At 43.1% G+C, this 72089-nt stretch overlaps 2 protein-coding genes and 1 long non-coding RNA gene across 7 annotated transcripts; all 3 read left to right on the top strand.

Annotated features, from left to right (window-relative positions):
* The first annotated feature begins 2549 nt into the window (after positions 1 to 2549).
* LOC118938904 (globoside alpha-1,3-N-acetylgalactosaminyltransferase 1-like) lies at positions 2550 to 4413 on the top strand. The gene is made up of 3 exons (XM_036945565.1): positions 2550 to 2557; positions 2657 to 2998; positions 3093 to 4413. The coding sequence occupies exons 1-3, from the start codon at positions 2550 to 2552 to the stop codon at positions 3781 to 3783; spliced, it is 1041 nt and encodes a 346-aa protein (XP_036801460.1). The 3' UTR covers positions 3784 to 4413.
* Positions 4414 to 18846: 14433 nt separating this feature from the next.
* LOC118938870 lies at positions 18847 to 42735 on the top strand. 5 transcript variants are annotated; one of them, XM_036945451.1, is made up of 14 exons: positions 19235 to 19401; positions 19622 to 19641; positions 20008 to 20069; positions 20937 to 21085; positions 21474 to 21602; positions 21748 to 21859; positions 21946 to 22012; positions 22114 to 22160; positions 24298 to 24443; positions 24614 to 24727; positions 36094 to 36380; positions 36486 to 36584; positions 41537 to 41615; positions 42458 to 42735. In XM_036945451.1, the coding sequence occupies exons 2-14, from the start codon at positions 19634 to 19636 to the stop codon at positions 42467 to 42469; spliced, it is 1311 nt and encodes a 436-aa protein (XP_036801346.1). In that variant the 5' UTR covers positions 19235 to 19401; positions 19622 to 19633; the 3' UTR covers positions 42470 to 42735. The 5 variants fall into 5 exon arrangements, with proteins under 5 accessions (XP_036801345.1, XP_036801346.1, XP_036801342.1 ...); XM_036945447.1 differs by having other exon boundaries at positions 24298 to 24479; positions 42458 to 42734; XM_036945450.1 differs by lacking the exons at positions 19235 to 19401; positions 19622 to 19641 and adding an exon at positions 18847 to 18965 and having other exon boundaries at positions 24298 to 24479; positions 42458 to 42734.
* A 25266-nt stretch (positions 42736 to 68001) lies between these two features.
* LOC118938869 lies at positions 68002 to 68784 on the top strand. Its single transcript, XR_005036251.1, has 2 exons — positions 68002 to 68116; positions 68524 to 68784. It is a non-coding gene; the product is annotated as an uncharacterized LOC118938869 (long non-coding RNA).
* Positions 68785 to 72089: the final 3305 nt, after the last annotated feature.

Below are 72089 nucleotides of genomic sequence, written 5' to 3'. Positions count from 1 at the left end.
GTGGAAAAAAAACACATGGTAATTCCACAAATGTTATTACTCCAACCCAACTTACCCTCATACATTTTTTTTAAAGCAACCTAGATTGACTACAATCCTATTCTTCCACTCTCCACATTGTTTTCCTGCTAGAACAGTCCGCAGCTTAATTTTTTTTATATATAAAGGATGATCCAAAGTGCCAATATGAAAAAGGTTCTCCATAGCCTAAAAAAGGTTCTCCACAGCCTAAAAAAGGTTCTCCACAGCCTAAAAAAGGTTATCCACAGCCTAAAAAAGGTTCTCCACAGCCTAAAAAAGGTTCTCCACAGCCAAAAAGGTTCTCCACAGCCTAAAAAAGGTTCTCCACAGCCTAAAAAAGGTTCTCCACAGCCTAAAAAAGGTTCTCCATAGCCTAAAAAAGGTTCTCCACAGCCTAAAAAAGGTTCTCCACAGCCTAAAAAAGGTTTCCCCTGCAGTGAAAAAGTTAAAAACCCTTTTTGGTACTAGCACCTTGTTTTTGAGAGAGCAATAACAACATCAGCCCATATCTTCATTAACTAATGAATTACGTTTTGTTCTCCCAGGCTATTGTACAAGCAGCCCAGTGTCTTGGCGGGGTGAGTAGTGTTGTTACGTTATGTTAGTTTCCTCTCATTGTTATCTTCCACATCAGCGTGTAGCCTAGTTTACCTCACGTCTTTTCATGGGACTTTAACTGCAAAAACATTGAGCAGAGAATCAGAGAATCAGAACAACACAGTCCGGCTTGATCTGTATATCTGTAAACATTGAGATCATAATCAGTACAACACAGTCAGGCTTGATCTGTATATCTGTAAACATTGAGCTCATAATCAGAACAACACAGTCCAGCTTGATCTGTATATCTGTAAACATTGAGATCATAATCAGTACAACACAGTCCAGCTTGATCTGTATATCTGTAAACATTGAGATCATAATCAGTACAACACAGTCCAGCTTGATCTGTATATCTGTAATCATTGAGCTCATAATCAGTACAACACAGTCAGGCTTGATCTGTATATCTGTAAACATTGAACTCATAATCAGTACAACACAGTCAGGCTTGATCTTGTTTTGTTTCTTTAGTCGTACTGATGTGGTGGCAGTCACCCCGTGGTTGGCACCCATCGTCTGGGAAGGAACCTTTGACCCTGACCTCGTCGACACAATCTACAAGTCCATGAACATCACCATAGCAACCACAGTGTTTGCCGTTGGAAAGTGAGCAGCCTACAACCTTTCCCAAATATTCAAAAAGGGAAATTAAACTAGCAATATTTTTATAAACACTGAAACTACACTGAGTGTACAAACATTATGACCACCTGCTTTCTCCATAACAGACTGACCAGGTGAATCCAGGTGAAAGCTATGATCCCTTATTGATGTCACTTGTTAAATCCACTTCAATCAGTGTAGATGAAGAGGAGGAGACGGGTTAAAGAAGGATTGTTAAGCCTCAACACATTTAAGACATGGATTGTGTTTGTGTGCCATTCAGATGGTGAATGGGCAAGACAACAACAACACTGTGTATGAGGCCATCACCAGCTATGGGAAGCATTGGAGTCAACATGGGCCAGAATCCCTGTGGAAAGCTTTCAGCACCTAGTAGAGTGTATGAGGACATGACCAGCTATGGGAAGCAATGGAGTCAACATGGGCCAGAATCCCTGTGGAACGCTTTCGGTGGTGCAACTCAATATTAAGGTGTTGTTAATGATTTGTACACTCAGTGTATGAGGACATAACTAGCTCATGTCACATGGCAGGTAATACGATATCATAATTGTCATGATTCACAGCTTGGCTAAGATTTGAATAATTGTACTACTTTGTTTATTTTCTGGTAGACTGTAATTTCTGGTCGGAAACGGTTTAGAATGTCCTATACAGTCCTATGAGAATGACCATACAACAAATAGAACAACTAGAATATTCCATATTTGTGGTACAACAAAGGTCAACTATTCTAGTTCTGGGTCCATGTGTCCATGTTCTGGTTCTCTGGGTCCATGTTCTGGTTCTCTGGGTCCATGTTCTGGGTCCCTGGGTCCATGTTCTGGGTCTCTGTGTCGCTGGGTCCATGTTCTGGGTCTCTGGGTCCATGTTCTGGGTCTCTGTGTCTCTGGGTCCAAGTTATGGGTCCATGTTCTACAGAGTGTTTCTGGCATCAGAATCGCAGGTGTCTGATACTGCCGTTGTGCCATTGAGCAAGGCACCTTCAACCCTTATGTTATGTACAGGTAACTGACAAAATAATGGAAAACACTAGTAAATGAGGGATACAAAGTATATTGAATGCAGGTGCTTCCACACAGGTGTGGTTTCTGAGTTCATTAAGCAATTAACATCCCATCATGCTCACTGTCATGTATAAAAAGGCTGGGCTGACCATTATTTCAGTCACTCTTTTTGCTACCATGGCTAATCACCCAGAACAACAATGCCCCCATTTACAGGGCACAAGTGGTCACTAAATGGTTTGATGAGCATGAAAACGATGTAAACCATATGCCAGTCACCAGATCTCAATCCAAATGAGGCCGTACCTGAGATAGAGTTTTCCACGACTATCAACAAAACACCAAATTATCCCTCCGATAGAGTTTCAGACACTCGTAGAATCTTTGCCAAGGTGCATTAGAGCTGTTCTGGTGGCTGGTGGTAGCCCAAGGTTGGTGGTGGTGGCCCAAGGTTGCTGGTGGTGGCTGGTGGTGCCCCAAGGTGGCTGGTGGTGCCCCAAGGTGGCTGGTGGAGGCCCAAGGTGGCTGGTGGAGGCCCAAGGTGGCTGGTGGAGAACCAAGGTGGCTGATGGAGGCCCAAGGTGGCTGGTGGTGGCCCAAGGTGGCTGGTGGTGGACCAAGGTGGCTGGTGGTGGCCCAAGGTTGCTGGTGGTGGCCCAAGGTTGCTGGTGGTGGCCCAAGGTGGCTGGTGGTGGACCAAGGTGGCTGGTGGAGGACCAAAGGTGGCTGGTGGAGGACCAAAGGTGGCTGGTGGAGGCCCAACTCTCTATTAAGACACTTTATGTTGATGTTTCCTATATTTTGACAGTTACCCCTTGTGTCTTTAAATTCTGACAGATACGTCCGCTTTCTCAGAGATTTCCTGGAGACAGCAGAGAAGCACTTCCTGGTCGACTTCAACGTGCGCTACTACGTTTTCACAGATCGTCCTGACGATGTTCCGTCAGTGAACCTGTCTCAGGGGAGACATTTGAGTGTGATCCAGGTGCCAGGTTCAAACCGCTGGCAGGAGATATCAGCCCGGAGGATGGAGATCATCCAGACAGCCATCGAACGTCAGATCAGCAGGGAGGCCGACTACATCTTCTGTCTGGACGTGGACAGCAAGTTCCACGCTCGCTGGGGAGCCGAGTCTCTGGGCAGGCTGGTTGCTGTGATTCACCCATGGTTCTACCAGGTGACCCGTGACCACTTCACATACGAACGGCGTCCAGCCTCGACAGCTTACATCCCCATGGATGAGGGAGATTACTACTATGCCGGGGCCGTGTTCGGTGGGTTGTTGGAGGAAGTGTACACACTAACAAAGGTATGTCGGAACCAGCTTGAAGAGGATGCGAGGAATTCCATCGAGGCTGCCTGGCAGGAGGAGAGTCACCTCAACAGGTACCTGCTTTACAACAAGCCCAGCAAGCTGTTGTCTCCAGAGTACCAGTGGGATGACAAGAAGACCAAAACCAAAGAGGTCAAAGTAATTCGCTTCTCTTCTGTCGTTAAAAACTATGCTGAAATTCGTCCCAATGTATAGGACTAGGAATTGGATATTCGACCGACAGAAGAAAAACTTAATAGATTATGGTTAATGTTAGGTTAAGTTCAGGTATAGCTTCACTGAGGTTAGGGTTAAGGTTAGGTTAGGTTAAGTTCAGGTATAGCTTCACTGAGGTTTGGGTTAATGTTAGGTTAAGTTCAGGTATAGCTTCACTGAGGTTTGGGTTAAGGTTAGGTTAGGTTAAGTTCAGGTATAGCTTCACTGAGGTTTGGGTTAATGTTAGGTTAAGTACAGGTATAGCTTCACTGATGTTTGGGTTAAGGTTAGGTTAAGTTCAGGTATAGCTTCACTGAGGTTTGGGTTAATGTTAGGTTAAGTTCAGGTATAGCTTCACTGAGGTTTGGGTTAAGTTTAGGGAAAGGTATAAAATGTCACATTGGATATACAGCTGTCCGGCCCCATTCATTTTGTGTTGGTGAAATATATACACTGACATAAAACTACTATTTTAAATATACTGTATATCAGTCACTGTTGTAGTTTGGGGATAATAACGTTCTTCATTTATAGGAAATTAAATATGTTTTATTACCTTATTCATCCTGTATTCTGTAGCCTATCTACTGTATGTTGATTACTGGTAAAAACATCAATAAATATAATGTTTAAAAAAAGATTACGATTATGTGTATTTTTCTGGAAATAAATATTTAACCACTTTCAGAATGTTTGTGTTATTTCCCTACTTGTTATATTTTCCACAGCCAAACTAAAAACAACATCTCCCCTGTGACAACGATATGCGGTGTATGAGTAACAAACCAGTGGTTTAGTGGAGAGATGGAGAAATAGGGAATGTTGCATGGATTCCACCTATAGATGTGTCGATCAGACAAGACACCGTGCTGGACTGAATTTACATTAAGAAAAACATTAGCATAATGTCAAAGTGGAGCTGGCATTCCTGTCCAGAAACAACCCCTAACCACTAGACATGTCCTGTAAACTGTATGAAAACAAACACGAAAACAAAGGATAATACCCCTTTAAAATGGTCATATGGAGGATTCACTTCCTTGTGTAAAAACATCCTGCCAATGACAAGGCAAAAAGGGAAATCCTTCAATTCAGATTGTACCATCTAATCCATGTTATGTAAGGGATAATCAACGAGGGGCTCAATGGAAAATAATGACATGGAAGGTGTGTTCTATGACCCGCTAGGGGATTAGATTTTACCATTTAAAACCACAATACAACCACATGTTTATATAATCCATTTAAAAGGATTGAGGATGACAAGTTCAAATTGAAAAAACTTGAAAACGAATTATATACACAAGATTATAATATGAAAAACAAATAGTTATAACTACACTGAACAAACAATATCAACTCAACATGCAACAATTTAAATAGATTTTACTGAGTTACAGTTCTTAAAAGGAAACCAGTCAATGTAAACTCACCAGATACTAATCTGTTGATTTCACATGACTGGAAATACAGATATGTATCTGTTAGTCAAAGATGACTTTAAAAAAGGTATGGGCATGGATCAGACAACTGGTGTATCTGGTGTGACCATTTGCCACAAACATCTCCTTCCCTTCACCTAGAGTTGATCAGGCTGTTGATTGTGGCATGTGGAATGCTGTTTTTCTTCATTTTCCCCCACCTTATTTAACCAGGAAACAAGTTCTCATTTACAACTGCCACCTGGCCAAGTTAAAGCAAAGCAGTGCGACAAAAACAAGACAGTTACACATGGGATAAACACATGTACTGTCAATAACACAAAATAAAAATCTATATACAAATGGGGTAAGGAGGCAAAACAATAAATAGGCCATAGTAGCAAAGTAATTACAATTGAGCAAATAAACACGAGTGATAGATGTGCAGATGTAAAAGTAGAAATACTGGTGTGCAAAAAAGTAAATCAAAACAATATGGGGATGAGGTAGGTAGGTAGTTAGATGGGCTATGTACAGCTGCAGTGATCGGTAAGCTGATCAGATAGCTGCTGATTAAGGTTAGTGAGGGAGATATAAGTCTCCAACATTTTTTTTTGGTGCAATTTGTTCCAGTCATTGGCAGCGGAGAACTGGAAGGAAAGGCGGTCAAAGGAGGTGTTGGCATTGGGGATGACCAATGAGATATACCTGCTGGAGCGCGTGCTACGGGTGGGTGTTATGGTGACCAGTGAGCTGAGATAAGGCAGAGCTTTGCCTAGCAAAGACTACTAGATGACCTGGAGCTAGTGGGTCTGGCAACGAATATGTAGCGAGGGCCAGCCAATGTGAGCATACAGGTCGCAGTTGTGGGTGGAATATGGAACTTTGGTGACAAAACGGGCGGCACTGTGATAGACTGCATCCAGTTTGCTGAGTAGAGTGTTGGAGGCTATTTTGTAAATGACATCGCCAAAGTCGAGGATCGGTAGGATCGTCAGTTTTACGAGGGTATGTTTGACAGCGTGAGTGAAGGAGGCTTTATTGCGAAATAGGAAGCCGGTTCTAGATTTAATTTTGGATTGGAGATGCTTAATATGAGTCTGGAAGAAGAGTTTACAGTGTAACCAGACACGTAGGTATGTATTGTTGTCCACATATTCTAAGTCAGAACCATCCAGAGTAGTGATGCTAGTCGGGTGGGCGGGTGCAGGCAGCGATTGGTTGCTGAGGCCATGGAAGGAGTGTAAGTATGGCATTGAAGCTCATTTGGATATTTGTTAACACAGTGCCCAAAGAATGGCCAGATGTATACAGAATGGTGTCTTCTGCGTAGAGGTGGATCAAGGAATCACCTACAGCAAGAGCGAGCGACATCATTTATATATATATATATACAGAGAAAAGAGTCGGCCCGAGAATTGAACCCTGTGGTACCCCCATTGAGTCTGCCAGAGGTCCGGACATTAGGCCCTCCGATTTGACACACTGAACTCTATCTAAGAAGTAGTTGGTGAACCATCGAGGCAGTCATTTGAGAAGCTAAGGCTGTTGAGTCTGCCAATAAGAATATGGTGATTGACAGAGTCAAAAGCCTTGGCCAGGTTGATGAAGACGGCTGCAAAGTACTGTCTTTTATCGATGGCGGTTATGATATCGTTTAGTACTTTGAGCGTGGCTGAGCTACACCGGTGACCAGCTCGGAAACCTGACTGCACAGCAGAGAAGGTACGGTGGGATTCGAAATGGTCAGTGATCTGTTTGTTAACTTGGCTTTCGAAGACTTTAGAAAGGCAGGGCAGGGTGGATATAGGCCTGTAACAGTTTGGGTCTAGAGTGTCACCCCCTTTGAAGAGGGGGATGACCACAGCAGCTTTCCAGTCTTTAGGTGACGTTGAACAGATTAGTAATAGGGGTTGCAACAATGGCGACGGATCATTTTAGAAAAGAGAGGGTTCAGATTGTCTAGCCCAGCTGATTTGTACGGGTCCAGGGTGCGAAGATATTGGCCTAGGTTGGGGTAGCCAGGAGGAAAGCCGTAGAGAAATGCTAATTGAAATTCTCGATTATCGTGGATTTATTGGTGGGGACAACGTTTTCTAGTGCAGTGGGCAGCTGGGAGGAGGTGCTTTTATTCTCCCTGGACTTTACATACCTTAAGGGAACATTTCGGCATTTCGTGTATGATCAGTGAGAAAGTCCATATTGCAAATGTACGGTCCCTTACCTGACGTCCGAAATCGTTTGTAAAATTCGCGGTCGGCGTCGGGCCGTGCGGTAGGGCCGGACCTACCGGGAAGTCGTCGAATGAACTTTGTCGGACGTTCGGTTTCCGTTTTTTAAAAAAAACAAGTTTCGGACCGTTTTTCCGCCGTCCCGGACACTCCCACCAGATGGCATACGGAATCATATGGCAATTTGGCAAAACATCACGAATCGCGACGGGGCCTTATCTCAAAAACTGAAAAGATTTCGAAGCCGAAACTTGGCGAGCGTAGGGTTGGCGTAACGGGCAGTTGGCCCCGAACGGGATGGCGTCTAGGCCTCGACGGTTTTTGAGCTACGGCCATTTGTCTGGGATTAAAGGCTTAAAATGGAAGTAGAGAAATTATTTTTCCACTTCAGGTCAAAGCCAAGGAGCCTCCGGTGTCAATAAAAAAAGAACCAGCCATTTATCTATCGTCATTTAAGAGAAACGGAACAATGACAAATTGGTGATGGTCACAAATAGGCGTTTTTTTTTTTCAACGGTTACAGATCCAGTTGCAGGGTGTTCATACGAATCTTTTTAAAGTGTGCTGCGGAGCTCTGCGACATTTCTGTGATTTTCTGAAATAACACAATAACCGACCATTAGAATAGTAGGCCCAAAATGAAGCCTGCCCCACAATGTCATTTGCTTTTGAGTGACAGTGAGAGAACCGTTAGGGTGAGAAGAAAAATTCCACCACATGAATGTTCCTAAGGTCCTCACGATCTCAACAAGCCTAACCTTGACCGTGTGGCATTAACCCTTAACAGTAAAACAGTGTTTTTTGATCTCACAGATTACAGTGTCATCTCTCCCCATAGGAATACATTGCCTGCACCCCTAATTTCAACCTGAGGCCTATGTGGGTTATGAATGCCGTATGAACCTGTCTTCGGTACCAGTCCATCAGGCCACTATGAGGTCTACCTGTGTCGATTCTAAGCTTCCTAGACCAACCGGAAGTGGTTAAAATGCCCCTAAAAGTGTTTACCCATACACTGCATGCAGTTTGATAGACATAGTGCATTCAACCCTGTGTAGATCAGTCAATTCTTAACGTAAGGACTTAAAACTCAGGATTCTGTAACAGCATACCCCAATGAGGATATGTGTTGATTTATAACTTCCTGTGCCAACCGGTGTCTCAGGGGCTGTTTCGAAGGGTTAAAAAATTCAGATCTGTCCAAAACTTCATATATGTGATTAGGCAACCCCCATGAACTGTAAATCAGTCATTTTTCCCAAAAAAAATCAAAGGAAAAAAAAATCGCACTAAAACACAACTTGGATGGAGGGACGTATTGGGGTGCGTAGAGACAGACAGTGGCTCCAATAGTTAGCTTTGTTGGAGCTAAAAAAGAACCGTCGGACCTAGAGTTCCGAAACTTTAGAAACCTGTTCTAGACCTCCCGTAGATGGTGCGTGGTGAGTTACGTGGCTCTAGAAGGTTCTCAGACCGAGAAACAGCCTCGTACATTTGAAATAACTTCAATTCATTTTTGCATCGCGAAAATGACAACATTTAGAAATGTCCCAGAGTCGCAAGACTAGGTGCATTGCGAACGTCTCGGCCCATATAGACAGACCCCAACGTTTCTGTCCGATAGCTCATTCAAGGACCCCGTAGCAAGTCATGGAAAATAGTGGATTTTCAGCACCAATTAGGGTTTTTCTCGGACACCAAATGACCTATCGAGCCGAAACTTGGGATTCGGGGTCGCCTCAGCTAGGCCAACACATAACATAAGAAATGGACCCGCAGCTAGAACGTAACTACGTGTTTTATGTTTTTTTTATGGTTTGAACCGAAGGCGTTATGAATTTTGGGCCAGCTCTGAAGTATGTAATAGTTGGCTACTAAACGAGTTGGAAAAAGTGGGTTTGGTGTCAGTTTGTATCAGTTTGGTGGTCAGAATGATATCTAATTGACTGATGGACTCTTGTCCACTTGACTCTTGTACATTTGCAATATGATCCTATAGTGAAAAAACATCACCAAAAGCGACATTCTGAAATCAACCCAAACGAGCGATTGAGATGACCCAGAATCACTGCAAAGCCATCCCGAGTTCATCGGGCCAGTCAATTTCACATTCCTGCAAGATTTTTATAGCATGACAAATTCGTGATGGTACCTGCCCTTTAAAACATATTGCAAATGCACAGTGACTTTGAAAAAGTAAGGAAACAAACAAAAAAACATCAACAAATGTTTTAGGTAACCAGTTGCATATTTTAGATCACAAGATGACAAAGGTATAGTTTGAGCAAAGTAAAGCTTGAATTTTGAGCATGACAAATTCGTGATGGTACCTGCCCATTGAAACATATTGCAAATGCACAGTGACTTTGAAAAAGTAAGGAAACATTAACAAATTCGATAAACAAATTCGTGATGGTACCTGCCCATTGAAACATATTGCAAATGCACAGTGACTTTGAAAAAGTAAGGAAACATAAACAAAAAAACATCAACAAATTTTTTGGGTAACCAGTTGCATATTTTAGATCACAAGATGACAAAGGTATAGTTTGAGCAAAGTAAAGCTTGAATTTTGAGCATGACAAATTCGTGATGGTACCTGCCCATTAAAACATATTCCAAATGCACAGTGACTTTGAAAAAGTAAGGAAACATAAACAAAAAAACATCCCAAAAAATGTTGGGTAACCAGCTGCATATTTTAGATCACAAGCTTGAATTTTGAGCATGACAAATTCGTGATGGTACCTGCCCATTAAAACATATTGCAAATGCACAGTGACTTTGAAAAAGTAAGGAAACATAAACAAATTCGATAAACAAATTCGTGATGGTACCTGCCCATTAAAACATATTCCAAATGCACAGTGACTTTGAAAAAGTAAGGAAACAAAAAAAAATACATCTAACATTTTTTGAGCATGACAAATTTGTGATGGTACCTGCCCATTGAAACATATTGCAAATGCACAGTGACTTTGAAAAAGTAAGGAAACATAAACAAATTCGATAAACAAATTCGTGATGGTACCTGCCCATTGAAACATATTGCAAATGCACAGTGACTTTGAAAAAGTAAGGAAACATAAACAAAAAAAACATCCCAAAAAATGTTGGGTAACCAGCTGCATATTTTAGATCACAAGCTTGAATTTTGAGCATGACAAATTCGTGATGGTACCTGCCCATTAAAACATATTGCAAATGCACAGTGACTTTGAAAAAGTAAGGAAACATAAACAAAAAAACATCCCAAATTTTTTTTTTGGGGTTACCAGTTGCATATTTTAGATCACCAGGTGCACATTTCAGGTCACCAGGTGCACATTTCAGATCACCAGGTGCACGGAGGAAAATATTTACTTTTGACTTTGACTTTTGACTTCCTATGACATCATATTGCAAATGGAGAAAACATGTGCCTTATGCACAAGTAAAACAAAAAGAAATATGTAATACAAGTTGACAAAGGTATAGTTTGAGCAAAGTAAAGTTTGAAATTTGAGCATGACAAATTCGTGATGGTACCTGCCCATTAAAACATATTGCAAATGCACAGTGACTTTGAAAAAGTAAGGAAACATAAACAAAAAAAATCAAAACATTTTTGTTGCACATTTTAGATCATCAGTTGCACGGAGGAAAATCGTTACTTTTGACTTTGACTTTTGACTTCCTATGACATCATATTGCAAATGGAGAAAACATATGCCTTATGCACAAGTAAAAAAAATATGATAATAAAGCATGACTAAAGTATGTTGATAAAGTTCTTATACATGTGTTATTGACACAAAAATCGAAAGAATTTTGAAAAAAGGTCCAGAAAGCACTTTAAGGATGTATGAAGTTTTTTACCAAATTTTGACATTTTTGACTTTTGACTTTTGACTTCCTATGAAATCATATTGCAAATGGACAAAACATATGCCTTATGCGCATGTACTTAAAAAATATATATATATGATGACAAAAGTATACTCATACAGTTCTTACACATGTGTAATTGACAAAAAACTCGAAAGAATTTCGAAAAAAGGTCCAGAAAGCACTTTAAGGGGTTTTAAGTTTTTTTTAAAAAATTTCATTTTTCAAAATTTGGCTTTTGGATGTTGACTTGGGTGCCATTTGCAATATGAAATGCCCCGGTGGAACGCACACGCCCCCTATTGGAATTTTGAAGTGTTACAATTGGCAATTGCCATATGGCATTTGCAATATACTTTGCATGAATCAACGCCAAATTGGGTGGTATTGGCCATCGTGTATATGGTTTGTCCAATGCCAATATTCCGCCATTTGTTTTTGTCCAAATCAGGGGGGTATTCCCTTACAGTGTCCCAGAGCTTTCTGGAGTTAGAGCTTCAGGATGCAAATTTTTGTTTGAAAAAGCTAGCCTTTGCTTTCCTAACTGAATGTGTGTATTGGTTCCTGACGTCCCTGAAAAGTTGCATATCGCTGGGAGTTTGATGCTAGAGCAGTACGCCACAGGATGTTGTGCTGGTCGAGGGCAGTCAGGTCTGGAGTGAACCAAGGGCTATATCTGTTCTTAGTTCTGCATTTTTTGAAAGGGGCATGCATATTTAAAATGCTGAGGAAATTACTTTCAAAGAACAACCAGGGATCCTCTACTCACGTGATGAGGTCAATATCCTTCCAGGATACCCAGGCCAGGTCAATTAGAAAGGCCTGCTCGCAGAAGTGTTTTAGGGAGCGTTTGACAGTGATGAGTGGAGGTCGTTTGACCGCGGATCCATAATGGATACAGGCAATGAGTTAGTGATCGCTGAGATCCTGATTGAAAACAGGAAAGGTGAATTCGGAAGGCAAGTTGGTGAGGATAATATCTATGAGGGTGCCCAGGTGCCCATGTTTACGGATTTAGGGTTGTACCTGGTGGGTTCCTTGATAATTTGTGTGAGATTGAGGGCATCAAGCTTAGATTATAGGACGGCCGGGGTGTTAAGCATATCCCGGGTTAAGGTCACCTAACAGAACGAACTGTGAAGATAGATGGGCAATTAATTCACATATGGTGTCCAGGGTACAGCTGGGAGCTCAGGGGAAACTATTACCGGCAGCAACAGTGAGAGACTCATTTCTGGAGAGATTCATTTTTAAAATTAGAAGCTCGGACTGTTTGGGCATAGACCTGGAAAGTATGACAGAACTTTGCAGGCTATCTCTGCAGTAGATTGGGATGGTTGGGATGGTGTTCTTCAGCTTGCAAGTCTCCCCATTTTTCCTCCAAACATAACGATGGTCAATATGGCCTAACAGTCCTATTTTTGTTTCATCAGACTAGAGGACATTTCTCCAAAAAGAACGAACTTTGTCCCCATGTGCATTTGCAAACTATAGTCTGGCTTTTTTATGGCGGTTTTTGGAGCAGTGGCTTCTTCCTTGCTGTGCGGCCTTTCCGGTTATGTCAATACAGGACTCGTTTTAATGTCGATATAGATACTTTTGTTTCTGTTTCCTCCAGTATTTTCACACGGTCCTTTGATGTTGTTCTGGCATTGATTTGCACCAAATTACGTTCATCTCTAGGAGACAGAATACGTCTCCTTCCTGAGCGGTATGACGGCTGCGTAGTCCCATGGTGTTTATACATGCATACTATCGTTTGTACAGATGAACGTGGTACCTTCAGGCATTTGGAAATTGCTCCCAAGGATGAACAAGACTTATGGAGGTCTACAATTTTTGTATGGGTCCTGGCTGATTTCTTTTGATTTTCTCATGATGTCAAGCAAAGAGGCACTGAGTTTGAAGGTAGGCCTTGAAATACATCCACAGTTAAACCCCCAATTGACTCATATTATGTCAATTAGCCTATCAGAAGCTTCTAAAGCCATGACATCATTTTCGGGAATTTTCCAAGCTGTTTAAAGGCACAGTCAACATAGTGCATGTAAACTTCTGACCCACTGGAATTGTGATACAGTGAATTATAAGTGAAATAATCTGTCTGTAAACAATTGTTGGAAAATTACTTGTATCGTGCACAAAGTCGATGTCCTAACCGACTTACCAAAACTATTGTTTGTTAACAAGAAATTTGTGGAGTGGTTGAAAAACGAGTTTTAATGACTTCAACCTAAGTGTATGTAAACTTCCGACTTCAATTGTATACACTAGAGATAAAAAACTACTATTTTAAATGCACTATTTATCAGTCACTGTTGTAGTTTGGGGATAATAACGTTCTTCACTTCTAAGAAAATATATATTTTTATTACCTTATTCATCCTGTATTCTGTAGAACAATGTCAATAAATATAATGTTTAAAAAAATATTGAAGTCGGAAGTTTACATACACTTAGGTTGGAGTCATTAAAACTCATTTTTCAAACACTCAACCACCGCCATAAAAAAGCTAGACTACTGTTTGCAACTGTGAAGGTAGGCCTTGACTGGGCCCGGACTGGACCTCAGCATAGAGGAAGGCCCCGGACATGGAGCTGGGTTGAACGCCGCACCCGGACTGGGCACCGGCGCCGAGGAAGGCTCCGGCCATGGAGCTGGACTGGACACCGTACCCGGACTGGGTAATGGCGCAGAGGGAGGCTCCTGCCTTGGAGCGGGACTCGACGCCGTGCTTGGACTGGACATCGGCGCCGAAAAAGGCTCCGGTTTTGGAGCTGGACTGGACGCCGTGCCTGGACTGGGCACCGGTGCAGAAGAAGGCTCCGGCCATGGAGCGGGCCTGGACACCGTGCCTGGACTGGGCACCGGCGCAGAAGAAGGCGCCTGCCCTGGAGAAGGACTGGACGCCTTGCCTGGAAGCTCCGGACCCGTTGACCCTCGCTGGAGGTTCCGGACTGTGACAGTCGCCGGGAGCTCCGGACTGTGAACCTTCACCGGAAGCTCAGGACTGTGAACCGTCACCGGAAATTCTGGACTGTGAACCGTCACCGGAAGCTCTGGACTGGGAACTGTCGCCGGAAGCTCTGGACTGGGAACTGTCGCCGGAAGCTCTGGACTGGGAACTGTCGCCGGAAGCTCTGGACTGTGAACCGTCACCGGAAGCTCTGGACTGGGAACTGTCGCCGGAAGCTCTGGACTGGGGACTGTCGCCGGAAGCTCTGGACTGGGGACTGTCGCCGGAAGCTCTGGACTGGGGACTGTCGCCGGAAGCTCTGGACTGGGGACTGTCGCCGGAAGCTCTGGACTGGGGACTGTCGCCGGAAGCTCTGGACTGGGGACTGTCGCCGGAAGCTCTGGACTGGGGACTGTCGCCGGAAGCTCTGGACTGGGGACTGTCGCCGGAAGCCATTGGTGCACAATGATGTCATTACACTTCAGCGCGAGTGTGGGAACCTGGCACAGAACGTATTGGGCTGTGGAGGCGCACTGGAGACCTGGTGCGTAGGGCCAGCACAAATTCTACCGGAACGGTGACACACACTTCAGGGCGAGTACGTGGAGGAAACACAGGACGTACTGGACTTGGGAGGCGCACTGAAGGCCAGATGATTGAAACCGGTGCAGATGACCCCGGACTGGTGTCATGCTCCTCAGCATGCCTACGCTGCAGCACTCTCATCGCCACCACCTCTCTCCGGAATCTTTCATTAGGTTCCTCCTTTGACTCCCTGACGGTCTCTGGCTCATTCCTCGGCTCCGCCGACCACCCTGTGTGCCCCCACCCCAAAAAAGTTTAGGCTGTCTTTTGGGCTTACTCTGTGGCCGCGAACCCCTCCGTCATCAATGTTCTCCCTTCTCTCCTTTGTCTCCCGCCAGGGAAGGCAATCCTGTCCTGCCAGGATCTCCTCCCAAGTCCAGGATACTTTCTCCATCTGGGCACGCTGCTTGGTCCTGTTGTGGTGGGATCTTCTGTCACGATCGTCGTAATGAGCGGACCAAGGCGCAGCGAGAATGGAGTTCAAATCAAATCAAATCAAATGCATTTATATAGCCCTTCGTACATCAGCTGATATCTCAAAGTGCTGTACAGAAACCCAGCCTAAAACCCCAAACAGCAAGCAATGCAGGTGTAGAAGCACGGTGGCTAGGAAAAACTCCCTAGAAAGGCCAAAACCTAGGAAGAAACCTAGAGAGGAACCAGGCTATATGGGGTGGCCAGTCCTCTTCTGGCTGTGCCGGGTGGAGATTATAACAAAACATGGTCAAGATGTTTAAATGTTCATAAATTACCAGCATGGTCGAATAATAATAAGGCAGAATAGTTGAAACTGGAGCAGCAGCACAGTCAGGTGGACTGGGGACAGCAAGGAGTCATCATGTCAGGTATTCCTGGGGCATTGTCCTAGGGCTCAGGTCAGTTGAAACTGGAGCAGCAGCACAGCAGCACAGTTAACTTCCACATCTTTATAATGTGAAACCTAAAACAAAAACAAGAAACAAACAGCGAACCATGACTTCAGAGGTGCTACATGCACTAACTCAAAATAAGATCCCACAAAACACAGTGGGGAAATGGCTGCCTAAATATGATCCCCAATCAGAGGCAACGATAAACAGCTGCCTCTGATTAGGGAACCATACAAGGCCAACATAGATATAAACACACTAGATCACCCACCCTAGTCACACCACGACCTAACCAAAATAGAGATTAAAAGCCTTTCTATGGTCAGGGCGTGATAGCTCTGCACCAACCAGAGATCAAATGGAAGCCAGTTCAGTTCCCTGAAATGATTATGATCAGATGATTCTGGGTCGTTGCTGAGTTACCTGTTTAGCCTGTTTTCCATTGTCACTCTAAGAAGTGTATTCCAGTTTGTGGATTTTAAACATGGTTGCCATGTTATTCAAACAATGGCGGCCTCTTGGAAAAACGTAATCCATCTCATTTGGTTCCAGACAGTAATGAAGTGGAGGGTAAATGTACGTTTTTTTCTACTTTTCATAATTTTGACTTTGCGTTTCCCCACCTTTTTCGAAAAATGAAGTTAAAGTAGAGTCAGCTTTACTTTAGTTGCGAATGGCGATCAGCCTTTCCCCACTATGTTAACTGGGTCCAGACTACCCTAAGAACACATCTTTTCCCCACTATGTTAACTGGGTCCAGACTACCCTAAGAACACATCTTTTCCCCACTATGTTAACTGGGTCCAGACTACCCTAAGAACACATATTTTCCCCACTATGTTAACTGGGTCCAGACTACCCTAAGAACACATCTTTTCCCCACTATGTTAACTGGGTCCAGACTACCCTAAGAACACATCTTTTCCCCACTATGTTAACTGGGTCCAGACTACCCTAAGAACACATCTTTTCCCCACTATGTTAACTGGGTCCAGACTACCCTAAGAACACATATTTTCCCCACGATGTTAACTGGGTCCAGACTACCCTAAGAACACATCTTTTCCCCACTATGTTAACTGGGTCCAGATTACCCTAAGAACACATGTTTTCTTGGCAGAGAACACACTGTTGGCCTAACATTTACGATTGATGCTCTAGGCTAGAACTAACTCTAGGATAGGTGCTCTGTCTGATTCGCCTTTTCTTGGATACTAGCAAATAAAAAGTTTAATTCAATATGATTATTAATGATAATTCGAAGGACTGTTGTCAGAAAAGGGGAACATACAAAACTCAACGCACATAGTCACTATCTGCTATCTCTGTGAATGTGAATGCCTTTTATGTAAGTAGTGTCTCAGAGGGTTGGCTACTGTGAAAATGCTAAACTTAGATCTTTTTAACCATTTGTTTACACTTTGTTCAGTCACGTTACCTAATTGGCTGCAGTATCATTCATAACAATCTTCATAACACATTTAGGCAACATCATTCATAATGAGTTTTCAAAAATAGAGGTCCGCTTAATTAAAAAATACAGTCAATCAACGAAACAGCGGAGCAAATCATTGGTGCACAATGATGTCATTACTTGTTGTCTTCAAATCGGTTTCTTTCAGTCAATACGTCCCGCGAAAATGACCCATCATGTTTGGTTGTGTTACAAACAAACCAGTTGATTGCAGTGAAACCAAACATGACTGGAAAAGTCACGTTTTGTGTGTGTATTTACCTAGAATATGTCGTCGAAAATGGAATGAGACGGAATTCGTGACACAAGTGGTTCACAAAATGTTTTGTGTTAGGCTATAAAATGTATTTTATCAAACAAAAAAACATTAATTGTGTAACAATGAGCATTGGGATTGCAAACAGAGGAAGATCGTCAAAGGTAAACAATTTATTTCATTGCAGTTTGTGATTTTGTTAGCCTGTGCTGGTTGAAATAATTGTTTTTTATGGGGCTCTATCCTCAGATAATCCCATGGTATTCTTTCGCAGTAAATCCTTTTTTAAGTCTGACAACGCAGTTGGATTAGCAAGATTCTAGGCTTTCGAAACATGTGAGACACTTCTATTTTCATTAATGTGTAATATGACTATTTATGTAGCGATCACCATATGTTGTAGAATTTCAGCCCGCTACCGGGTTCCGTGCACAGAGAGGTTAACAACCTCAACGCGCGAGTAGTTTTAAAACGGCCATTGACGTGGTTTCTGAATGTAAAATGTGGTCCACTTTTGTAAGATAAAAGTGTTGCTCCTGCAATATTGTTACGTCCATCGTTGGAATGAGACCAAGGTGCAGCTTGGTAGGCGTACATTTTAATTTATTAAATGAACACCGAAAAAGAAGAAAAAAAAGAAACGTAACATCTACTAAACAGCACAGTACCAAAAACAACATCCCACAAACTAAGGTGGGAAAAAAGGCTGCCTAAGTATGATCCCCAATCAGAGACAACAATAGACAGCTGCCTCTGATTGGGAATCATACCAGGCCAAACAAAGAAATAGGAAAACTAGAATTCCCACCCAAATCACACCCCGACCAAATAGAGAAATAAAAAGGCTCTCTTAGGGCGTTTTTTTTTTTGCAAACAATTTTCTTCCTTCATTTACATGCACTATAATTTTTACGTGTAAAACAGAGAGAGAGAGAGAGAGAGTGACCTTACTTAAGGTTAGTGTGTGTCTGAGCGGTTTTCTCTGTGTCTTCTGTCAGAGCAGGAGATGTGTTGTTAGAACTAGCAGGTTGTTGATGTAATTCTAGTCTGTCAGAGCAGGAGATGTGTTGTTAGAACTAGCAGGTTGTTGATGTAATTCTAGTCTGTCAGAGCAGGAGATGTGTTGTTAGAACTAGCAGGTTGTTGATGTGATTCTAGTCTGTCAGAGCAGGAGATGTGTTGTTAGAACTATCAGGTTGTTGATGTGATTCTAGTCTGTCAGAGCAGGAGATGTGTTGTTAGAACTAGCAGGTTGTTGATGTGATTCTAGTCTGACTGATAATGAGAGTGGGCAGGGCTGAGGCTTTTAGGACACACCCACTAGTGTAGAGAGGAGGACATGGGCTGGTTGCTGTTCTGCAGTACCTCATCATTTCCTCATCTCTTCTCCTCACATCACCTCATTTCACTCCTCCTCCTTAACAGTGACTAATCCAAGCCAGAAGCAAGAGCAGATGCTCTGAGCTTCACTACCAAGACCAAGCTACTACTACTACTGTCACTGTGTTTCTAGCCAGCTCAGGTACTCTCAACATTCTCTGATTCTGAGCTTCACTACCAAGACCAAGCTACTACTACTACTGTCACTGTGTTTCTAGCCAGCTCAGGTACTCTCAACATTCTCTGATTCTGAGCTATCCTACCAAGACCAAGCTACTACTACTACTGTCACTGTGTTTCTAGCCAGCTCAGGTACTCTCAACATTCTCTGATTCTGAGCTTCACTACCAAGACCAAGCTACTACTACTACTGTCACTGTGTTTCTAGACAGCTCAGGTACTCTCAACATTCTCTGATTCTGAGCTTCACTACCAAGACCAAGCTACTACTACTACTGTCACTGTGTTTCTAGCCAGCTCAGGTACTCTCAACATTCTCTGATTCTGAGCTTCACTACCAAGACCAAGCTACTACTACTACTGTCACTGTGTTTCTAGCCAGCTCAGGTACTCTCAACATTCTCTGATTCTGAGCTTCACTACCAAGACCAAGCTACTACTACTGTCACTGTGTTTCTAGCCAGCTCAGGTACTCTCAACATTCTCTGATTCTGAGCTATCCTACCAAGACCAAGCTACTACTACTACTGTCACTGTGTTACTCTCAACATTCTCTGATTCTGAGCTACACTACCAAGACCAAGCTACTACTACTACTGTCACTGTGTTACTCTCAACATTCTCTGATTCATGTACAGGTAATGTGCTACGTTACAGATGGAGCTGCTCTGTTATGTCATGTTAACTGATGTCACTTAAAAGTTAATTTGTGTTTTGTTTTGTCATGTTATGCGATATCATTTTAAAATGAGTTATGTTAAATGCATAATGTACGATTCTAGTTCAATGACTGGAAGTCTACAGGTGTATTAGCAATGCTACCGTACCTGTAGACTTCCAGTCATTGTGCTACTGCTAGATAGCATTTGCTCGTGAAACAACCACTACCTTCCTTCCTAATGCACACGGAGACATTAAAATGGTATCCAGGATCCCTGTAACACTATTAGAGGTTGTTAAATGTAGAGTTGTTATGTAAAGTAATATCATTGTTTCCTCTGTAGGTCGGTTGGCAGAATGTCTCTGCTGCTTTGTTGTATAGTGATGGCTCTGCACCTCGCAACAGGTGAATATGAAACTTGAAAAACAGACGGTGTGTGTAAACAGTTAAAATGATTGATAGAAAACACCCTCTGTGTTCTGTTAAAACACTTTTTTATTTAACCTTTAGTTAACTAGGCAGGTCAGATAAGAACAAATTCTTAACCTTTAGTTAACTAGGCAGGTCAGTTAAGAACAAATTCTTAACCTTTAGTTAACTAGGCAGGTCAGTTAAGAACAAATTCTTAACCTTTAGTTAACTAGGCAGGTCAGTTAAGAACAAATTCTTAACCTTTAGTTAACTAGGCAGGTCAGTTAAGAACAAATTCTTAACCTTTAGTTAACTAGGCAGGTCAGTTAAGAACAAATTCTTAACCTTTAGTTAACTAGGCAGGTCAGTTAAGAACAAATTCTTAACCTTTAGTTAACTAGGCAGGTCTGTAATTAAGAACAAATTCTTATATACAAATTGTTATTTATTTAAACAGGTAACTCTTTTTCCACAATATAGGAGGAGGTACAAAGCCATAAAACTTAAGTTTTTCCAGCATCAGACTATGAATGATAACGTCAAAGGCCACACTGATGTCTAACAAAACAGCCCCCAAAATCTTTTTATCATGAATTTCAGTCGGCCAATCATCAACCATCTGTGTAAGCATCGTGCATGTTGAAGCGTGCTGAAAGTCTGTTGTCAATTTGTTAACAGTAAAATAGCATTGTATCTAGTCAAACCCAACTCTAGATGCTATAAAGTATTTGAGGTGCAACTTGATCTAGCTTAGTTTGCACTTTTGGGATTATTCCATTAATTGCTTCCAATGTACCAGGTAAACTAAGTCAAGCACAGCTCTTGAACAGTACATACTGTCGGTGTGTGTTGTTGTTCCAGGGCTGGATGCTGCCCCGGGGGTGGCGAACACTACAGAGGAGGAGGTGGAAGGGGTGGACTCCCAGTCACCATGCCCAGCCGGGTGGCATCAGAATGAGCATCGCTGCTTCTCCTTCTACCCCGTCTGGGCCACCTGGGCCACTGCAGAGGTAACTCTTGTAATTGGGAGAGACTGAGAATCTAAAGGTCAACTTGTTCTGTTGCTGTAGTAGAGTTGGTTAGGCATTGATTTAGGGCAAATCCATGGTAAAAGAATGACGCTAAAATCTGATTTTTCACATAAAATGTTATACTTTAAAATCTAGTTAAATTAAAAACTACTACTACTACTAGTACTACTTCTGTCACCAATACTACCACTTCTACTGCTGTCACTACTACAACTATTACTATTTCACAACCATTGATACTTCAAGACAAACAGACATTTAATTCAGGAAATTTCCATTTCTAGCCTGCATTGATATTTGCTCCCTGAGGTACTGCCAGGGCTTTAGCTCAGTGGGCTAACACAGTGTTCTCTGACTGTCCCTCTAGTTGTACTGCTCCCAGCACAGAGGGAACCTGGTGTCTGTTCACAGCCCGGGTCAACAGGTGTTTGTCCAGGATCTGGTAAGGAGACACACAGACCAGCCGGTCTGGATGGGAGGCTACGATGCAGCTCAGGTACACTGGGTCAATAATTAATCTGTCAGTCTGTCAACCAGTCTGTCAAATGTCTACAGTTTACAGAGGCAAAAGCTCAACGTACTTTCTGTTTAAAAACAATGAAGTGGTTTCAATCCATCAATCAATGTGTTTCTGTGATAAGGAGGGGATGTGGCTGTGGAGTGACGGCTCAGCTGTTGACAGTTTCTACTGGGAGGAGGATGAGCCCAGTAACTCTGGACAGGGGGAGAACTGTATGGAGCTACACACTGGAGGTACACACAAACACACACACACACACACACACACACACTCTCTGAGCACATTGAAATAACTGAAGTGAGATTTGTCTTGACAACAGGTGGGCAGGGCTGGAATGACGTGTCCTGTGCAGAGCTGAGGTTCTATGTGTGTTCTATGGAGACAAGGTAGCAGGTCTAACACTGTCTTGTATCTGGACATGTTTTATACAGGCACCATATTAAAACTCAATTACCATTCATGTCTTTTTTATTTCATTTTCTTTTAGATCTGGTTTAGCATCATTGCCAAGTCAGAAGAAAAAACACGAGAGAGGTAGGAATGTCTTGGCCCATTGCCTCGGATAGACTAAGCTAGGAAGCTAGGATATGCATATGCATGGTAGTATTTGATAGAAAACACTCTGAGAGTTTCTAAAGCTGTTAAAATAATGTCTCTGAGTATAACAGAACTGATTTGGTAGGCAAAACTAAAAATTTGTTTTTTTGAGGTCAAAATGCTTTTCTATGGGAAAGCCAAATGATTAGGATTGCAGTTCCTATGGTTTCCACTAGATGCCGACAGTCTTTAGAAATTGTTCAATGTTTTTTTTATGGGAAAAATTAAGAAGTGATCGTTTTCTTATCTAAGTGTCACTCAGAAGGACTCTACAATTTTGGTGAGCGTGAATGACTCGTTGTTTTTCTCCAGTATTGAAAACAGTTTATTCCGTCTTAAATTCATCGATTATTTACATATTAGGGTACCTGAGGTTGGATTAGAAACGTTGTCTGAAATGTTTGGACCAAGTTACTTTTTACATTCCTTTGTTGGGTTCAAACTGGTGTATTTCTGAATCAAACGCGCCAAATAAAAAATATATATTTTTGGATTTTTATTTTGGGGGGGGGGGGGGGGGGGGTATAAAGAAGGACTTTGTGTAACTGGGACATTTGGGATTGCAAAAAGATGAAGATCTTCAAAGGTAAGCAATTAATCTGCTTTTTTGGAAAATGTTTTTAAGAAATTAAGCAAGTCAATGTGGAAAATTTCAAGAACTTTGAAAGTTTCTTCAAGTGCAGTCGCAAAAACCATCAAGCGCTAAGATGAAACTGGCTCTCATGAGGACCGCCACAGGAAAGGAAGACCCAGAGTTCCCTCTGCTGCAGAAGATAAGTTCATTCGAGTTACCGTCCTCAGAAATTGCAGCCCAAATAAATGTTTCACAGAGTTCAAGTAACAGACACATCTCAACATCCACTGTTCAGAAGAGACTGTGGGAATCAGGCCTTCATGGTCAAATTGCTGCAAAGAAACCACTACTAAAGGACAACAATAACAAGAAGAGACTTGCTTGGGCCAAGAAACACGAGCAATTGACATTCGATTTTAGATTAGATTAGATTTTAGATTATTGGTTCCAACCGCCGTGTATCTGTGAGACGCAGAGTAGGTGAATGGATGATCTCTGCATGTGTGGTTCCCACCGTGAAGCAAGGAGGAGGAGGTGTAATGGTGCTTTGCTGGTGACACTGTCAGTGATTTATTTTGAATTCAAGGCACATTCAACCGGCATGGCTACCACATCATTCTGCAGTGATACGCCATCCCTGGTTTTCACTTAGTGGGACTATAAAGACCCAACACAACTCCGGGCTGTGTAAAGGGCGATTTGACCAAGAAGGAGAGTGATGGAGTGCTGCATCGGATGACCTGGCCTCTACAATCACCCTACCTCAAACCAATTTGGATGATTTGGGATGAGTTGGACATTGCTCAAGGCCTGAGCTACAGGCAGTTAGATGTGTGTATGTCATTACAGGCGAAATTGAAAAAAAACAGGTGGATCCTTATTAAAGAGGATGAGGTTTTCTAGGAGGATAAAAAGCTTAATTCCAGATCGGTTCAACATGTTTGAAAGTTTGTAAGGGCATAGCATTCGCAAGTACCAACATCATCAGCTGTCCTCTTCAAAATGTCAGATTGTTTAGAGTGAATAGAATGTTGGAAGACAGATTTAAAATGGGAGATTTAAATCAAGGGAGATTTAGAATGTTGAAGATATCCCGTTAAAGAGGAAGAGGATTTCTAGAATAGCCTGAGTAAAAGGCAGTTTACTTTGGGCACCACAGTCATCCAAACTTCCAAATACTGCCCCCTATCCCTAAAAAGTTAAAGTAATGACTGACGGCCATTTCTCTTTGCTTATTTGAGCTGTTCTTGCCATAATATGAACTTGATCTTTTACCAAACAGGGTTATCTTCTGTATACCACCCCCTACCTTGTCACAACACAACTGATTGGCTCAAATGCATTAAGAAGGAAAGAAATTCCACAAAATGTGCTCAAAATGTGCTCAGAGTGTTGAAACAACAGGGTTTTTTTTATGATCTGTTTTGGGTTTTGTACTAATCATTGCTAAACTGTACCACAGTAGTGGTTGTGAACACTTCCCCTCCCTCCCTTCCCCAGAGTTGGTTGAAGAGGTGAGTATTTATGACGTCCTGTGGGAGACCAGTGAGAGAGTAGCAGATGAGATCCTCTACTCAGCCTTCCTCAGAGGGATGTATTCCAGACGTCTGCCTGCCCGCTGCTATGCTGACTTCTGCCACCAGGAGGTGCTATACCTGGATAGAGTCATCCCCATGCTGCGGGTGAAAAGAAAATACATGAAATAAAACCAATACCATAAAGATTTACTTACTATGACTGTGATACGTGGTTGTCGTCCCTAGTTGTCTTAAGATAAGTTGCTCTGTATAACAGTGTAAATGTGTGTATGAGCCAGGTGCTGATCAGAACAGTCCAGGGTCCTCCAGACATCATGCTGTTTCTCCAGAGAACACATCAACGCTACCAGGAGTCTCTGAAGGAGGCCCAGAACCAAACTCCACCACACCTGGTAAGAAGCTCTTATAATAATCACCTTTTAAATGTATACTTTAATATACAATTTATTAGGAAAAACAACTAGAACGTAGTAGGTGATTTATCAATTCAGTAAACCTTCCATAAACGTGTTCAATGACCCCTATTTGACCTTTTTTTGTTTTGGTTAAATTCATGTTCAATTTCGGTTACCCAGGTAACCCAGGTTACCCAGGTTACCCAAGTTTTAGTGTATTTAGACACGCCCCCAAAACAGAAATCTCTTCTTTCTTTTCTGACTTCCTTTAGTTCGTTCACTTCATAGTATTTTAGTATTACAATAATATTCCCTTTAGCTCAGAGTGACTTAGTAAGTACATATAATTTTCAGACTTCTTTTCATACTATTTCCCTGGGGGAATTGAACCCACACCTACGCACACACAAAAACTAAATTAAAATAAAAACACACAAAAAAAAAAAAAAAAAAAACATATAACACTTGCAGGTTCTTATCAGCTATTTCAAGCATTCGCTGAGACGACGGGCCAATAATTCGTTTTTAGGTTTTAGAGTACCTTACACAACATGTATCTGCGCATTTCCCTAGTCACCCCGTTCACTCTGTCCAGTTTGAAATATAGTTGAATAGTGGAGACCAGAGTCTATCAAACTTGGGCTGTCTCTTGTGGAGGTCATAAGTGAGCTTTTCAAGAGGAAGAAAGTCAACAATCTGGTCAATCCACATTTTAAATGTAGGAGGGGTATTAGAGGCCCACAATAGAATAATACATTTCTTAGCAAAGTATGTAATAGTCATAAGCAAATTTTCTCTGTCAGGATCAAGAACAAAGTCCTGCTGGGCATTAAGAAGATAGATACACGGGGTCATATCAAACTGTACATCTAGTATTTTGTGTGCAGCAGTATGTACAGATTGCCAGAATCTGGCAATCTCCCTACAGCTCCAAAATACATGCATATAGGTTCCACTTTCAGAGGTACATCTTTTACAGTTAGGAGACATATCTGTTTTCATTCTATGGAGTCTCAAAGGAGTATAATAAAATTTGTACAAAAATTTGTAATTAGATTCTTTCATTTTTACACTGGTAGAGGAGCAGTATACCCTGTCGCAAACCTCCGCCCATAGCTCATCACTGATAGTCAGACCAAGGTCCTTTTCCCAGATTATGTTCAAAGGAGTAAAGGAGGAGCTTCCTTTCTCAGAAAGGAGTCTATAGATGTAAGATATTTTGCCTTTAATGGATTGTGCTGTGACAAGAAGGGTTTCAACTTCATTCAACTGAGTTCTAAACCTCCTCTTGGAGGTAAATGAGGAAATTACATGTCTAATTTGAAGATATTTAAAAAAATGGGATCTTGGCACATCGAATTCACTGCAGAGCTCTTGAAAGGATTTCAGTGTAGTGGTTTTCTGATGAAATAGGTCTGAAAAGGTCCTGATTCCTAGAGTATGCCAAAGATTAAAGTTGGCATCCCTCAGGGCTTTTGGCAAGTCTGGGTTGCCTACTATAGGCGAGTGAGAACATATTTGGGAGGAAATGCCCAGGTATTTCTTACAGTCCCTCCACGCTAGTAGGGTGCTGTAAATCGCAAAGGTTTTGGCTATGTTGCCCACTTCACTAAAGTTATTAATGAATATAATTGAGCTTAAGGGCAATGAACCACAGGATTGGGCTTCTATCTGAATCCACGTTGACTCTTGTCTGTTTGTGATCCATGTTAGCATGTTGCGGATTTGGGCAGACCAGTAGTACAGTTGAAGGGATTCTCTGCCTCTAACCCTATTACAGGGGCTGAGTCACTGGCTTTACTGGGGCTCTCTCATGCCGTCCCTGGAGGAGGTGCGTCACCTGAGTGGGTTGAGTCACTGATGTGGTCATCCTGTCTGGGTTGGCGCCCCCCCCCCCCCCCCCCTTAAGTTGTGCCGTGGCGGAGGTCTTTGTGGGCTATACTCAGCCTTGTCTCAGGATGGTAAGTTGGTGGTTGAAGATATCCCTCTAGTGGTGTGGGGGCTGTGCTTTGGCAAAGTGGGTGGGGTTATATCCTTCCTGTTTGGCCCTGTCCGGGGGTGTCCTCGGAGTGGGCCACAGTGTCTCCTGACCCCTCCTGTCTCAGCCTCCAGTATTTATGCTGCAGTAGTTTATGTGTCGGGGGGCTAGGGTCAGTTTGTTATATCTGGAGTACTTCTCCTGTCCTATTCGGTGTCCTGTGTGAATCTAAGTGTGCGTTCTCTAATTCTCTCCTTCTCTCTTTCTCTCTCTCGGAGGACCTGAGCCCTAGGACCATGCCCCAGGACTACCTGACATGATGACTCCTTGCTGTCCCCAGTCCACCTGGCTGTGCTGCTGCTCCAGTTTCAACTGTTCTGCCTTATTATTATTCGACCATGCTGGTCATTTATGAACATTTGAACATCTTGACCATGTTTTGTTATAATCTCCACCCGGCACAGCCAGAAGAGGACTGGCCACCCCACATAGCCTGGTTCCTCTCTAGGTTTCTTCCTAGGTTTTGGCCTTTCTAGGGAGTTTTTCCTAGCCACCGTGCTTCTACACCTGCATTGCTTGCTGTTTGGGGTTTTAGGCTGGGTTTCTGTACAGCACTTTGAGATATCAGCTGATGTACGAAGGGCTATATAAAATAAATTTGATTGAAGGGCAAGACCACCTTTAGATTCAGGTTTTGATAAAGTGGAAAACTTGATCCTAGGTTTTTTATTGCCCCATATAAATTTGGTGATGCTTTGGTTAGTTGTTTTGAAAAAGGAACCTACTGGGAGATAGCATGGGAGCATCTGAAATAAGTAGTTTAGTCTAGGGAGGACGTTCATACGGATTACATTAATTCTTCCTACTAAGCTAATTGGGAGGGAGATCCAGGTTTGGAGATCGTTCTTGATTCGATCCAGGAGTGGAAGATAATTTTCCTTAAAAAGGCTGTTCAGATCTGGTGTTATGAAGATCCCGAGGTATTGAAACCCGTGTGTTTTCCATTGGAAAGGACAAAGTGTCTTCATAGAGCTGGTGAGTGTAATATTGAGAGGGCAGACAGTGGATTTGTTAAAATTAATCTTATAACCTGAAAACTTGCCATACTGAGCAATTGTGTCTAAAATGAGAGGGAGGGATTTCTCAGGGTTGGATATGTAGAGCAAGACATCATCCGCGTAAAGCGAAATCTTGTGCTGCAGGCCACCTGCAGAAACACCCATAATACTTGGATTGCTCCTTATCAGCTCTGCCAGAGGCTCCGCCCCCAACAAGTAGAGCAGCGGGGACAGCGAGCACCCTTGTCTTGTGCCCCGTTCCAGAGGGAATCTGTCAGAGTTCAGTCCATTAGTAGTCACCATGGCATTTGGATGAGAGTATAGTGATTTGATCCATTTGATAAAATTTGGGCCCATATTGAACTTTTCTAAGACTGAAAACAGAAAGCTCCACTCCATCCTGTCAAACGCCTTCTCAGCATCCAGTGAAGCCAGCAGGACAGGGGTCTTTTGTGCGTTTACTTGATCAATAATATCAAAAAGACGGCGAATGTTATCAGAAGAGTATCTGTCTCTAATAAATCCAGTTTGGTCCGCTTTTATTATTTTGGGAAGAAGAGTGTTTAGTCTTTTGGCGAGCAATTTGGTAATTATTTTATAGTCAAAATCCAACAAGCTTATGGGCCGGAAGGACGAGCAGGATAGGGGGTCCTTGTCCTTTTTTAGCAACACTGTAATGCGAGCTGTGTGCATTGAGTCTGGGAGAACTCAGTTTTTGCAAAAATCCTCCAGCATTGGCATGAAGATAGGGCTGAGCTGGGGCCAAAAAGCTTTGTAGAACTCTCTGGGGAATCCATCTGGGCCTGGGGACTTATTAGGTGGCATGGAGGTAATTGCCTCCAGGATCTCCTCAGGAGTGAAGGGGGAGTTGAGATGTTCCTGGTCGGTCTCTGATAGTTTAGGTAGCGAGATTCCCTCTAGGAAAGAGTGGAGTTCTGCCTCTGTGTGTTTTCTCTCAGAGGTATATAGTTTGCAGTAAAAATCATGAAAAGTTAAATTGATATTTTTTGGGTCATATGTGACCTCGTCCTCTGCTGTTCGGATAGCCATGATTGTACGCTCTGACTGCTCCTTTTTTAATTGGTAAGCAAGCAATCTACTGGGCCTATTGCTATACTCATGGTATTTCTGTTTAGTAAAGAAAACTTTTTTTTTATCTCCCGAGTGTAGTCCAAATTCAGTTTGGCTTTGGCTGCTTTAAGATGACTCCAGGAGGTGCTGTCTAGGGATTGTTTATGTATTTTTTCACAGCATTCCAGCTCCCTCTCAAGATCTAGCCTGTGTGCTTCCATTGCTTTTTTCTTAGAGGAAGCATATGCAATTAGATGACCTCTTAGTGTGGCTTTAGCAGCGTCCCACATTGTGGCCGGAGAAACAGGAGTCTTTATTGTCTTGTGTGTAGTTGTCTATCCATGTAGTTACCAATGTATGGAACTCGTCATTTGATAGCATGGAGGTGTTGAATTTCCAGCTCTTTGACCTCGGGATGTTTTTGCAGAGGTCAAAGTGGAGGTGGACAAAGGCGTGATCTGAAAGTGCTATGGGTCCGATTGTACATGTGGCTGAATTTATGAAACTCTTTGGGATAAAAATGTAATCTATACGGGAGTAGGTGTTATGGACATTAGAGTAGTATGTATAGTCCATAGATGAGCTATTAGTCTCTCTCCAGATATCTATCAGTCCCATCTCTTTAGTAAGAGAGTTCAACATCTTTGCAGATCTAGGATTTGTGGTGGGGACTTGAGATGATTTGTCTAGGGTTGGGTTAAGGGTACAATTAAAATCTCCGGCCACCACGCCAAAGGAGACACAATGCTCATTGAACAGGGTTATAATTTTTGACATGAAGGCAGGAGTATCTGTGTTAGGGGCGTATATCTTTAATATAGTAATTGGTTGACCATATAGTGACCCAGTTATCAAAATAAATCTCCCCTCCGGATCAGATATGTTTTTGTCAATTATGAATGGAACATTTTTATGGATAAGTATGGCTGTGCCTCTACTGTTTGATTTGAAAGATGAGAAATACACCTGTCCCACCCAAGCTCTGCGGAGTTTGGCATGTTCAGCATCACAGAGGTGTGTGTGTCTCTTGTAATAGCGCAATGTCTGCTTTTTCCTTTTTTAGAGCACATAGTATATTTTTTCGTTTTATTGCATGTCCTAGACCATGGCAGTTCCATGTCAATAGATTTAAGGTACTAGTCATCGTCATCGAGCAGTAATCGAACTTTAGTGCAAGTCATCGCTGGGTAAAAGTGGATAGTAATTACAGCTGCGTTCACATAAAAGGAAAATAAATGGTGTACATAAAATAATAATCTCCCGTTAGATCTCCCGTTGGATCTATTACCCCCCCCCCCCCCCCCCGCTCAGTCTCAATTCTGTGTTCCGAATAAAACAAAAACCGGGAACAGTTAGCAACGCAAAACGTCCCCTTCTCCCCACCAAAGAAATGCCTCATCCTCTCCACATTGAGTCATCCTCTCCACATTGAGTAAATAACACAGTTGCCCTCGTCAAGACCCCAGTAAAAGAGGGGAGCAAAATAAAATCAATAGCCCAGCCTACATATGCCTCCCCCAAGGGACATAGGGAAACCCAGGTAATAATAGTAACAACAAAAAAACAGGGAAATAAAAGTAGGCTGAAACATTAGTAGGCCTAGGTTAGGCTATACAGCCCATCCCTCTCAGTTAAAGGACAATAAATATAAATTGGACGGCTATAATGACATTTAGGGGGTGGATCTCTGGATATCGGCTATATGTCGTCTTACCTCCTTTAGTAATGGCATTAATCGCATTTGGTCATTGGTCTGTTTCTCATTGGCCAGGATTGTCTTTCAAAAAACGTTTTGCCTCTTCGGGAGTTTTGAAGTGTCGCAAGGCTCCCTGGTGAAGAATCCTGAGCTCGTTTGGGTATTTGAATCCCCTGAAGATGCCTCGGTCAATGGAGTATTTCTTCACTTCGTCAAATTCTCGGCGCTTTCGGCGTATTCCAGCTGACAGGTCCTGGTGTAAAGCGAGTTTGGCGTTTCCCACTGTGATGGTGTTGTTTTTCGCCGCCTGTAGGACTCGTTCCTTGTCGGTGAATCTCAGGAAACGTATGGTGATTGGGCGCGCTGGTTGTCTGGCTGCTGGTGGGGGCCTCAGTGCTCGGTGAGCTCTCTCGAGTTCTATGGGCCTGTCGGTGGGCAGGTGGAGCCACTCGGGAAGTTTGTCTTGCAGGTAGCGGATCAGTGGCATGTTTCCCTCTTCTTTTTCGCCCAGATTGAATAGAACACAATTATTCCTTCGCCCCCTGTTTTCCAGGTCCTCTGTTTTCTCTTCCAGATGCTCAATTTTCTTTTTAGCATATGCTATTGTTTCCATGGCATCTGTCAATAAGTTTTCCATGGATAGGATTCGCCCCTCTGCCTCGTCCAGGCGCCCCGCGTTCATGGTTATCTTGTTGTTGATGTCAGGCAAAGCGTTTTCCAGGATTGTCACCTTGCCCCCTATCGCACTGAGCTGAGAATTAATGGCATCTAATTTAATGTTTAGTTCTGTACGTTGGGATCTCAACTCAGAAAGGATGTCTTCGACAGAGTGCGAGGTTGGCATTCGTTGTGCCTCGTGGGGGAGCGGGTTCTCTTGCTCCTGGCTAATGGCGCTAGTTTTTTCTGAAGCTAGCTTCTTCTTGGAGGCTTTTTCCGTTGCTAATACTCGAGTCCGGGTAAAAATGTCACCTGTAGTGTCGCCTTTTGTAGCCGCCATGACTTTTTCTTATTAAAGCTAAATGAGTGTGAACTTGGAGTGGAGGTAAGATTAGGAATTGGAAACTACTTGTGCGGAGCTCTTAGTTCATGCGGCCATCTCGTTCAAGGGTCACGTGATCCCCCCGACAATTTTTTTTGACTTAATTATGTTTTAGGAAAAGTTACTAAATGACTCTTCTTGGTTTAACGCCAAGATGGCGCCGACGGAGAAGGGTGACATCTTACAAGCTGCAACCCAACTTTACCCTGCCTTAATGAACATACTGTATCAACCTCAAATACATTATTATTATCTTTCCTTATGCCCAGTCACTTTACCCTGCCTTCATGAACATACTGTATCAACCTCAAATACATTATTATTATCTATCCTTATGCCCAGTCACTTTACCCTGCCTTCATGAACATACTGTATCAACCTCGAATACATTACTATTATCTATCCTTATGCCCAGTCACTTTACCCTGCCTTAATGAACACACTGTATCAACCTCAAATACATTATTATTATCTATCCTTATGCCCAGTCACTTTACCCTGCCTTCATGAACATACTGTATCAACCTCAAATGCCTGGTACCTCTGAACATTGATCTGGTACTGTTACTCCCTGTATATAGCTCCACATTGATCTGTTACTGTTACTCCCTGTATATAGCTCCCCATTGATCTGGTACTGGTACTCCCTGTATATAGCTCCACATTGATCTGGTACTGATACTCCCTGTATATAGATCCACATTGATCTGGTACTGGTACTCCCTGTATATAGCTCCACATTGATCTGGTACTCCCTGTGCATAGCTCCACATTGATCTGGTACTGTTACTCCCTGTATATAGCTCCACATTGATCTGGTACTGTTACTCCCTGCATATAGATCCACATTGATCTGGTACTCCCTGTGCATAGCTCCACATTGATCTGGTACTGTTACTCCCTGTACATAGCTCCACATTGATCTGGTACTGGTACTCCCTGTATATAGCTCCACATTGATCTGGTACTGTTACTCCCTGTACATAGCTCCACATTGATCTGGTACTGGTACTCCCTGTATATAGCTCCACATTGATCTGGTACTGGTACTCCCTGTATATAGCTCCACATGGATCTGGTACTGTTACTCCCTGTATATACAGTGCATTGCGAAAGTATTCGGCCCCCTTGAACTTTGCGACGTTTTGCCACATTTCAGGCTTCAAACATAAAGATATAAAACTGTATTTTTTTGTGAAGAATCAACAAGTGGGACACAATCATGAAGTGGAACGACATTTATTGGATATTTCAAACTTTTTTAACAAATCAAAAACTGAAAAATTGGGCGTGCAAAATTATTCAGCCCCTTTACTTTCAGTGCAGCAAACTCTCTCCAGAAGTTCAGTGAGGATCTCTGAATGATCCAATGTTGACCTAAATGACTAATGATGATAAATACAATCCACCTGTGTGTAATCAAGTCTCCGTATAAATGCACCTGCACTGTGATAGTCTCAGAGGTCCGTTAAAAGCGCAGAGAGCATCATGAAGAACAAGGAACACACCAGGCAGGTCCGAGATACTGTTGTGAAGAAGTTTAAAGCCGGATTTGAATACAAAAAGATTTCCCAAGCTTTAAACATCCCAAGGAGCACTGTGCAAGCGATAATATTGAAATGGAAGGAGTATCAGACCACTGCAAATCTACCAAGACCTGGCCGTCCCTCTAAACTTTCAGCTCATACAAGGAGAAGACTGATCAGAGATGCAGCCAAGAGGCCCATGATCACTCTGGATGAACTGCAGAGATCTACAGCTGAGGTGGGAGACTCTGTCCATAGGACAACAATCAGTCGTATATTGCACAAATCTGGCCTTTATGGAAGAGTGGCAAGAAGAAAGCCATTTCTTAAAGATATCCATAAAAAGTGTTGTTTAAAGTTTGCCACAAGCCACCTGGGAGACACACCAAACATGTGGAAGAAGGTGCTCTGGTCAGATGAAACCAAAATTGAACATTTTGGCAACAATGCAAAACGTCATGTTTGGCGTAAAAGCAACACAGCTGAACACACCATCCCCACTGTCAAACATGGTGGTGGCAGCATCATGGTTTGGGCCTGATTTTCTTCAGCAGGGACAGGGAAGATGGTTAAAATTGATGGGAAGATGGATGGAGCCAAATACAGGACCATTCTGGAAGAAAACCTGATGGAGTCTGCAAAAGACCTGAGACTGGGACAGAGATTTGTCTTCCAACAAGACAATGATCCAAAACAAAAAGCAAAATCTACAATGGAATGTTTCAAAAATAAACATATCCAGGTGTTAGAATGGCCAAGTCAAAGTCCAGACCTGAATCCAATCGAGAATCTGTGGAAAGAACTGAAAACTGCTGTTCACAAATGCTCTCCATCCAACCTCACTGAGCTCGAGCTGTTTTGCAAGGAGGAATGGGAAAAAATGTCAGTCTCTCGATGTGCAAAACTGATAGAGACATAACCCAAGCGACTTACAGCTGTAATCGCAGCAAAAGGTGGCGCTACAAAGTATTAACTTAAGGGGGCTGAATAATTTTGCACGCCCAATTTTTCAGTTTTTGATTTGTTAAAAAGTTTGAAATATCCAATAAATGTCGTTCCACTTCATGATTGTGTCCCACTTGTTGTTGATTCTTCACAAAAAAATACAGTTTTATATCTTTATGTTTGAAGCCTGAAATGTGGCAAAAGGTCGCAAAGTTCAAGGGGGCCGAATACTTTTGCAATGCACTGTAGATCCACATTGATCTGGTACTGGTACTCCCTGTACATAGCTCCACATTGATCTGGTACTGGTACTACCTATATATTAGCTCCACATTGATCTGGTACTGGTACTCCCTGTATATAGCTCCACATTGATCTGGTACTGGTACTTTCTGTATATAGCTCCACATTAATCGGGTACTGGTACTCCCTGTATATAGCTCCACATTGATCTGGTACTGTGTCGTGGAAATTTCCTTAATTACCAAATGATGAGAGAGCAAACCACACACCAGTCAGAGTTATGCTTAATCTTCACCTTGAATAATAATTAAGCTTTTGCAATAGCATTTTGACTTTCAACAGTTCAGTATCTCTAATGAAAGGTTGAGAGTCCCAACATGATGGCAAATGGGATCCTTTATAGCAAAGATCCACCCCCCCTAGACGACATGACAAACCACAGGTCTTAGGAACTTACACAAAGAAAATACTTTACTTCAGAGAGGAGTATCCCCTAGCCAGACAGAGTTGGCTATAAATTATCGTTCAGTTTGGTCTCCTAAACAAAGCTCTTATTTCGTCCTTGGTACAAAATGGTACCAAGACATTACCCCCACCCTATGATATAAATCAAATTGTCATTTAGATACAACCAATTCTAAATACAACCAATCCTGGACAAACTCACGGAGAGGAGGCTATAGGTTAAGATAGGAGCAACAAAAGAGGGAGCATAGAATGATTCCAGACACTGCCATCATCCTCTCCCCGATGGGAAAAGTAGGGAGTGACTGGCACACAGACACAGTGGAGCAAAATATATGTTTACACATGATGACACCTTGACCTCTCCCCTCTCTGCGGCCCAAGCAACTTAGTCCTGACATAGAACAGATACTGCAAACCCGCCACAGTATTATACAAAAATAACATTCGGATGAGAAGTAACTTACACACATATGATGAATATAAAACATCTTACCTATGTTACCACCTAATTCTGATTATTCCCCAACAACTGTTACTCCCGGTATATAGCTCCACATTGATCTGGTACTGGTACTCCCTGTATATAGCTCCACATTGATCTGGTACTGGTACTCCCTGTATATAGCTCCACATTGATCTGGTACTCCCTGTATATAGCTCCACATTGATCTGGTACTGGTACTCCCTGTATATAGCTCCACATTGATCTGGTACTGGTACTCCCTGTATATAGCTCCACATTGATCTGGTACTGGTACTCCCTGTATATAGCTCCACATTGATCTGGTACTGGTACTCCCTGTATATAGCTCCACATTGATCTGGTACTGGTACTCCCTGTATATAGCTCCACATTGATCTGTTACTGGTACTTTCTGTATATAGCTCCACATTGATCTGGTACTCCCTGTACCTAGCTCCACATTGATCTGGTACTGGTACTTCCTGTATATAGCTCCACATTGATCTGGTACTGGTACTCCCTGTACCTAGCTCCACATTGATCTGGTACTGGTACTTCCTGTATATAGCTCCACATTGATCTGGTACTGGTACTCCCTGTATATTAGCTCCACGTTGATCTGGTACTGTTACTACCTGTATATTAGCTCCACACTGATCTGGTACTGGTACTCCATGTATATAGCTTCAACTTGGTCTCCCTGCCTCTCTTCCTCCTCCTCTTCATCCTCCTCCTCATGCCTACAGAACCTGTCCTCAATCCAGCCCTCTGCAGCTGTGCGTCAGTACCTCCAGGTTTTCCATAACCACACAGTAAACTCCCTGTCTCTCTTACTCCTCCATCTCCTCCTCCTTTTCCTCTTTCTCCTGCCTACAGAACCTGTCCTCAATCCAGCCCTCTGCAGCTGTGCGTCAGTACCTCCAGAGCTTCCATGACATTGTGAATGAGGAGCCCATCTACTGGCTGGTGTCTCTGCTGCCCAGAGCCCTGCTCAGACCTTACCTGGCACAGAACCTGCCCCTGGGAGAGAGGAGCAGACCAGGCCCCAGCCCCTGCGTCTACCCCTGGCTAAGCCTCTTCCCCTGCCCCTGCTACCAGTGGGGGGGTGAGGACATGAAGCCAGACCAGAGGAACCAGAAGGACAAGTCAGGGACATATTACAGGTATCTTGAGGTTTATAGTGTCTCAACTCCACATTGTTGTGTTTAATCTTGTCAAGTGTGGTGATATTGTGGAGTGACTCTTTTCTATCCTGTCTCTCTCTCCAGGCATCTACTGGAGAAGTACCAGGATGTGATAGACGTCTACAAGGCTGTCAACATCTTCAGAGTCCAGATGATCAACGAGAAGGCTCTCTTCACCTCCAGGTGCAGTTAGCCTAACTTAGGTCTACAGTTAGCCTAACTTACGAATGCTGTTAGCCAGGTCCTGCTATCTAAGTCTACAGTTAGCCTGGTCCTGCTATCTAATTCTACAGTTAGCCTGGTCCTGCTATCTAATTATACAGTTAGCCTTGTCCTGCTATCTAATTCTACAGTTAGCCTGGTCCTGCTATCTAATTATACAGTTAGTCTGGTCCTGCTATCTAATTCTACAGTTAGCCTGGTCCTGCTATCTAATTATACAGTTAGCCTTGTCCTGCTATCTAATTCTACAGTTAGCCTGGTCCTTCTATCTAATTCTACAGTTAGCCTGGTCCTGCTATCTAATTATACAGTTAGCCTGGTCCTGCTATCTAATTCTACAGTTAGCCTGGTCCTGCTATCTAATTATACAGTTAGCCTTGTCCTGCTATCTAATTCTACAGTTAGCCTGGTCCTGCTATCTAATTCTACAGTTAGCCTTGTCCTGCTATCTAATTCTACAGTTAGCCTGGTCCTGCTATCTAATTCTACAGTTAGCCTGGTCCTGCTATCTAATTATACAATTAGCCTGGTCCTGCTAACTAAGTCGTCAGTTAGCCTGGTACTGCTAACTAAGTGTACAGTTAGCCTGGTCCTGCTATCTAATTCTACAGTTAGCCTGGTCCTGCTATCTAATTATACAATTAGCCTGGTCCTGCTAACTAAGTCGACAGTTAGCCTGGTACTGCTAACTAAGTGTACAGTTAGCCTGGTCCTGCTAACTAAGTCTACAGTTAGCCTGGTCCAGTTATCTAATTCTACAGTTAGCCTGGTCCTGCTAACTAAGTCTACAGTTAGCCTGGTCATGCTAACTAAGTCTACAGTTAGCTAGGTCCTGCTAAACAAGTCTTGCCAGGTCTCCCTCGCAAAACAGGCTCTCAACCCTACGGATCTCCATAGCCTGGTGTCATGACGTTGCCCTCTTTGGGTACAGCAAGCCCCATCCCCCTTTCCCTGTCTTCTACACACAGGCTGCTGTGGTCAGAGAGAGGTCGTAAATTCTTGGAGGAGATTATTCCCTCATGGCCACAGTATAGAGACAGAGTCACTTTTCATAGAGAACAAAGGAATTTCTTCAACCTCACAGAAGTTGAGGTCCCAACAACATTTATGTTCTGAAGAAGGTATAAAAGATCGGTGAAGAATCCAGCTATGAACTGGTCCGTTTGGTACAATTTGGTGAATCTCATGGGAGCCAATACGACCACATTACCATAATGCTGTTTATATAATAGCCTCAGATATTAGGTTTACATCTAATTGTTGTATAAGATGAATGAATGAGGATGATACTGTTTGAAATTAGTGTAATGTGATTTTGGACAGTTTAATGAAGGAAACTCCAATTCTCTTTTGAGTTTAACTAAATCAGAGGACCGTCCATGAGCTCAGTAGGGTCGGGCATCCTGGGACAGGCCCTTTTCTGCAACTCCCGAATAAAACCCCCACTTTGAGAATTTCTCAACAGACCATGTTTCTATCAATCACGAGAGGACAAAGGTTGCAGACCAGCTTACCTCGATAATGAGAGGGCCAAGGTTTGAGTAGATGGCTGAATCTTTTAACCATACCACGTGGTTAAAATCTTAGACTATCGATACTGACAGAATAAGAACAAGCCTTTAATATGAATTACTAGTCTGCAGCTAGGAATTTGGTATCATTGAACGCGAAGACCGACAACTGCCGAAACATCTATTCTATAACCACATGAATGAATGTCACTCTGAACTATCCATTCTAACTACGAGACAGAGAGAGAGAGAGGACAGACACTCTCCAACAGAAACAAACTTTTCAACAGAGACCCCGACGACACACTGAGCGTAAATATACATATTTATTGCAATGGTTAACGAATGAGTGAGCGTTCATGTGCAAAGGATTAGCATTTCAATTGTTATAATTATCAACTGTGTGTTGTCTTATCTCAGTCGACCACCACTTACTTCCCTTTTGTGCACCAAGCCGCGATGCCGGTTTATCCCACTAGGGAAACTCCGTTATCATTTCCTTGTAACTATCTGCTGTTTGTTTAAGCTTCCTAGTTAATTACAGTTAGATGATTAATCAGTTTAATCGCGTAATAATAATTACAGAGAGTCATTTGATAAAGATGAATCTTCAGTTTAATGATAGTAAAGACACAACACTGGGTACCAGTCTATTTTGTGGTAACATTCTACTCCTTGTCAACATAACTTGGCATATGACATGGAGTATAAGAAGTGGAATCCCAACTAGCAAATTTTATTTGCTGAACGTTGTAGGAACATACATTTTTGGTTTACCATTGGTTCTGGGGAGGAAGCCATGACTTTACTGACTGGTAAAACGGAGCGTTTTTTAAACGTTCTGAAAATGGAAGTGAAAACTTAGCCTGTTCTGGGAACGTTTTACTATGGTTCCAGGGAGGTTCTGAGAACGTCTAACTATTGTTCCAGGGAGGTTCTGAGAACGTCTTACTATGGTTCCAGGGAGGTTCTGAGGTTCTGAGAACGTCTAACTATGGTTCCAGGGAGGTTCTGAGAACGTCTAACTATGGTTCCAGGGAGGTTCTGAGAACGTCTTACTATGGTTCCAGGGAGGTTCTGAGAACGTCTAACTATGGTTCCAGGGAGGTTCTGAGAACATCTTACCATGGTTCCAGGTAGGTTCTGAGAACGTCTTACTATGGTTTCAGGGAGGTTCTGAGAAGGCCTAACTATGGTTTCGAGGAGGTTCTGAGAACATCTTACTATGGATTCAGGGAGGTTCTGAGAACGTCTTACTATGGTTCCAGGGAGGTTCTGAGAACATCTAACTATGGTTCCAGGGAGGTTCTGAGGTTCAGAGAACGTCTTACTACGGTTCCAGGAAGGTTCTGAGAACGTCTTACTATGGTTCCAGGGAGGTTCTGAGAATGTCTTACTATGGTTCCAGGGAGGTTCTGAGAACGTCTAACTATGGTTCCAGGGAGGTTCTGAGGTTCTCAGAATGTCTTACTATGGTTCCAGGGAGGTTCTGAGAACGTCTATCTATGGTTCCAGGGAGGTTCTGAGAACGTCTAACTATGGTTCCAGGGAGGTTCTGAGGTTCTGAGAACGTCTTACTATGGTTCCAGTGAGGTTCTGAGAACGTCTTACTATGGTTCCAGGGAGGTTCTGAGAACGTCTAACTATGGTTCCAGGGAGGTTCTGAGGTTCTGAGAACGTCTTACTATGGTTCCAGGGAGGTTCTGAGAACGTCTAACTATGGTTCCAGGGAGGTTCTGAGAACATCTAACTATGGTTCCAGGGAGGTTCTGAGAACATCTTACTATGGTTCCAGGGAGGTTTCTGAGGTTCTGAGAACGTCTTACTATGGTTCCCTGAACATTTTCCTGGGAGGTTTTATTAACACTCAGAGAACAGAAATTACAGGTTATTTTGAGTTTTTTTTTTTACTTCCTGAAAATGTTCAATGAATATTTCAATAATAGTTTTAATAACAGTGTTAACACATTCTGGGTTAACTTTTTGAAAGTCCAAGCACAAATATGACCAGAGGAGCAACTTTATGTGCTAGAATGGTCTGCATTTCAGGCTCACTACAGTAGAACACATGCATCATCTCATCTTTATGGGATGTTAACACAAAACAGGTCTGGATTTCAGGCTCTCAGTGAAACACTATAGTAGAACACATATATCACATTAACCAGGTAATGTCTGTATTAATGTTAAACGTCTCTGTGATGTTCATCTCTGTATTAATGTCTCTGTGATGTTCATCTCTGTATTACTAGTTGACAGAGTAATATAACTGAGGTCATATATAATGTTGTCTCTGTGATGTTCATCTCTGTATTAATGTTTAATGTCTCTGTGATGTTCATCTCTGTATTAATGTTTAATGTCTCTGTGATGTTCATCTCTGTGTTAATGTTCATCTCTGAGTTAATGTTTAATGTCTCTGTGATGTTCATCTCTGTATTAATGTTTAATGTCTCTGTGATGTTCATCTCTGTATTAATGTTTAATGTCTCTGTGATGTTCATCTCTGTATTAATGTTTAATGTCTCTGTGATGTTCATCTTTGAATTAATGTTTAATGTCTCTGTGATGTTCATCTCTGTATTAATGTTTAATGTCTCTGTGATGTTCATCTCTGTATTAATGTTTAATGTCTCTGTGATGTTCATCTCTGTGTTAATGTCTCTGTGATGTTCATCTCTGTGTTAATGTTTAATGTCTCTGTGATGTTCATCTCTGTATTAATGTTTAATGTCTCTGTGATGTTCATCTTTGAATTAATGTTTAATGTCTCTGTGATGTTCATCTCTGTATTAATGTTTAATGTCTCTGTGATGTTCATCTCTGTATTAATGTTTAATGTCTCTGTGATGTTCATCTCTGTGTTAATGTTTAATGTCTCTGTGATGTTCATCTCTGTGTTAATGTTTAATGTCTCTGTGATGTTCATCTCTGTATTAATGTTTAATTTCTCTATGATGTTCATCTCTGTATTACTAGTTGACAGAGTAATATAACAGAGGTCATATATAATGTTGTCTCTGTGATGTTCATCTCTGTATTAATTTCTCTATGATGTTCATCTCTGTATTACTAGTTGACAGAGTAATATAACTGAGGTCATATATAATGTTGTCTCTGTGATGTTCATCTCTGTATTAATGTCTCTGTGATGTTCATCTCTGTATTACTAGTTGACAGAGTAATATAACAGAGGTCATATATAATGTTGTCTCTGTGATGTTCATCTCTGTATTAATGTCTCTATGATGTTCATCTCTCTATTACTAGTTGACAGAGTAATATAACTGAGGTAATATATAATGTTGTCTCCGGCTGGAGAGTCCCAATACTTGAAATATCAAATCAATAAATCAATGAATATCTGATGTAATCTAATCCGTCTGTGTAACATCATCCTAGCTGGTTTCCCACTGGTGACGAGGAGGAAGAGGAGGACCAACCCAACCTGTTGTCTGTGGAGTCTGGTCCTGACGTTAGGGTGAGTGATGTATTTATTTATGACATGTTTATCTTGTTTTGAAATAATTCGGGGATTGTGAACATTTTTTATATTTTATTTCACCTTTATTTAACCAGGTAGGCTAGTTGAGAACACCTTTATTTAACAAGGTAGGCTAGTTGAGAACACCTTTAATTAACCAGGTAGGCTAGTTGAGAACACGTTCTCATTTACAACTGCGACCTGGCCAAGATAAAGCAAAGCAGTTCGACACAAACAACAACACAGAGTTACACATGTAATAAACAAACATACAGTCAATAATTCAGTACAAAAAGTCTATATACAGTCTGTGCAAATGAGGTAAGATAAGGGAGGTAAGGCAATAAATAGGCCATGGTGGCAAAGTAATTACAATATAGCAATTAAACAATGGAGTGATAGATGTGCAAAAGATGAATGTGGAAGTAGAGATACTGGGTGCAAAGGATCAAGATAAATAAATAAATAAATACAGTATGGGGATGAGGTAGTTGGATGGGCTATTTACAGATGTGCTATGTACAGGTGCAGTGATCTGTGATGATTGATAATGTGACTGTTTTTCTTTTCAACATTTACATGTATTTTCTTACACACTACCCCCCCCCCCCCCCAAAACAGCTGTTCTTTGCAAACCCCCAATTTAGGCCAGCCCACTCTGCTTAAAGATGGACCGGCCCATCTGGCCCCAAAATTTCCCATGGCCAGTCCGTTTCTGGTTCATAGTGTCTCTATTGGGACATTTATGTCAGGAGAGTCTTTCAGATAAGATGTGCTATCTGTCATTGGTCTTGTTTGTCCTGTCCCTTTAATCTGGTTGTTTCTGTCGCCCCCTCCAGGTGAAGCTGTAGCAGTGCAGCTGTAGAATACAGGGGGCTGTGTGTGTAAGGCTGTGTGTGTTGGCTTTCACACTGGGCAGGACTGTTCATCTTGTCAGACATATTCCAATATTCCACTTTTATGTTGGTAACTTCCCCCAAATAACTACTGTTCAGACTGTATTAATGCAATAACATAATGAATGTACACATCTAATAACACATTTAATTATTGTCAACAAAGGAGCTACAATAAAATAAATAACATTTAGGTAATAAAATCATAGAATGAAACTGTGTGAACTGTTCAACTGTATTTTCTTATGGGTATTGCAATGTCAATAATACACAGCCAATCACATTGCTGTGCTCGATCTCAATCAGAAGAATTGCTCTGGCTAGCCAATAAACAGATGGTATTGCTTCCAAGAATTGACCAATCAGAAAAGTTAAGGTTGCCCCACTAGCAGTGGGTAAATATTTGAAAGCTCCATTGTATAAACAATTGTATTTATCCTGTGTGCAAATTTTACATTCATGTTGGATCCACTGATTTCAAACAATTAGAGAATAGTTGTCTTTAATTCTGTCTTTAATTATTTCCTGGATTTACAATCAAAACAACTTGGATAACATTACGGTTGAGATGTTCTTAAATGAATAGATGAAACCCCTCTTTGGGACATGCCAAACATAACTCCTGTTACTTTAACACTTTCACCTTTCTGGGTGTAACGTTGTGAAGTTCCAATCCTGACGAGTGGATTGACAAAAATAGAGGGTTTGGATGACGATGACAGATTTACATGTTGAGGAGCAAGGATAGTTAGAAACCCGATGTTATCTCCTGTCAGATTTACATGTTGAGGATAGTTAGAAACCTGATGTTTTCTACTCTCAGATTTACATGTTGAGGATAGTTAGAAACCTGATGTTTTCTCCTGTCAGATTTACATGTTGAGGATAGTTAGAAACCAGATGTTCTCTACTCTCAGATTTACATGTTGAGGTGCGAGGATAGTTAGAAACCTGATGTTGTCTGCACTCAGATTTACATGTTGAGGAGCGAGGATAGTTAGAAACCTTCCACAAGCTTCCCACAATAAGTTGGGTAAATTTTGGTCCATTCCTCCTGACAGAGCTGGTGTAACTGAGGCAGATTTGTATGCCTCCTTGCTCGCACACGCTTTTTCAGTTCTGCCCACAAATGTTGTATGGGATTGAGGTCAGGGCTTTGTGACGGCCACTCCAATACCTTGACTTTGTTGTCCTTAAGCCAATTTGCTACAATTTTGGAAGCATGCTTGGGGTCGTTGTCCATTTGAAAGACTCATTTACGACCAAGCTTTAACATCCTGACTGAAATCTTGAGATGTTGCTTCAATATATGCACATAATTTTCCTACCTCATGATGCCATCTATTTTGTGAAGTGCACCATTCCCTTTGTGAATTTATGTGGTGGGGAAAAATATTTATATGTGGGGCGCCATCCTCAAACAATCGCATGGCATGCTTTCGCTGTAAAGCCTATTGTAAATCTGACAGTGCAGTTAGATTAACAGGAAATTATGCTTTCGGACAGTGCAGTTAGATTAACAGGGATTTAAGCTTTTAACCAATATAAGACACTTGTATGTACCTAAATGTTTAATATCCATAGTTTTTATGATTATTCATTTGAATTGCGTGCCCTCAAGTTTCACCGGAAGTTGTCCTGCTAGCGGGACGCCTAGCCTTAACTTTTTATGGCTGCAAGGGCAGTATTGTGTAGCTTGGATGAAAAGGTGCCCATTGTAAACGGCCAGCTCCTCAGTCTCAGTTGCTAATATTTGCATGTTAATATTATTATTATTGGATAGAAAACACTCTAAAGTTTCCAAAACTGTCAAAATATTGTCTGTGAGTATATAACAGAACTGATATTGCAGGCGAAACCCTGAGGAAAATCAAAACAGGAAGTGGCTTCTATTTTGAAAACTCCATGTTCCATAGCCTCCCTATGCTGGATTTAAAGGGATATGAAGCAGATTCCTTTTCCTATCGCTTCCTGTTAAGGATATGGCAGACATATGCCCCCTTTGGAGGGATTGGGTACCCCTAGTAAACTGAAAAAAAAATCTGTCAAAAATTGCTAATATATGCATATAATAATTATTAGATAGAAAACACTCTAAAGCTTCTAAAACCGTTGGAATTATGTCTGTAAGTATAGCAGAACTCACAGGGCAGGCATTCTTCCAAACTAGTTTTTGTGGTCATGAAAGTTGGAGCAACTTTGACGTCATCGCCCCCACCCTTCCCAACCAGTTATGATTCTGGGGAGACTTTCTATGTCTTCCACTAGATGTCCTCATTCAGTAGCGCTTTAAATCGTTCAAATCCCGCGAGAATTGGCCCTATGGGAGTGAAATTAGTGCGTGCCATGAGAAAATATGTTGTGTGTTGTGGCGCGAATTGGTCCCAGCCATTCCTTTGTTCCAGCACTCAAGAGAAGGACAGACGATGACCGATTGAATTGAAGTTTGTTTTGTGTGTTTAAAACATCATAAAGCTTGCTTCTGCACTTAGTTTGACCTGTTTAGTCGACATATAATATGTAATTTTGAAGTTTTGATGCGCAACTTTTCCGGACCAGAGGACATTTTGGGTGCATTTCAGCTGATGTTATTAGCAGTAGCTAATACAAAGACGCAAGACTTGAAACCAAACGATGTATTGGGTAAGTATGAAGCCTTCCAGAACATTCTGAATGAAGACCATCGAAGGTAAGGGAATATTTATGCTGAAATCTGTGTTTCTGTTGACTCCAACATTACGGAGAAATGTAGCTTGTATCTGAGCGCCGTCTCAGCATATTGAATAGTGTGCGATTTCTGTGACGTTAAAAATAAATCTAACAAAGCGGTTGCATAAAGAAGCAGTGTATCTTTCTAACTATATGTAGAACATGTATATTTAGTCAAAGTTTATGATGTCTATTTACGTTATCTTGCCGCGCTACCTATATTTCCTGCGGACATTTTTGAGTAATTTCTGAACGTGAACTCAATGTAAATGGACATTTATGGATATAAATGGCATATTATTGAAAAAAAAAATGTACTGTGTAACATGTCCTATTACTGTCATCTGATGAAGATTTTCAAAAGGTTAGTGAACGATTTATTTTTTAATCCTGCGTTTGTTGATTGCATGTTTTGGCTATTCAAATGAGCTGTGTCTGGTGGTGGTTTGACATATATATGTGCTATGTTTTCGCCGTAAAACATTTTAGAAATCTGACTTGCTGGCTAGATGAACAAGGTGTTTATCTTTCATTTGAGCTATTGGACTTGTTAATGTGTGGAGGTTAAATATTTCTAAGAATATTTTTGCGTTCCATGCGCCACCGTTTCAGCTGAACGTGGGAGGATTGATTCCCAAATGGGAACCAATATCTTTAACAAGTTAAAAGGTGTCAACAGTCTTCAGACATAGTTTCAGGCTTTTATTTTGAAAAATGAGCCAGAACGATAACATCGCGTCAAGTTGCTCACGCAACAGAATTTGGACAGGTATTGCTTTTCCCTCTCCTACTGTAAAATACATTTGTGAAAGACATTTGCGGTTGATATATTATTGATTATATATTTTAAAAACAACCCGAGGATTGATCATAAAAAACGTTTGACATGTTTCTGTGGACATTATGGAAACTATTTGGAATTTTCGTCTGCGTTGTCGTGACCGCTCTTTCCTGTGGATTTCTGAACATAACGCGACAAACAAACGGAGGTATTTTGGATATAAAAATCATCTTTATGTAGCAAAAGGAACATTTGCTGTGTAACTGGGAGTCTCGTGAGTGAAAACATCCGAAGATCAAAAGTAAACGATTAATTTGATTGCTTTTCTGATTTTCGTGACCGAGCTACCTGATGCTTGGATTGCTTTCGCTATAAAGCATATTTTCAAAATCTGACACGACAGGTGGATTAACAAAAGGTTAAGCTGTGTTTTCCAATTATGCACTTGGGATTTCATGAATATAAATATTTGTAGTAATATTTATTGAATGTAGCGCTATGCTATTCAGCGGTTGTTGATGACACTTATCCCAATATCAGGATTGCAGCCATAACAAGTTAATAAGTTTTAATGGTCTCCGGTATTCTCCGTCTTAAAGTTTATAGTTTATTTACATATTAGGGTACTTGAGGGTTGATTAGGAACGTTGTTTAATATGTTTGGAAGAAGTTTATTGGTAATTTACGGGATTCATTTTTATGCATTTTGAACCGGTGGATTACTGAGTCTAGCGCGCCAATGAAACTGACTTTTTTGGGATATATATATATATATATAAGAACAAAAGGACCATTTGTTATGTAGCTGGGACCCTTGTGATTGCAACCAGATGAAGATCTTCAAGGTAAGTGATGCCTCTGTTTGGTTGGAAAATGTATGTAATGCTTTGTGTGCTGGGCGCTGTCCTCAGATAATCACATGGTGTGCTTTCGCTGTAAAGCCTTTTTGAAATCGAACAATGCGGCTGAATTAACAAGAATTTATGCTTTTAAATTATGTATGACACTTGTATTTTCATGAATGTTTAATATTACGATTTCTGTCATTTGAATTTCACCCTCTGCAATTTCACCGGATGTTGTCGAGGTGAGACGCTAGCGTCCCAGTGATCCGTAAGAAGTTAATGGACCCCAGGAAGAGTAGCTGCTGCATGTTCAGTAGGTAATGGACCCCAGGAAGAGTAGCTGCTGCATATTCAGTAGGTAATGGACCCCAGGAAGAGTGGCTGCTGCATGTTCAGTAGGTAATGGACCCCAGGAAGAGTAGCTGCTGCATATTCAGTAGGTAATTGACCCCAGGAAGATTAGCTGCTGCATATTCAGTAGTTAATGGACCCTTGGAAGAGTTGCTGCTGCATTTTAAGTCGTTACTGTTTCAGTACACGGTCTAGTTTCCTGAATTTTCGCCTGTCTGACGTGCCCAAAGTAAACTGCCTGTTACTCAGGCCCAGAAGCTAGGATAAACATATAATTGGTATAATTGGGGGAAATCCATAATTGGGGGAAATCTGAAGCTATTGAAAACTATGACGTCCGCCTCCCAGATTGCAGTTCCTATGGCTTCCACTAGATGTCAACAGTCTTTATACATAGATTCCGGCTTGTTTTCTGAAAAACCAACGAGGAATAGTAGTTTATCCAAGGGGAGCACTAAGGCAAAAATAGTCTATGCGCGCGTGAATGAGGGCGAGCTCTTCGTTATTTTCCTTCCCTATTGAACATACTAGCCTCCGTATAAAAGATGATCATTTATTTAAATATTATACTACCTGAGGATGAATTAGAAATGTCGTTTGACTTGTTTGGACGAACTTTAGCGGGACCTTTGGGGACTTATTTTTATGCAACTGGTGGATTATTGAACTCAATGATGCCTACTAAACAGACTTTTGGGGATGCAAAGAAGGACTTTATCGAACAAAACGACCATTCATTGCGTAGCTGGAACCCTTGGGATTGCAAACAGAGGAAGATCTTCAAAGGTAAGTGATGTATTTTAGCGCCATTTATGATTTTGTGATGCCTGTGCTGGTTTGAAAACATATGTTGTTGTGGGACGTTGTCCTCAGATAATCGAATGCTATGCTTTCGCCGAAAGCCTATTGTAAATCGAGCAACGCGGTTCGATTACCAAGATTCTAAGCTAAAGAATCAAGTATGACACTTGTATTTTCATAAATGTTTAATATTACGATTTTGTATTTTGAATTTGGCGCGCTCCGATTTCACTGGAAAGCTAGCGGGATCCGTGCGCAAAGAGGTTTTAATGGGGATCCTAACAAACTAAATAATCCTATCAACATTTAATATTTTTTTATTTATTACACTGAATCAGTTTATGGGTCTATACTGTACATGGCAAATCCTCTCCGTATTAATTAACAAAACATTACTTTTTACAGTCAAAAGGACTGATTTTAAATACATGTAAAGGATAATGGATAATGGTAAAATCATTATCCATTAATAATGGATTGGGCAGATGTGACACCAGCATCTTCCTCCTGAATCCTCCTCACGATGGTTGCAGAAGCTGGGGTCCTTGGGATATGTTGCCTCCTGGATTTGAGGTCTTACCAATGCCTTTCCCAGCTCTTCGAGAAAGAGCCGTCTCCTCTGGAGCTTCCCTCTGTTCCAATCTGGGTTCAACGCCATCCAGGTGACAAACATGTTGTACACCGAGATGTCCAAGATGTTGAAGAATATCACCGGGTAGGGTTCAGCGTAGGGTTCTTCTGTTGCAGCTGTAGCCAGTCACCAACTTGTCTACATTTTCAATCCCTCCTTTTGTGGCCTTGTAATCCATTATGATTTCTGGTTTTAGATGTTCCTGGCCACAAAATCTGTCATTCTGCCCCTGCACAAGGCAGTTAACCAATTGTTCCCCGGTAGGCCATCATTTTAAATGAGAATTTGTTCTTAAATTAAGGTTGAAAACATTTTTTAAAATAAAATTCTCCATCCCTATGCAGCGTACTCACGAGTACCACATTTTTGCCTTTCTTTGGCACGTAGGACACTAGGGACGTGTCAGCTGTGAACACAAACTTAGAGGAATTGATAGGCCTGTTCCATTTATTCAACAGCTGAGGTGGGAGCTCTGGCTTTATTTCGTACTGTTCCTACCATCGTCAGCTTCCTCTTGAGGAGCTCCTGTCCCAGGTTTGCGAATAAAGAAGTTATTGCATGTGATGTGGTGGCCACTGTGTCCCTATGTCACGTCCAGGAGAACCTTCATCCCTTGGTTCTTCTCAGAGGCTCCTCCATCTGGCTTCCCTGTATACACTTATGAGTTCTACACATATGATGAAGCAGCATCACAGGCAGCCCAGATCTTGATTCCATATTTTGCGGATTTAGACGGTATGTAATGCCTGAAGGGGCAGCGGCCTCTAAATGGCATAAGCTGCTCATCAATAGTAACGTTGGGCCCAGGGTTGTAAAACAGGGGAAGGCGGTCCACCCACTTGTCCCACACTGACCTGATTGCAGATAGCTTGTCTCTCTACAACCGAGCTGGTCTGGTGTCTCGGTTATTGAAGCGGATAATCCTGGAAATAAATGTGGAACTTTTCCAGAGACATTGTTGCACGGAAAAATTCTCTGTCAGTTTCTGCATCCCACAGGGATTCTGTGATCCCCCATTGGACCTGAAAACACCAGCAAGGATAAGACCCCCAAAGTATGCATTTAAATGAGTTTGGTCCATCTCTCTCCAAAAACATCGCCTTCCCTCCATATTCGTGCAGTCCAGAATGATTTTCTGGATGGTGTCTGGGATGAACAGTTCAAAAGAAGAATGTATGTCCTGTACATGAATAACCTCCATCCACATCGGCCCTGGTTGCATCCTTATCACATTGGCAACCATGTTGGGTGGCTCATGCCCTGGCCAAGAACACCATTCAATTTCACAATTTGTTGACATTCATATTTCTCCTACGGCAGGTTGCTGTTGAGCTGATTGCTGACCGACTGGTCCTGGGGCTGGCTGCTGACGGACTGGTCCTGGGGCTGGGTGCTGACGGGCTGGCTGCTGACGGACTGGTCCTGGGGCTGGCTGCTGAAGGGCTGGTTGCTGATGGGCTGGTCCCGAGGCTTGCTGCTGAAGGGCTGGTCCTGGGGCTGGCTGCTGAAGGGCTGGTCCTGCGGCTGGCTGCTGACGGGCTGGTCCTGGGGCTGGTTGCTGACGGGCTGGTCCTGGTCCTGGGGCTGGTTGCTGACGGGCTAGTCCTGGGGCTGGCTGCTGACGGGCTGGTCCTGGGACTGGCTGCTGACGGGCTGGTTGCTGACAGGCTGGTTGCTGATGGGCTGGTCCTGAGGCTTGCTGCTGAAGGGCTGGTCCTGGGGCTGGCTGCTGAAGGGCTGGTCCTGCGGCTGGCTGCTGACGGGCTGGTCCTGGGGCTGGTTGCTGACGGGCTGGTCCTGGTCCTGGGGCTGGTTGTTGACGGGCTGGTCCTGGGGCTGGCTGCTGAAGGGCTGGTCCTGAGGCTTTCTGCTGCCGGGCTGGTCCTGGGGCTAGCTGAAGGTCAATCTCATCCTCTTCTTACAACTCACTGTCAGAGACGCTCCTTCCACACTAGCATCTCTATCTGCAAAGATGATTTCTAAGGCCCTCTGAGCAGAGATTCTTTCTGCCATACTGATTGATTGTGGAAAGGAGCCACACATGCAAAGCTAGTGATTTGTTGTGTTCCTCCTCCATTTGCACCGGGCCGGGGTAGAGTGTTTTACAATGTATTGGAATAATGTATTGAAGTAATGTATTGTAATAACATCGAAAAGGTTCCTGCAAGACATTGTGTAGTTTTTCACACTACCACGGGTAAAGAGTATGAGAATAACGGTAGACCAGCAGACAAGGCAGGGAGACAAACAGACAAGGCATGGAGACAAACAGACAAGGCAGGGAGACAAACAGACGAGGCAGGGAGACAAACAGACAAGGCAGGGAGACAAACAGACAAGGCAGGGAGACAAACAGACAAGGCAGGGAGACAAACAGACAAGGCAGGGAGACAAACAGACAAGGCAGGGAGACAAACAGACAAGGCAGGGAGACAAACAGACAAGGCAGGGAGACAAATAGGTTATTGGTGCTCTGTTGAAACAGCATGCCCAGGGAAGAGGAAGACAGTGTCGGCACACTGCATACATTTGTTTCATTTGTACTTGTTTTCACCTACACACACACACACACACTCACTCACTCACTCACTCACTCACTCACTCACTCACTCACTCACTCACTCACTCACTCACACACACACACACACACACACACACACACACACACACACACACACACACACACACACACACACACACACACACACACACACAGACACAGACACAGACACACTTTCATTACCCTCTGGTCCAGTGGACCCAAACACCACATATGTACTATAAATGATCAGAATGTTTAATTTGAATTAAAATGTTTTATTTGTCACAGAAAATGACAAAAAAATATAAAATTGTGTAATCTTTCTTTTAATAAACATTGAAAATGGGTCAGACAGACCCGAACACCACACAAGGGTTAAGCATCCTCATCACCATCTCTACACACCCTGCTTTCATGCTAACTTTTACTGTGGTTTCAACCACATGGAATGCAGCCCAGCAGATGCTGTTAAAGGAGATCTACCTCTACATTGTTATTGTCAGAACATTAAAGTCTCTCCCTACTATTATAATTGAGATAGAAAGGCCTAGCAGGGTGCAACGCACTTCAATTCCTTTGCATAGTCTTATAATTGAGATAGAAAGGCCTAGCAGGGTGCAACGTACTCCAACTACTTTACATACTATTATAATTGAGATAGAAAGGCCTGGGGGGGTTCAACTTGTCAAGAAGATACATGCCTGTGGGCAACACCCAATCATGCGATGTCATGCAAATATAACACTGGCTTACAAACTTCTACATGTCAACTTCAACCTGAAGAGGACCAGAAATCTACCGGGTTAGTTGACAAAGTCCTGGTACTTTAAACACAGGTTCCTGTTATTCGTAATATCATGTTACAGCGATGACATTATATATTACAGAGATGTTACTAGTGGTGGGCACCAATATTGATCATTCTGTAACAGTGGGGACCAGAATTACTGGATCTCTTGATAAAGATGAACTAAAAAGACTGTTTAAAATAAATAATACCAATACTGCTCTATATTCTCTATGTTCTCTATGTTCTCTATGTTCTCTATGTTCTCTATGTTCTCTATATTCTCTATATTCTCTATGTTCTCTATGTTCCCTATGTTCTCTATGTTCTCTATGTTCTCTATGTTCTCTATGTTCTCTATATTCTCTATGTTCTCTATGTTCTCTATGTTCTCTATGTTCTCTATATTCTCTATGTTCTCTATGTTCTCTATATTCTCTATATTCTCTATGTTCTCTATGTTCTCTATGTTCTCTATGTTCTCTATATTCTCTATGTTCTCTATATTCTCTATATTCTCTATGTTCTCTATGTTCTCTATGTTCTCTATGTTCTCTATGTTCCCTATATTCTCTATGTTCTCTATGTTCTCTATATTCTCTATATTCTCTATGTTCTCTATGTTCTCTATGTTCTCTATGTTATCTATATTCTCTATGTTCTCTATGTTCTCTATATCCTCTATGTTCTCTATATTCTCTATGTTTTCTATGTTCTCTATATTCTCTATGTTCTCTATGTTCTCTATATTCTCTATATTCTCTATGTTCTCTATATTCTCTATGTTCTCTATGTTCTCTATATTCTCTATGTTCTCTATGTTCTCTATATCCTCTATATTCTCTATATTCTCTATGTTCTCTATGTTCTCTATGTTCTCTATGTTCTCTATATTCTCTATATTCTCTATGTTCTCTATGTTCTCTATGTTATCTATGTTCTCTATATTCTCTATGTTCTCTATGTTCTCTATATTCTCTATGTTCCCTATATTCTCTATATTCTCTATGTTCTCTATGTTCTCTATGTTCTCTATATTCTCTATATTCTCTATGTTCTCTATGTTCTCTATATTCTCTATGTTATCTATGTTCTCTATATTCTCTATGTTCTCTATGTTCTCTATATCCTCTATGTTCTCTATATTCTCTATATTCTCTATGTTCTCTATATTCTCTATGTTCTCTATGTTCTCTATGTTCTCTATGTTCTCTATGTTCTCCATATTCTCTATATTCTCTAAGTTCTCTATGAACTCTATATTCTCAGCTCCAAGTGTATTTTTTATACATTTGCTTTGAGAAATACATTTTGTTCAACAAGAAATAAAGACCAATCGAATAAAGGTAGGGGTCATGATGATTGTTAGTCTGAGTGAGGATAACCCCACTGAGCCTTGTTTTCAATAGTCTAGCACCCTCCCCTTGTGAGGATAACCCCACTGAGCCTTGTTTTCAATAGTCTAGCACCCTCCCCTTGTGAGGATAACCCCACTGAGCCTTGTTTTCAATAGTCTAGCACCCTCCCCTTGTGAGGATAACCCCACTGAGCCTTGTTTTCAATAGTCTAGCACCCTCCCCTTGTGAGGATAACCCCACTGAGCCTTGTTTTCAATAGTCTAGCACCCTCCCCTTGTGAGGATAACCCCACAGAGCCTTGTTTTCAATAGTCTAGCACCCTCCCCTTGTGAGGATAACCCCACTGAGCCTTGTTTTCAATAGTCTAGCACCTTCCCCTTGTGAGGATAACCCCACTGAGCCTTGTTTTCAATAGTCTAGCACCCTCCCCTTGTGAGGATAACCCCACTGAGCCTTGTTTACAATAGTCTAGCACCCTCCCCTTGTGAGGATAACCCCACTGAGCCTTGTTTTCAATAGTCTAGCACCCTCCCCTTGTGAGGATAACCCCACTGAGCTTTGTTTTCAATAGTCTAGCACCCTCCCCTTGTGAGGATAACCCCAATGAGCCTTGTTTTCAATAGTCTAGCACCCTCCCCTTGTGAGGATAACCCCACTGAGCCTTGTTTTCAATAGTCTAGCACCCTCCCCTTGTGAGGATAACCCCACTGAGCCTTGTTTACAATAGTCTAGCACCCTCCCCTTGTGAGGATAACCCCACTGAGCCTTGTTTTCAATAGTCTAGCACCCTCCCCTTGTGAGGATAACCCCACTGAGCCTTGTTTTCAATAGTCTAGCACCCTCCCCTTGTGAGGATAACCCCACTGTGCCTTGTTTTCAATAGTCTAGCACCCTCCCCTTGTGAGGATAACCCCACGGAGCCCTGTTTTCAATAGTCTAGCACCCTCCCCTTGTGAGGATAACCCCACGGAGCCCTGTTTTCAATAGTCTAGCACCCTCCCCTTGTGAGGATAACCCCACTGAGCCTTGTTTACAATAGTCTAGCACCCTCCCCTTGTGAGGATAACCCCACTGAGTCTTGTTTTCAATAGTCTAGCACCCTCCCCTTGTGAGGATAACCCCACTGAGCCTTGTTTTCAATAGTCTAGCACCCTCCCCTTGTGAGGATAACCCCACTGAGACTTGTTTTCAATAATCTAGCAACCTCCCCTTGTGAGGATAACCCCACTGAGCCTTGTTTTCAATAGTCTAGCACCCTCCCCTTGTGCGGATAACCCCACTGAGCCTTGTTTTCAATAGTTTAGCACCCTCCCCTTGTGAGGATAACCCCACTGAGCCTTGTTTTCAATAGTCTAGTACCCTCCCCTTGTGAGGATAACACCACTGAGCCTTGTTTTCAATAGTCTAGCACCCTCCCCTTGTGAGGATAACCCCACGGAGCCTTGTTATCAATAGTCTAGCACCCTCCCCTTGTGAGGATAACCCCACTGAGCCTTGTTTTCAATAGTTTAGCACCCTCCCCTTGTGAGGATAACCCCACTGAGCCTTGTTTTCAATAGTTTAGCACCCTCCCCTTGTGAGGATAACCCCACTGAGCCTTGTTTTCAATAGTCTAGCACCCTCCCCTTGTGAGGATAACGGATAACACCACTGAGCCTTGTTTTCAATAGTCTAGCACCCTCCCCTTGTGAGGATAACCCCACGGAGCCTTGTTTTCAATAGTCTAGCACCCTCCCCTTGTGAGGATAACCCCACTGAGCCTTTGACTAAAATGATTGTTACCCCTTGTTTTCAATAGTCTAGCACCCTCCCCTTGTGAGGATAACCCCACTGAGCCTTGTTTTCAATAGTCTAGCACCCTCCCCTTGTGAGGATAACCCCACTGAGCCTTGTTTTCAATAGTCTAGCACCCTCCCCTTTTGAGGATAACCCCACTGAGACTTGTTTTCAATAATCTAGCACCCTCCCCTTGTGAGGATAACCCCACTGAGCCTTGTTTTCAATAGTTTAGCACCCTCCCCTTGTGAGGATAACCCCACTGAGCCTTGTTTTCAATAGTTTAGCACCCTCCCCTTGTGAGGATAACCCCACTGAGCCTTATTTTCAATAGTCTAGCACCCTCCCCTTGTGAGGATAACGGATAACACCACTGAGCCTTGTTTTCAATAGTCTAGCACCCTCCCCTTGTGAGGATAACACCACTGAGCCTTGTTTTCAATAGTCTAGCACCCTCCCCTTGTGAGGATAACCCCACGGAGCCTTGTTATCAATAGTCTAGCACCCTCCCCTTGTGAGGATAACCCCACTGAGCCTTGTTTTCAATAGTTTAGCACCCTCCCCTTGTGAGGATAACCCCACTGAGCCTTGTTTTCAATAGTCTAGCACCCTCCCCTTGTGAGGATAACCCCACTGAGCCTTGTTTTCAATAGTTTAGCACCCTCCCCTTGTGAGGATAACCCCACTGAGCCTTGTTTTCAATAGTTTAGCACCCTCCCCTTGTGAGGATAACCCCACTGAGCCTTGTTTTCAATAGTCTAGCACCCTCCCCTTGTGAGGATAACGGATAACACCACTGAGCCTTGTTTTCAATAGTCTAGCACCCTCCCCTTGTGAGGATAACCCCACGGAGCCTTGTTTTCAATAGTCTAGCACCCTCCCCTTGTGAGGATAACCCCACTGAGCCTTTGACTAAAATGATTGTTACCCCTTGTTTTCAATAGTCTAGCACCCTCCCCTTGTGAGGATAACCCCACTGAGCCTTGTTTTCAATAGTCTAGCACCCTCCCCTTGTGAGGATAACCCCACTGAGCCTTGTTTTCAATAGTCTAGCACCCTCCCCTTTTGAGGATAACCCCACTGAGACTTGTTTTCAATAATCTAGCACCCTCCCCTTGTGAGGATAACCCCACTGAGCCTTGTTTTCAATAGTTTAGCACCCTCCCCTTGTGAGGATAACCCCACTGAGCCTTGTTTTCAATAGTTTAGCACCCTCCCCTTGTGAGGATAACCCCACTGAGCCTTATTTTCAATAGTCTAGCACCCTCCCCTTGTGAGGATAACGGATAACACCACTGAGCCTTGTTTTCAATAGTCTAGCACCCTCCCCTTGTGAGGATAACACCACTGAGCCTTGTTTTCAATAGTCTAGCACCCTCCCCTTGTGAGGATAACCCCACGGAGCCTTGTTATCAATAGTCTAGCACCCTCCCCTTGTGAGGATAACCCCACTGAGCCTTGTTTTCAATAGTTTAGCACCCTCCCCTTGTGAGGATAACCCCACTGAGCCTTGTTTTCAATAGTTTAGCACCCTCCCCTTGTGAGGATAACCCCACTGAGCCTTATTTTCAATAGTCTAGCACCCTCCCCTTGTGAGGATAACGGATAACACCACTGAGCCTTGTTTTCAATAGTCTAGCACCCTCCCCTTGTGAGGATAACCCCACTGAGCCTTGTTTTCAATAGTCTAGTACCCTCCCCTTGTGAGGATAACACCACTGAGCCTTGTTTTCAATAGTCTAGCACCCTCCCCTTGTGAGGATAACCCCACGGAGCCTTGTTATCAATAGTCTAGCACCCTCCCCTTGTGAGGATAACCCCACTGAGCCTTGTTTTCAATAGTTTAGCACCCTCCCCTTGTGAGGATAACCCCACTGAGCCTTGTTTTCAATAGTTTAGCACCCTCCCCTTGTGAGGATAACCCCACTGAGCCTTGTTTTCAATAGTCTAGCACCCTCCCCTTGTGAGGATAACCCCACTGAGCCTTGTTTTCAATAGTCTAGCACCCTCCCCGTGTTATTGTCTTGAATATTCACTTGCGGCCAAGGTTCAGCCTCCTTTCAGAGGCTGCCAGGTTTTGGTGTAAAACGTCTTGGTACTTTGGTAAAGATCATGGAGCCGCTGACCTTCACAAGGACAGTGCCGCCCGTCTGCCAGGAGCCGCCAGTGCCGCCCGTCTGCCAGGAGCCGCCAGTGCCGCCCGTCTGCCAGGAGCCGCCAGTGCCGCCCGTCAGCCAGGGGCCGCCAGTGCCGCCAGTCAGCCAGGGGCCGCCAGTGCCGCCAGTCAGCCAGGGGCCGCCAGTGCCGCCAGTCAGCCAGGGGCAGCCAGTGCCGCCAGTCAGCCAGGGGCTGCCAGTGCCGCCAGGCGATTGTTCCTGTCCCTGTGTTTGTTGTCACAGGATAGGCTGTATAGGTTTTTCACGTTCCGTTTGTTGTTTTGTAGATTTAAGTTATTTCATGTATCGTTCATTTTCCATTAAAGAAACATGAGTAACAACCACGCTGCTTTTTGGTCCGCTTCTCCTTCTACAGACGAACGTCGTTACAATGGATCCGCTGACCTTTACAAGGTCACCAGGACCAGTGGAGGCAAAACAGGCCCATTAGATCAAAGATCCACCATCATATTTTACAGTCGTTACAGGTCTATTTGCTGCGTATGAATCCGTCTTTTGAGGCCAAACCCACCACTGGTGTGTGTTGCCAAAGAGCTCTATGTTCCTCTCATCTGTCCATTGAACCTGGTTCCAATCCAATGACGTTTATCAAACTCCTGGCCTTTACATGTGTTGGTTGATCTCAATAAAGGCTTTTTTCCCCACCTGGCAACCCTTCCAAATAACCTATTGGCACGGAGGTGGCGTCTAATTGGAGATTTGTAGACGCCACGATACAGCAAACCTTCCGTCCTCTTCCAGGCTAGTTTACCTCTGTTCCAGTGGGTTTAAACTGCTCTATTGTTGCCCTGATAATAGTGGTTAGTGTTTGATTCAGTAGTTTTTCTGTTCTCAGTCAACAGCCATTTGTTTCCTTCCATGTGTTCTTTGTCTTTCACATACAAAAGCTGAAGAACACATGCACATCCAGGTGCTTTCAGCAGGTGCTGGATTTGTAGGTGAACTCATGGAAAACAGAAAGGAGAACGCAGCACACTGCTGCTCGTGCTCCCAGGTGATATTTATTTACAACGTTTCGACCCTGTAGGTCTTCATCAGGCATCCATATCCCAGGTGGGGGTGGAAGGTCCTATATATAGGAGCGGTACTCAGTGACATCACTTCCTGAAACAGGAGGTAAAAATGTATAACGTAGTTTCACGATATTAACATTCAACGTATCAAAATATATGATCGTACACGGAGAATGTGATCAATATTTATAGTAATATACAAACTCAATATTTATAGTAATATACAAACTCAATATTTATAGTAATATACAAACTCAATATTTATAGTAATATACAAACTCAATATTTGATCAGGATACAAAAACAGTATTTAGAGTTATTGAAACTATAAGAACGGTTTCTTTGTCTTTCCCCATGGTGATGGATCAGTGACGGATTTTACATGTGTGTTACCTCATTTTTATACCCCAGTGAAACAGGAAGCCATGAAAGGCCACAATACAGTTCCTTCAACTGAGATTAAGAGTTGAATGTTAATCCAGATAAATTGTGTCAGTTGTGGGAACGTTTGTTTTTGGTTTTACATTGGTTGTGGGAACGAAGCCATACGTTTCCTGCCTGGAAAAACAGAACGTTTTTAAACTATGGTTCCAGGGAGGTTCTGAGAACGTCTAACTATGGTTCCAGGGAGGTTCTGAGAACGTCTAACTATGGTTCCAGGGAGGTTCTTAGAACGTCTTACTATGGTTCCAGGGAGGTTCTGAGAACGTCTTACTATGGTTCCAGGGAGGTTCTGAGAACGTCTAGCTATGGATGCAGGGAGGTTCTGAGAACGTCTAACTATGGTTCCAGGGAGGTTCTGAGAACGTCTTACTATGGTTCCAGGGAGGTTCTGAGAACGTCTTACTATGGTTCCAGGGAGGTTCTGAGAACGTCTTACTATGGTTCCAGGGAGGTTCTGAGGTTCTGAGAACGTCTTACTATGGTTCCAGGGACGTTCTGAGAACTTCTTACTATGGTTCCAGGGACGTTCTGAGAACGTCTAACTATGGTTCCAGGGAGGTTCTGAGAACGTCTTACTATGTTTCCAGGGAGGTTCTGAGAACGTCTAACTATGGTTCCAGGGAGGTTCTGAGAACGTCTTACTATGGTTCCAGGGAGGTTCTGAGAACGTCTTACTATGGTTCCAGGGAGGTTCTGAGAACGTCTAACTATGGTTCCAGGGAGGTTCTGAGAACGTCTAACTATGGTTCCAAGGAGGTTCTGAGGTTCTGAGAACGTCTAACTATGGTTCCAGGGAGGTTCTGAGAACGTCTTACTATGGTTCCAGGGAGGTTCTGAGAACGTCTTACTATGGTTCCAGGGAGGTTCTGAGAACGTCTAACTATGGTTCCAGGGAGGTTCTGAGAACGTCTAATTATGGTTCCAGGGAGGTTCTGAGAACGTCTTACTATGGTTCCAGGGAGGTTCTGAGAACGTCTTACTATGGTTCCAGGGAGGTTCTGAGAACGTCTAGCTATGGATGCAGGGAGGTTCTTAGAACGTCTAACTATGGTTCCAGGGAGGTTCTGAGAACGTCTTACTATGGTTCCAGGGAGGTTCTGAGAACGTCTTACTATGGTTCCAGGGAGGTTCTGAGAACGTCTTACTATGGTTCCAGGGAGGTTCTGAGGTTCTGAGAACGTCTTACTATGGTTCCAGGGACGTTCTGAGAACTTCTTACTATGGTTCCAGGGACGTTCTGAGAACGTCTAACTATGGTTCCAGGGAGGTTCTGAGAACGTCTTACTATGTTTCCAGGGAGGTTCTGAGAACGTCTAACTATGGTTCCAGGGAGGTTCTGAGAACGTCTTACTCTGGTTCCAGGAAGGTTCTGAGAACGTCTTACTATGGTTCCAGGGAGGTTCTGAGAACGTCTAACTATGGTTCCAGGGAGGTTCTGAGAACGTCTAACTATGGTTCCAGGGAGGTTCTGAGAACGTATTACTATGGTTCCAGGGAGGTTCTGAGAACGTCTTACTATGGTTCGAGGGAGGTTCTGAGAACGTCTTACTATGGTTCCAGGGAGGTTCTGAGAACGTCTAGCTATGGATGCAGGGAGGTTCTGAGAACGTCTAACTATGGTTCCAGGGAGGTTCTGAGAACGTCTTACTATGGTTCCAGGGAGGTTTTGAGAACGTCTTACTATGGTTCCAGGGAGGTTCTGAGAACATCTTACTATGGTTCCAGGGAGGTTCTGAGAACGTCTTACTATGGTTCCAGGGAGGTTCTGAGAACGTCTAGCTATGGATGCAGGGAGGTTCTGAGAACGTCTAACTATGGTTCCAGGGAGGTTCTGAGAACGTCTTACTATGGTTCCAGGGAGGTTCTGAGAACGTCTTACTATGGTTCCAGGGAGGTTCTGAGAACGTCTTACTATGGTTCCAGGGAGGTTCTGAGGTTCTGAGAACGTCTTACTATGGTTCCAGGGACGTTCTGAGAACTTCTTACTATGGTTCCAGGGACGTTCTGAGAACGTCTAACTATGGTTCCAGGGAGGTTCTGAGAACGTCTTACTATGTTTCCAGGGAGGTTCTGAGAACGTCTAACTATGGTTCCAGGGAGGTTCTGAGAACGTCTTACTATGGTTCCAGGAAGGTTCTGAGAACGTCTTACTATGGTTCCAGGGAGGTTCTGAGAACGTCTAACTATGGTTCCAGGGAGGTTCTGAGAACGTCTAACTATGGTTCCAAGGAGGTTCTGAGGTTCTGAGAACGTCTAACTATGGTTCCAGGGAGGTTCTGAGAACGTCTTACTATGGTTCCAGGGAGGTTCTGAGAACGTCTTACTATGGTTCGAGGGAGGTTCTGAGAACGTCTTACTATGGTTCCAGGGAGGTTCTGAGAACGTCTAGCTATGGATGCAGGGAGGTTCTGAGAACGTCTAACTATGGTTCCAGGGAGGTTCTGAGAACGTCTTACTATGGTTCCAGGGAGGTTTTGAGAACGTCTTACTATGGTTCCAGGGAGGTTCTGAGAACATCTTACTATGGTTCCAGGGAGGTTCTGAGAACGTCTTACTATGGTTCCAGGGAGGTTCTGAGGTTCTGAGAACGTCTTACTATGGTTCCAGGGAGGTTCTGAGGTTCTGAGAACGTCTAACTATGGTTCCAGGGAGGTTCTGAGAACGTCTTACTATGGTTCCAAGGAGGTTCTGAGAACGTCTAACTATGGTTCCAGGGAGGTTCTGAGGTTCTGAGAACGTCTAACTATGGTTCCATGGAGGTTCTGAGAACGTCTTACTATGGTTCCAGAGAGGTTCTGAGAACGTCTTACTATGGTTCCAGGGAGGTTCTGAGAACGTCTTACTATGGTTCCAGGGAGGTTCTGAGAACGTCTTACTATGGTTCCAGGGAGGTTCTGAGGTTCTGAGACGTCTTACTATGGTCCCAGGGACGTGCTGAGAACTTCTTACTATGGTTCCAGGGAGGTTCTGAGTTTATCGTGTATCACATTAACCAGGTGATGTCTGTATTAATGTTAAACGTCTCTGTGATGTTCATCTCTGTATTAATGTCTCTGTGATGTTCATCTCTGTATTAATGTTTAATGTCTCTGTGATTTTCATCTCTGTGTTCATGTTTAATATCTCTGTGATGTTCATCTCTGTGTTACTAGTTGACAGAGTAATATAACTGAGGTCATATATAATGTCGTCTCTGTGATGTTCATCTCTGTATTAATGTCTCTGTGATGTTCATCTCTGTATTAATGTCTCTGTGATGTTCTTCTCTGTATTAATGTTTAATGTCTCTGTGATGTTCATCTCTGTGTTCATGTTTAATATCTCTGTGATGTTCATCTCTGTATTACTAGTTGACAGAGTAATATTGTCAGGACCCGGTTACGAACCCGGGTCTCCGGAGTGAGAAACAGTCACTTAACCTACTGAGCCACGAATAGTCGGCAGAACCCAGAAGATGAGGCAGACACAGCAGTACTTGAGACGGTGTATTTAATGAAGTAAAAAGAGAAGTCCTTCAGGAAAACATGTAACTCCACAACCTCAAAAGGAATTCCACAAGAACAAAGGTAATCCTCCAAGACAAAAAGGTAAATCCACAAGGTGGTAGGAATAGCATAAAAAGCCTCAAAAGATACTCAAAAATAAATAAACAAGAACAAAAACAGAATTCCACAAGAGAGTCCACCGGGATCAACAAGAGTTCACAGAATACTAGGGCTGGGTGCTAACATTCAAACACAGAGCAAAGAACTGAGGAAAACTAAGGGTTTAAATACAATCAGGGGAAACGAGGCACAGGTGCAAATAATAATGGGGATCAAGGGAAAACAAAAGGTCAAAAAGCACAATGGGGGCATCTAGTGACCAAAAACCGGAACAACCCTGGCCAAATCCTGACAGAATCCCCCCCCTAGGAACGGCTCCTGACGTTCCTACCAGCTCTCTCGGGGTGGAGGGCCCTGAACCGACGAATGAGGTCAGGGTCCAGTATGTCTTTGGCAGGAACCCAGGAGCGCTCCTCGGGACCGTAGCCTTCCCAGTCCACCAGATACTGCCAGGACCGCTGCACCCGGCGGGAATCCAGTATCCGATGGACGGTATAAGCCGGCTGGCCTCCAATGACACGAGGCGGAGGTCTGTCTGCCGGGACAAGGGGAGAAAAAAACAACAGGTTTTAATAAGGAAATGTGAAACGTGGGATTAATCTTAAGGGATCTGGGTAAGTGTAGGCGATAAGAAACTGGGTTAACTCTCCTGGCAACCTTAAAGGGACCGATGTATTTTTGGGACAGCTTGCGAGACTCCACCCATAGTGGTAAGTCTCTTGTGGAGAGCCAGACTCTCTGGCCGGGGCGCAGGGTAGGCCCGGGACGGCGACGTCTGTTGGCTTGTTGTTGGTACCTCTGTGAGGAACGCATAAGATTAAGACGGGTCTTCCTCCACATAAGCCGACAGCGTCTGACGAACTTCAAGGCTGAAGGCACTCTGACTTCTGCCTCCTGGTCCGGGAACAATGGAGGGGCATAGCCAAACTGACACTCGTGCGGGGACATACCAGTGGAGGAGGAGCGCAAGGTGTTGTGCGCGTATTCGGCCCAAACAATGAAGGACGACCATGTGGACGGGTTGTTACGAGTCATACATCGGAGGGTGGTTTCCAGCTCTTGATTCATCCTCTCTGTTTGACCGTTGGACTCCGGATGGTACCCTGAAGATAGACTGGCAGAAGCCCCCATGAGTTGGCAGAAGGCCTTCCAAAACCTTGAGGCGAACTGGGGACCTTTGTCAGAAACCATATCTTGAGGAATGCCGAAGACTCGGAACACATGATTAATTACCAACTCAGCAGTTTCCTTGGCAGAAGGTAACTTAGTCAGAGGGACGAACCTGGCCGCCTTAGAAAACCTGTCGATTATGACTAGGATAGTAGTATTGCCATGGGTTGGAGGAAGGCTAGTAATAAAGTCCAACGAGATATGGGACCAGGGTCTGTGGGGAACAGGTAAAGGGTGAAGGAGTCCTTGAGGGCGGAGGTGAGAAGATTTGCCCTGGCAGCACACAGGGCAGGCATTGACGAAAGTGGCAACGTCTTCTCTTATGGTAGGCCACCAGAACTTACGCTGGATGAACTCCAAGGTGCGACCTACGCCCGGATGACAGGTGAGGCGAGAGGAGTGCCCCCACAGAAGGACCTGAGTCCTCACTGCCTTGGGGACAAACAACCGATTGGCAGGGCCTCCTTTCGGGTCCGGTTCGATAGCTTGAGCTCGTCTCACGGTATCCTCAACTTGCCACGAGATCGGAGCCACGATCTTAGCAACAGGAAGGACAGGCATGTCCGTGTCATCTCGAATGGCAGGAGCGTAGACTCGGGACAGGGCATCCGGTTTGAGATTCTTCGACCCGGGCCAATAGGTGAGGATAAACTGGAATCGATTGAAGAAAAGAGACCATCTAGCTTGTCTAGAGTTCAACCGCTTCGCCTGCTGGATATACTCCAGATTTTTGTGGTCCGTGAGCACTTGAAACGGGTGAGAAGCCCCCTCGAGCCAGTGTCTCCATTCCTTCAATGCCATCTTAACCGCTAGGAGTTCACGATCCCCCACATCGTAGTTCCTCTCAGCCGGGGTAAGCCGGTGTGAGAAGAAAGCGCACGGATGAAGCTTCTTGTCTTCACCCCTCTGAGACAGGACAGCTCCAACACCAACCTCTGAGGCGTCTACCTCCACCACAAACGGTTCATCCGTAGTCGGTAGTATCAGGATGGGAGCAGAGAGGACGCGCTGCTTGAGTCCTTGGAAGGCCATCTCAGCTTCTCTTCCCCACAAAAACCTTGCATTGCCACCCTTGGTTAAAGCTGAGAGAGGGGCTGCCACCAAGCTGAAGTTCTTGATGAACTTGCGGTAAAAGTTTGTGAAGCCCAGGAAACGCTGAACTTCCTTAACAGATTTGGGGGTGGGCCAATCCGCTACCGCCCCTACCTTCCTGGGGTCCATTTGGACTCGACCGGGTTCCACTACAAATCCCAGGAATTGTACTCGGGATGAATGGAATTCACATTTTTCCGGCTTAACGTACAGATGGCTGTCTAGGAGGCGTTTGAGTACTTGTCTGACATGCTTTGTGTGTTCTTGAAGAGAGCTCGAAAAGATGAGGATGTCATCCAAGTAAACGAACACAAATATGTTAAGCATATCCCTAAGCACATCGTTTATGAGCGCTTGGAACACCGCTGGGGCGTTGGTCAGGCCGAAGGGCATCACCAAGTATTCATAGTGACCAGTAGGCGTGTTGAAAGCGGTCTTCCACTCATCACCAGGTCTGATCCGCACAAGATGGTATGCGCTCCGCAGGTCAAGCTTAGTGAAAACAACTGCTTCCTGGAGCAGTTCGAAGGCTGTGGCCATAAGGGGTAGCGGGTAACGGTTACGGACGGTTATGGCATTGAGTCCCCGGTAGTCGATGCAAGGACGTTAGCCACCGTCTTTCTTGGCCACAAAGAAAAACCCTGCTCCCGCCGGGGAGGTGGATGGACGCATGAGGCCTGCTTCCAGAGCGTCCTTGATGTAGGTATCCGTAGCAGCTCGTTCGGGTGGAGATAGGGAAAAGATCCGACCCCTGGGGGGGCAAGTGCCCGGAAACAGTTCGATGGGGCAATCATAAGGTCTATGGGGTGGTAGCATGGTGGCCCTCTGTTTGCTAAATACCAGTTTGAGGTCATGGTAACACTCGGGAACTCGGGTCAGGTCGATGGATTCTAAAGACTCGGGAGTAGTACTCGGGGAATTCGAGAAAATACAAGTAGCTTGGCACGTTGGACCCCACTGCTTGATAGTGCCCACAGACCAGTCGATGTGAGGGTTATGGCTGTGAAGCCAGGGGTATCCAAGGACGAGAGGGAACTCGGAACAGGAGATCAAATGAAAGTTCATCAATTCCTGGTGTTGTGAAACTGAAAGTCGCAAGGAGGTAGTGACATGAGTAACAAGTCCAGATCCCAAAGGGCTTCCATCCAATGTAGTAACCCTCATGGGGTCACTTAGAGGTTCAGAGGGAACGCCATTCTCCTTCGCCCAGACACCATCCATGAAGTTACCTGCGGCTCCAGAGTCTACCAAGGCTTGAAGGTGAAGCTTGTGGTTGTCCCAGGAAAGGGTGACTAGAATGAGCAGACGGGAGTTGGACGAATGGGAGGAGGTTACGTTTCCCGTTACAGTTCCCCCCGGTCTGTACGGGACAGAGCGTTTCCCTGGAGCCCGGGACACGTGGAACAGAAATGGCCCGGTTTGCCACAATATAGACAGCGTCGCTCCCTCATCCGGCGGTCTCTCTCAGCCTGGGAGATACGTCCTATCTGCATGGGTTCCGGTGGAGCCAGCGAGGATAAAGGTGGGGACTCGGAGCTGGGACTGATAGGGGCTAGAGGTCTACGGTTGAGTTCTCTCTCTCTCAGACGCTGGTCAATGCGTGAGGCCAACTTGATCATGGACTCGAGATTGTCCGGTGGTTCCCGAGTGGCCAGTTCATCTTGGATAGTGTCGGAAAGGCCTTTCAGAAAGCACACCGTGAGCGCCTCGTTGTTCCAGCCACTCGCTGCTGCTACCGTGCGGAACTGGATGGCATAGTCCGTCACGCTGCGCCGACCTTGGTGGAGAGTCAGGAGCTGTTTGGCTGAGTCAGGACCACTGCTTGGGCCTTGAAACACTCGTTTGAATTCCTCAGCAAAGGCAGAGTAGCTGGCACAGCAGGAATTATGGGCATCCCACACAGCAGTAGCCCAGGCCAGGGCCTTTTCCGACAGCAACTGGCTGCCTCTGGGTTCATTTTTGGCTCTGTGTTTCTGTCAGGACCCGGTTACGAACCCGGGTCTCCGGAGTGAGAAACAGTCACTTAACCTACTGAGCCACGAATAGTCGGCAGAACCCAGAAGATGAGGCAGACACAGCAGTACTTGAGATGGTGTATTTAATGAAGTAAAAAGAGAAGTCCTTCAGGAAAACATGTAACTCCACAACCTCAAAAGGAATTCCACAAGAACAAAGGTAATCCTCCAAGACAAAAAGGTAAATCCACAAGGTGGTAGGAATAGCATAAAAAGCCTCAAAAGATACTCAAAAAATAAATAAACAAGAACAAAAACAGAATTCCACAAGAGAGTCCACCGGGATCAACAAGAGTTCACAGAATACTAGGGCTGGGTGCAAACATACAAACACAGAGCAAAGAACTGAGGAAAACTAAGGGTTTAAATACAATCAGGGGAAACGAGGCACAGGTGCAAATAATAATGGGGATCAAGGGAAAACAAAAGGTCAAAAAGCACAATGGGGGCATCTAGTGACCAAAAACCGGAACAACCCTGGCCAAATCCTGACAAATATAACTGAGGTCATATATAATGTTGTCTCTGTGATGTTCATCTCTGTGTTACTGTTTAATGTCTCTGTGATGTTCATCTCTGTATTAATGTTTAATGTCTCTGTGATGTTCATCTCTGTATTACTAGTTGACAGAGTAATATAACAGAGGTCATATATAATGTTGTCTCTATGATGTTCATCTCTGTATTAATGTTTAATATCTCTGTGATGTTCATCTCTGTATTAATGTCTCTGTGATGTTCATCTCTATGTTAATGTCTCTGTGATGTTCATCTCTGTGTTAATGTCTCTGTGATGTTCATCTCTGTGTTAATGTCTCTGTGATGTTCATCTCTGTATTAATGTCTCTGTGATGTTCATCTCTGTGTTAATGTTTAATATCTCTGTGATGTTCATCTCTGTATTACTAGTTGACAGAGTAATATAACTGAGGTCATATATAATGTTGTCTCTGTGATGTTCATCTCTGTGTTAATGTCTCTGTGATGTTCATCTCTGTATTAATGTCTCTGTGATGTTCATCTCTGTATTACTAGTTGACAGAGTAATATAACTGAGGTCATATATAATGTTGTCTCTGTGATGTTCATCTCTGTGTTAATGTCTCTGTGATGTTCATCTCTGTATTAATGTCTCTGTGATGTTCATCTCTGTGTTACTAGTTGACAGAGTAATATAACTGAGGTCATATATAATGTTGTCTCTGTGATGTTCATCTCTGTATTAATGTCTCTGTGATGTTAATCTCTGTGTTAATGTTTAATATCTCTGTGATGTCCATCTCTGTGTTACTAGTTGACAGAGTAATATAACTGAGGTCATATATAATGTTGTCTCTGGCTGGAGTGTCCTTATACTTTAATTATCAAATCAATAAATCAACTAAAATCTGATGTAATCTAATCCGTCTGTGTAATATTATCCTAGCTGGTTTCCCACTGGTGAAGAGGAGGAAGAGGAGGACCAACCCAACCTGTTGTCTGTGGAGTCTGGTCCTGACGTTAGGGTGAGTGATGTATTTATTTATGACATGTTTATCTTGTTTTGAAATCAGTCGAGGATTGTGAACATTTTTTATATTTAATTTCGCCTTTATTTAACCAGGTAGGCTAGTTGAGAACACCTTTATTTAACCAGGTAGGCTAGTTGAGAACACCTTTATTTAACCAGGTAGGCTAGTTGAGAACACCTTTATTTAACCAGGTAGGCTAGTTGAGAACACCTTTATTTAACCAGGTAGGCTAGTTGAGAACACCTTTATTTAACCAGGTAGGCTAGTTGAGAACACGTTCTCATTTACAACTGCGACCTGGCCAAGATAAAGCAAAGCAGTTTGACACAAACAACAACACAGAGTTACATTATCTTGTTTGTCCTGTCCCTTTAATCTGGTTGTTTCTGTCGCCCCTCCAGGTGAAGCTGTAGCAGTGCAGCTGTAGAATACAGGGAGCTGAGTGTGTAAGGCTGTGTGTGTTGGCTTTCACACTGGGCAGGACTTCCACTTGTCAGACATATTCCAATATTACACTTTTATGTTGGTAACTTCCCCCAAATAACTACTGTTCAGACTGTATTAATGCAATAACACAATGAATGTACACATTTAATTATTGTCAACAAAGCTACAATAAAATAAAAAACATTTAGGTAATAAAATCATAGAATGAAACTGTTCAACTGTATTTTCTCATGGGTATTGCAATGTCAATAATACACAGCCAATCACATTGCTGTGCTCGATCTCAATCAGAAGAATTGCTCTGGCTAGCCAATAAACAGATGGTATTGCTTCCAAGAATTGACCAATCAGAAAATGCTAAGGTTGCCCCACTAGCAGTGGGTAAATATTTGAAAGCTCCATTGTATAAACAATTGTATTTATCCTGTGTGCATGTTTTACATCCATGTTGGATCCACTGATTTCAAACAATTAGAGAATAGTTGTCCTTATCACATCTTCCTCAAATTCTGTCTTTAATTCTGTCCTGGATTTACAATCAAAACAACTTGGCTAACATTATGGTTGAGATGGAAACCTGTTCTTAAATGAATAGATGAAAGCCTTTCTATTTGGGAAATACCAAATATAACTCCTGTTACTTTAACACTTTCACCTTTCTGGGTGTAACGTTGTGAAGTTCCAATCCTGACGAGTGGATTGACAAAAATAGAGGGTTTTAGGGTCTGGATGACGATGACAGATTTACATGTTGAGGTGCGAGGAGAGTTAGAAACCAGATGTTCTCTACTCTCAGATTTACATGTTGAGGATAGTTAGAAACCAGATGTTTTCTACTCTCAGATTTACATGTTGAGGATAGTTAGAAACCAGATGTTCTCTACTCTCAGATTTACATGTTGAGGATAGTTAGAAACCAGATGTTCTCTACTCTCAGATTTACATGTTGAGGATAGTTAGAAACCAGATGTTCTCTACTCTCAGATTTACATGTTGAGGATGGTTAGAAACCAGATGTTCTCTCATGTCAGATTTACATGTTAAGGATAGTTAGAAACCAGATGTTTTCTCCTGTCAGATTTACAAGTTGAGGATAGTTAGAAACCAGATGTTTTCTCCTGTCAGATTTACATGTTGAGGATAGTTAGAAACCAGATGTTCTCTACTCTCAGATTTACATGTTGAGGATAGTTAGAAACCAGATGTTTTCTACTCTCAGATTTACATGTTGAGGATAGTTAGAAACCAGATGTTCTCTACTCTCAGATTTACATGTTGAGGATAGTTAGAAACCAGATGTTCTCTACTCTCAGATTTACATGTTGAGGATAGTTAGAAACCAGATGTTCTCTCCTGTCAGATTTACATGTTAAGGATAGTTAGAAACCAGATGTTTTCTCCTGTCAGATTTACAAGTTGAGGATAGTTAGAAACCAGATGTTCTCTACTCTCAGATTTACATGTTGAGGATAGTTAGAAACCAGATGTTCTCTACTCTCAGATTTACATGTTGAGGATAGTTAGAAACCAGATGTTCTCTCCTGTCAGATTTACATGTTAAGGATAGTTAGAAACCAGATGTTTTCTCCTGTCAGATTTACAAGTTGAGGATAGTTAGAAACCAGATGTTTTCTCCTGTCAGATTTACATGTTGAGGATAGTTAGAAACCAGATGTTTTCTCCTCTCAGATTTACATGGCGAGGATAGTTAGAAACCTGATGTTTTCTCCTGTCAGATTTACATGTTGAGGAGCGAGGATAGTTAGAAACCAGATGTTCTTTCCTGTCAGATTTACATGTTGAGGAGCGAGGATAGTTAGAAACCTGATGTTTTCTCATGTCAGATTTACATGGCGAGGAGCGAGGATAGTTAGAAGCCTTCCACAAGCTTCCCACAATAAGTTGGGTAAATTTTGGTCCATTCCTCCTGACAGAGCTGTTGTAACTGAGGCAGATTTGTAGGCCTCCTTGCTCGCACACACTTTTTCAGTTCTGCCCACAAATGTTGTATGTGATTGAGGTCAGGGCTTTGTGATGGCCAGTCCAATACCTTGACTTTGTTGTCCTTAAGCCATTTTGCTACAATTTTGGAAGTATGCTTGGGGTCGTTGTCCATTTGAAAGACCCATTTACGACCAAGCTTTAACTTCCTGACTGAAATTTTGAGATTTTGTTTCAATATATCCACATAATTTTCCTGCTTCATGATGCCATCTATTTTGTGAAGGGAACCAGTCCCTCCCTCCCTTTGTGAATTTATGTAACCTGTGCTGGTGGAAAAATATTTCTATGTGGGGCGCCGTCCTCAAACAATCGCATGGCATGCTTTCGCTGTAAAGCCTATTGTAAATCGGACAGTGCAGTTAGATTAACAGGAATTTAAGCTTTTATTCGATATAAGACACTTGTATGTTCCTAAGTGTTTAATATTCGTTATTTTTATGATTATTTATTTGAATTGCGTGCCCTCCAGTTTCACCAGAAGATGTCCTGCTAGCGGGACACCTAGCCTGAAGTTTTAATGAGTAACTTAATTTATTTCACCCTTCCACCAGATAACACACAGACTGTACAAAACATTAGGAACACCTTACTAATGTTGAGTTGCACCCCCTTTTGCCATCAGAACAGCCTACATTCGTCGGGGCATGGACTCTACAAGGTGTTGAAAGCGCTCCACAGGGATGCTGGTCCATGTTGACTCCAATGCTTCCCACAGTTGTGTCAAGTTGGCTGGATGTTCTTTGGGTGGTGGACCATCCTTGATACACACAGGAAAACTGAGCATGAAAAATTACTTAACTTTTTATGGCTGCAGGGGCAGTATTGTGTAGCTTGGATGAAAAGGTGCCCATTGTAAACGGCCAGCTCCTCAGTCTCAGTTGCTAATATATGCATGTTATTATCATTATTAATGCTTTGTGTGCTGGGCGCTGTCCTCAGATAATCACATGGTGTGTTTTCGCGGTAAAGCCTTTTTGAAATTGAACAATGCGGCTGAATTAACAAGAAGTTAAGCTTTTAAATTATGTATGACACTTGTATTTTCATGAATGTTTAATATTACAATTTCTGTCATTTGAATTTCGCCCTCTGCAATTTCACCGGATGTTGTCAACATGAGACGCTCGCGTCCCAGTGATCCGTAAGAAGTTAATGGACCCCAGGAGGAGTAGCTCCTGCATGTTCAGTAGGTAATGGACCCCAGGAAGAGTAGCTGTTGCATATTCAGTAGGTAATGGACCCCAGGAAGAGGGGCTGCTGCATGTTCAGTAGGTAATGGACCCCAGGAAGAGTGGCTACTGCATGTTCAGTAGGTAATGGACCCCAGGAAGAGTGGCTACTGCATATTCAGTAGGTAATGGACCCCAGGAAGAGTAGCTGCTGCATATTCAGTAGGTAATGGACCCCAGGAAGAGTAGCTTCTGCCTATTCAGTAGGTAATGGACCCCAGGAAGAGTAGCTTCTGCCTGTTCAGTAGGTAATGGACCCCAGGAAGAGTAGCTTCTGCCTATTCAGT

The sequence above is a fragment of the Oncorhynchus mykiss genome, chromosome 15 (genome assembly GCF_013265735.2).
Source record: "Oncorhynchus mykiss isolate Arlee chromosome 15, USDA_OmykA_1.1, whole genome shotgun sequence".
NCBI classification, from domain to species: domain Eukaryota; kingdom Metazoa; phylum Chordata; class Actinopteri; order Salmoniformes; family Salmonidae; genus Oncorhynchus; species Oncorhynchus mykiss.
Note: the sequence above shows the minus strand (reverse complement) of the source record. Positions and strands in the feature narration are given on the sequence as shown.

What these genes read in the sequence shown, in the direction of transcription:
- LOC118938904 (XM_036945565.1), top strand. An exon ending in TGGCTGGTGGAGGACCAAAG is followed by an intron (nt 2,999 to 3,092) that starts GTGGCTGGTGGA and finishes AAATTCTGACAG; the next exon opens with ATACGTCCGCTTTCTCAGAG.
- LOC118938870 (XM_036945447.1), top strand. An exon ending in CCACCTGGGCCACTGCAGAG is followed by an intron (nt 21,086 to 21,473) that starts GTAACTCTTGTA and finishes CTGTCCCTCTAG; the next exon opens with TTGTACTGCTCCCAGCACAG. An exon ending in GAGGCTACGATGCAGCTCAG is followed by an intron (nt 21,603 to 21,747) that starts GTACACTGGGTC and finishes TTCTGTGATAAG; the next exon opens with GAGGGGATGTGGCTGTGGAG.